Source organism: Sapajus apella, unplaced genomic scaffold (genome assembly GCF_009761245.1).
Source record: "Sapajus apella isolate SASKATOON/1434 unplaced genomic scaffold, GSC_monkey_1.0 scaffold109, whole genome shotgun sequence".
Classification (NCBI taxonomy): domain Eukaryota; kingdom Metazoa; phylum Chordata; class Mammalia; order Primates; family Cebidae; genus Sapajus; species Sapajus apella.
Window position 1 is genome coordinate 2,708,137 of NW_022437049.1, and position 72,089 is coordinate 2,780,225.

A 72,089-nucleotide genomic window follows, 5' to 3' on the forward strand; every position below is an offset into this window, starting at 1 on the left:
CCCATACCCCCACACTCCCAACACACACCCCTCCAAGACCCCACATGCACACCCCCCCACACCCATACACCCCACATCCCTCCACATGCACTGCCCCATGCACATGCTCCCACACCCACACATGCACCCACACCCACATACACCCATCCCCCCACCCTCACTCTCACACATGCATATTCACAAACACACACCACACACATACATACACCCCTCCGATCCCCACCCCCGACACCCACCCACATACACCACCCACGCCCCACACACCCCACACCCCTCCACACGCACACACACATGCACCCTCACACACGCTCCCCACACATTCCCCCATACACATCCATATACACACAGACACACACACGCACAGACATGCACACACACACACATCCACACACGCATCCACATAGACATCCACTCTTTAGGGCCCTGTCCTGTCCTGTGGCCCATGGAGAAGGGCACCAGAAGAGAAGTGGGTGGGCTGGCCATGTGGAATCTGGCATCCAGGGTAGCCCCGAGCTGAGGCAGGAAGATCTGGAGGGGCCCAGAGGCTGTGTAGACCAAAACTTTCTCTCAGTGCCCAGAATCCTGTGCTTAGAATCTTTGAATGGAGGCTGTTGGGTCTCCAACAGGCCCTCAACGTGCACACTGGACACAGGGCAGGACCGACAGGCTGGGCAGGATCGCTGCCGCGCTGAGGCCTGGACTTGCTGGGGGGATAATGGCTGATGAATGGTGCAGAGGCAGCCATGCGGAGGCCCAGGAGGACAAAGCTGGATGGCAGGGCCCCATGGGCCCAGGTACCTAGAGACCGGGAGGGACCACTACAGGTGGGGTGGTATCAAAGCCCTCCCTGAGCCACCCTTCAAGCCAGGTTTGGGTTAGCAGGCCTGCACCGGAGCTCTGGCAGTGCCAGTGTATCAGGCGGAAGCTTGGCCCAGGGGGTGGAATATGGAGCCCCTCGTGGGTAAGGCAAGGCATTAGTGCAGACTGTGGCCAAGTCTGCCTGCTGTAGGACCTCAGGGAGGCTCACCTCAGCCAGCTCCCAGTTTTTCCAGTTCTTTGCTGACCCCTGTGCCCTGTTCAATGTAGCACCAAAGAACCCCAAGGGTGACAGCCAGAAGCCCCGGTCAAAGGCCCAGCAGCCTCGGGTGGGCTCTGGTAGAGTGGGTATGCCCTGGCTGCCACCCAGTGTGCTGCCCGCTGGGCCTCCAGGGCTGATCTCTGGCTCAGGTTTCCCAGGTGAGCGGTGGCCTGAGACTGCCCAGCCTCCTGCCTGCCCCGCCCAAGGGGCCTGACCCCAGAGCCCTGAATACCATGAGAAAGGCAGGGGACACAAGACAGGGAGTGGCCTTCATCCCTCAGCCTCACCCCACACTGGATTGGTGAGGGCTCTGCAGGCCACCCCCGGTGCTCTGAGTCCAGGCATCTGCTGCTCTTGGGAACCGCAGAGAGGGGGTGGAGTGAGGACCTAGGATACCTGTACCTGCCCCACCTCTATAGGAAGCTGAAGGCTACGGGTCCTGCCTGGAAGCTCTGTTTCTGCAAGCCATCTGCTGCCTTCCTGGCTCCCTCCCCTCTGGTCCTCTTCTCCCTCTTCCCTCTCTCTTTCTGCTCTCTTCACCCCTTCACTGCCGCAGTTTCCTCCTCATCTCTGCTTCTTCCCCGCTCCAGCAAGGAAACTTATGCCCACTCTCTCCTTTCCTTGTTCTGTCTTCATGATTTTCCAAATCCCTCCCTAACTCTCCCTCAGCGCCCCAAGATGACAGCCTTGTAATAATGGCAAACACCCTCTTCTGTCGGGAGGCCCTGGAGTGAGGTGGGGGCTGCCATTGAGAGGTTTGTTCACGAAACTCCAAGCTGAGAATGTGACATGCCCTGAGTTAGCAACTACAAAGAAAATAGAAGTCCAAGTAAGCCTAGGTTTTCATGGGCCTGACATGAATCGGGCTGATTTTTCTGGGAAGAGCAAAAGATCAGGCAAGTGTGGACACAGACTCGGTTAATGTTCTTAACATCTTGGAGTCGGGGTGTGTTGGGAGAAGCGTGTCCAGAGTTAGAATGTTCTGGGAGAACGGTCTTGGGAAGTGAGGTCTCAGGAGGTATTTTAGGAACCTCTGGGCTCTATTTCTTATTTTGATTCGCTGTAAAAGCATCCTGGGAGGTCAGCAGGTGAGTTTGGGACATTTACACAACAATGAAAGAAAAAAAACACCACTATGTGGGTCTCAGCCTCTAGCATAGCATCCAGCCTTGCAAGGTGGAAGACCACCTACCTCCAGCCGGTTATTCAGGGCGCCTGCCTTCCGCCCAGCCCAGCTGTTGATGGGAGCCATGGTCTTGGACAGACCATTTCCCTCTCTGGGTCTCAGGAGCTTCAGCTGTAAAGTGGGGGTTAGGCCCACCAGGCTTCAAGCGATGGGATTCCATGTGGACAGCAAAGGGAGTCTCTAACACCCCTCCTGATGATGAGGAGGGTCCCAGCATTAGGCTCATGGTCACACCATGCATAAACCTACCAGGCAGCATGGAATGAGTTCCATCTCGTCTGCACTGTGGGCCTCAGCTCATGGGGACTTTGCTTTTCTTTGCAATCGAGAAATGTAGTCTGAGGAGAGAGAGAGAGAGAGAGAGAGAGAGAGAGAGAGAGAGAGAGAGTGTGTGTGTGTGTGTGTGTGTGTGTGTGTGTGTGTGTGTGTGTGTAGCCAGCTTAGCTTGCATTTGGTATTCGCATGTTCCCTCATTGTGAGGTTTCTGATTTGATCTTGTATGACTCAAAAGGCTCCCAAGGAACTGCATGTTTAAAATCCAGTTCTGCATGTCCTGTCCCTTGTTTATACAACATCATGGAAGGTCCAAGCTTCTGGAATGCGTCTACATGTTGAGTGTGCTGAGACTGGTCCAGGGCTTGACCTGAAGGAGCTTATCTCCTGACTTCCTTTGTTCTCACTTATTGGAACTGGTGGATTGCACGGAGACAGACATTGTAGCACAGACAAGTGGGGACTTGCGTTCCATGCTGGCTGTGCTCCTGGAAAGTTTTGCATCCATCAGATGCTTGTTTCTTTGCTGGGGCTGCCACACCAGAGGCACTAGGCTGTGTGAGTGCAGTTTGCAGCAGGGCCCGTGTCCCAGGAGCTGGGCAGCTCAGTGGGGAAGGAAGATGAGGGCACAGGACACACATCTCCCCACTTGTCTTTGTGCTGCTCCCCATGCCCCCCTCAAGACCTCTCTGGTGACAGTTTCATGAGCTGATGTCCAAGAAAGTGAGGCGCAGGGTAGACAGGTAGCTCCTGCATCCCTGCCCTGTTGCACCTGAGCATCTGGGAGCTATTGTGGACTCTCAAACACAGGGGCCAGGGTGAGGAAGAGGAGCCACCCCAGCTCCAGGGGCTCCAGGACAGAAATATAGGGAGTGCCATGATTGTTGCCCCATCTTCTCTGCTGTTCCAGACCATGTTCCCTGCTGTGTCCCTCCATGTCCCCATTTGCCCTGGTGCTCAGCACCTTGATGGGGGGTGGGGGGCCTGCGGTGTGTTACTGGCTCAGGGGCTGTGTTACCAGAACTCCCCAGCTCTGGGGGCTTTGTGACTGCGCATTTTCACTGAGGAGAAACAAGAGGCAGTGACTTTGGCCGACAGTATTGGGGCAGTGGCTAGGAGGTGGGGCATTTGTTCCCCACCTGCTACTGTAGGTTTCTTTACTGCTGGCTCCTTCTCTCTCTTCAAGTCCCAGGAAGTGAGAGGGAAGGAGTTAGGCCAGTTTTGTTGTGATGCTTCTTGAGATGCTGATGAGAAAGTGACTGAGGGAGCCCAAGCCTGAGGCGCCACCTAGGGGACGAGGTGTGCCGGGGCAGTCAGTGAAGTTCCAGGACTCACATTTAAAATTAAAAATAGAATGGAAAGAATGGGAAAGAAGAGCCATCATTCACTTTATAAAAACGATTTCTCATTTACAAAGACATTCCTTTAAAATGTATGGTCCCACCCTATGTTTTAAGTTATTCAATTATTATTCAGTGAGTAATTTACAAAATGTTTTCCATGGAGGTGAAGGAAATGGCACTTACTGTGTAAAGTGAGCAAGAGATGGGGTCCCCCAAAGGGCAATACAGATATATTTGATTTTCTATTTTATTTTTGTCATTCATATTTTCCTTAAAGTCATAAAAATAAAAACCTAGCAATGTTATAAGAAGAAAAATTGATCTTCATTCCTTGTTTACATCCATCTAGGACGAAAGATACTCATTCTTGACCAAGTCCCATTTATAGGCCGATGGCTCTCAAGTCTATATCCCCATCCCCAATTCTTTCCGACTCCAGACTCCTTCACCTAAGGGCCTGCTCAGCGTCTCCATCTGATTGTTTGAACTTCCCTCAAAACCGGCTCTGCCTGCAACTTTCTCTATCTCAGTGGCCAAGAGAAAAAGCCCAGGAATCATCCTTGACTTCTCTCAGCCAACTCACAGCTAATAAACCCATTAGAAAATCTCGAGACTCTGTTTCAAAATATATCCAGAATCTGACAATCTCTTACTCTCCCCACTGCAGACTCCCAGACCATTATTCCTTGGCCTGGATGACTGCAGTAGCATCCTAACTGACCTCCCTGCTTCCAACTCTGTCCCTCTGAAGTTCATTTCAATAGAACATTTCAATAGAAATGCAAGTCAGATGATGTCTTTTCTCTACTCAAAAGGCTGTGATAGGTCCCCATTTTACTCAGAATAAATGTCAAAATCTCTCCTAATGACTTATAAGGCTCTTCATGACGTGCACCCCGCTCACTCTGCTCCAGCTGCTCCGAATGCTGTTCCCTGAAAACACGCAGCATGTTCCCACCTCAGCCCAGGCGCTGGTAGTTTCCCCTGCTCTTCTCCCAGACATCTGTATGGCCACCTTTCACCTCCTTCAAACATTTGCTCAAATGTCAAGGACTCAATGAATCCCACTCTGACAAACTACTTTATCATCTTCAGCATACCCAACAATCCATATTTCATATATTTGCTCAGTTTCCTTGACCTTGAGGCGGCGTCACTGCAATGCGCTTTGGTTATTAAAAGTAGAGTGCCCGTAGGTCCCAGTTTGCCTGGGACAGTCCCAGCTTACACTTTTTGCCCCAGGGTAATTATTAATAGTGTCCCCTTTCACTTTTCAAGACTGACCTGGTTTGAATGACAAATTCACTGGTCATCCTAGGGGCAACCTCTGATGCATTTGGCTTTATTTCCCAACTTTCTCTATAGCATATAGTTAGAAGCAAATTTCCCATAGTCACCCCACTTTCTATTGATCTTTAGTGCCAGGTGGCAACATCTTTAGAATCTTCCTCAGTTCTCCATTCCTTCTCTTTTGGAAACACATAGGCATACACGTGTGTATGTGCAGACCTACACACGCTCCCTGATAAGCTCGGCTTCTGTATGATTTTGAGCAGTTTATTATTTTTTGTGACTTTTTAAAAATTTCAATAGGTTTTTAGGGAGCAGGGGATGTTTGGTTCCATGGATAAGTTCTTTACTGGTGATTTTTGAGGTTTTGGTGTACCAGTCACCTAAGCAGTGTACACTGTACCCAATGTGTAGTCTTTTATGCCTCACCCTCTCTCACCCTTTCCCCAGAGTCCTCAAAGTCCAATGTATCATTCTTATACGTTTTCATACTCATAGCTTAGCTCCCACTTATGAGTGAGAACATACGATGTTTGGATTTCCATTCCTGAGTTATTTCACTTAGAATAATAGTCTCCAGTTCCATCCAGGTTGCTGCAAATGCTATTATTTTGTTCCTTCTTATGGCTGAGTAGTATCTCATAGTATGTATGAGATACACTTTTTTTCTTTCTTTCTTTTTTTTTTTTTTTGAGATACAGTTTCTCTTTTGTTGTCCAGGCTGAAGTGCAATGACTCGATCTCGACTCACTGCAACCTCTACCTCCTGGGTTCAAGTGATTCTCCTGCCTCGGCCTCCCAAGTAGCTGGGATTATAGGCACCCACCACCATGCCCAGCTAATTTTTTTTTTAATTTATTTATAGAGATGGGGTTTCTCCATATCAGTTAGGCTGGTCTTAAACTCCTAACCTCAGGTGATCTGCCCGCCTTGGCCTCCCAAAGTGCTGGGATTACAGGCGTGAGCCACCACGCCTGGCCTAATTTTTGTATTTTTAATAGAGACGGGGTTTCGCCATGTTGGCAAGGCTGATCTCGAACTCCAGACCCAGGTGATCCGCCCACTTTGGCCTCCAAAAGTGCTGGGATACAAGTGTGAGCCACTGTGCCCGGCTACCCCCCATCATTGACTGATGGGCATTTGGGCTGGTTCCACATTTTTGCTATTGTAAATTGCGCTGCTATAAACATGCGTGTGCAAGTATCTTTGTTAGTATATGACTTCTTTTCCTCTGGGTAGATACCTAGTAGTGGGATTGCTGGATCAAACAGTAGATCTACTTTTAGTTCTTTAAGAAATCTCTGCACTGTTTTCTATAGTGGTTGTACTAGTTTACATGGCCACCAACAGTGTAACAGTGTTCCCTTTTCACCACATCCATGCCAATATCTACTATTTTTTGACTTTTTGATTATGGCCATTCTTGCAGGAGTAAGGTTGTACTGCAGTGTGGTTTTAATCTGCATTTCCCTAACAATTAGTCATGTTCAACATTTTTCCATATGCTTGTTGGCCATTTGTATATCTTCTTTTGAAAATTATCTATTGATGTCCCTAGCCTACTTTTTGATGGGATTGTTTGTTTTCTTCTTGCTAATTTATCTGAGTTCTTTGTAGATTCTGGATATTAGTCTTTTGCTGGATGTATAGATTGTAAAGATTTTCTCCCACTCTGTGTGTTGTCTGTTAACTCTGCTGATTATTTCTTTTGCTGTGCAGAAACTTTTTAGTTTAATTCAGTCTCATATGTTTCTTTGTTTTTGTCGCATTTGCTTTTGGGTTCTTGGTCATGACGTCTTTGCCTAAGCCAATGTCTAGAAGAGTTTTTCCAATGTTATCTTTAAGAATTTTTATGGTTTCAGGTCTTAGACTTAGGTCTTTGATCCATCTTGAGTTGATTTTTGTATAGGGTGAGAAATGAGGATCCAGTTTCATTCTTCTACATGCGGCTTGCCAATTATCCCGGGACCGTTTGTTGAATAGGGTGTTGTTTCCCCACTTTATGTTTTTGTTTGCTTTGTTGAAGATCAGTTGACTGTAACTATTGGCTTTAACTCTGGGTTATCTATTCTGTTCCATTGGGCTATGTATCTATTTTTATAACAGTACCATGCTCTTTTGGTGACTATGGTCTTGTTGTATAGTTTGAAGTTGAGTAATGTGATGTCTCCAGATTTTTTTTTTTTTTTTTCTGTCTCACACTGTCACCCAGGCTATAGTGCAGTGGTGCAATCTCAGCTCACTGCAATCTCTGCCTTCTGGGTTAAAGCAATTCTCCTGCCTCAGCCTCCTGTGTAGCTGGGACTACAGGCATGCGCTACCATGCCCAGCTAATTTTTCTGGTATTTCTGGTATTTAGAGACAGGGTTTCACCACGTTGGCCAGGATGGTCTCGTGCTACTGATCTCGTGATCCATGCAACTTGGCCTCCCAAAGTGCTGGGATTACAGGCATGAGCCACTGAGCCCGTCCCAGATTTGTTCTTTTTGCTTAGTCTGGCTTTGGCTATGTGGGCTTGTTTTTGTTCTGTATGAATTTTAGTATTGTTTTTTCTAGTTCTGTGAAGAATGATGGTGGTATTTTGATGGACATTGCATTGAATTTGTAGGCTGCTTTTGGCAGTGTGGCCATTTTCACAATATTGATTCTACCCATCCATGAGCATGGGATGTGTTTCCATTTGTGTTGTCTGATTTCTTTCAGCAGGGTTTGTAGTCTTCCTTGTGGATGTCTTTCACCTCCTTGGTTAGGTATATTCCTAAGTATTTAATTTTTTTGCAGCTATTACAAAAGGTTGATTTGATTCTCAGCTTTGTTGCTGTTGGTGTATAGCAGAGCTACTGATTTGTGTAGATTAATTTCGTATCCTGAAACTTTACTGAATTCATGTATCAATTCTAGTGCTTTTTTGGATGAGTCTTTAGGGTTTTCTAGGTACATAATCATAGCATCTGCAAACAGTGACAATTTTACTTCCCCTTTATTGATTTGGATGTCTTTTATTTCTACCTCTTGTCTGATTGCTCTGGCTAGGATTTCCAGTACCATATAGAAGTGGTGAAATTTGGCATCCTTGTCTTGTTCTAGTTCTCAGGGGGAATGCTTTCAACTTTTTCCTGTTCGGCATAATGCTGGCTATGGGTTTTTCATGGATGTTTTTTATTTCCTTAGGGTATGTCCCTTCCCTTTTATGCCAATTTTGCTGAGGGTTTTTAATCATAAAGGGATGCTTTTCTGCATCTATTGAGATAATCGTGTGATTCTTGTTTTTAATTCTGTTTATGTGGTGTATCACATTTATTGACTTATGTATGTTAAATCATCCTTGCATCCCTGGTATAAAATCCACTTGATCATGGTGGATTATCTTTTTGATATGCTGTTGGATTTCATTCACTAGTATTTTGTTGAGAATTTTTGTATCTATGTTCATCAGGGATATTAGTCTGTAGTTTTCTTTTTTAAGTCCTTCTCTGGTTTGGGTATTAGGGTGATACTGGCTTCATAGAATGATTTAGGGAGGATTCCCACTTTCTCTGTCCTTTGCAATAGTGTCAATAGGACTGGCACCAATTCTTCTTTGAATGTCTGATAGAATTCAGCTGTGAATCTTTCTGGTCCTGGACTTTTTTGTTGTTGTTGGCAATTTTAAAAATTACCATTTCAATCTCACTGCTTATTGGTCTGTTCAGAGTTTCTATATCTTCCTGGTTTAATCTAGGAGGGTCATATGTTTCCAGGAATTTATCCATCTCTTCTAGGTTTTCTAGTTAATGTATGTAAAGGTGTTCATAGTAACCCTGAATAATCTTTTGTATTTCTGTGATATCAGTTGTGATATCTCCCATTTCATTTCTCATTGAGTTTATTTTAATCTTCTCTTCTTTTCTTGGTTAATCTTGCCAATGGTCTATCAATTTTATTTTCTTTTCAAAAAATCAGCTTTTTGTTTAATTTATGTTTTGTATTTTTTTTGTTTTGTTTCAATTTCATTTCCTTCTGCTCTGATCATCATTATTTCTTTTCTTTTGCTGGGTCTGGGTTCAGATTGTTCTCATTTCTCCAGTTCCATGAGGTGTGACCTTAGATTGTCTGTGTTCTTTCAGATTTTTTAATATAGGCATTTAATGCTATGAACTTTTCTCTTGGCACCTCTTTTGCTGTATCCCAGAGGTTTTGATAGGCTGTCATTATTATTGTTCAAAGAATTTTTAAATTTCCATCTTTAATTAGTTGTTGACCCAACAATCAATCAGGAGCAGGTTATTTCATTCCCATGTATTTGCATGGTTTTCAGGGTTCCTTTTGGAATTGATTTCTCATTTTATTCTACTGTGGTCTGAGAGAGTACTTGATATAATTTCAATTTTCTTAGACTTGTTTTGTGGCTTATCATATGGTCTATCTTGAAGAATGTTCCATGTGCCAATGAACAGAATGTATATTCTGCAGTTGATGTGTAGAGTGTTCTGGAAATGTCTTTTAAGTCTATTTGTTCTAGGGTATAGTTTAAGTCCATTGTTTCTTTGTTGACTTTATGTCTTGATGACCTGTCTAGTGTTGTCAGTGGAATATTGAAGTCTCCCACTCTTACTGTGTTGCCATCTATCTCATTTCTTAGGTCTAGTAGTAGTTGTTTTATGAATTTGGGAGCTCCAATGTTAGGTGCATATATATTTAGGATTGTGATATTTTCCTGTTGGACTACTCCTTTTATCATTATATAATGTCTCTCTTTGTCTTTTTTTTTTGTGGCGGGTCGGGGGGAGATGGAGTCTTGCTGTCACCAGGCTGGAGTGTAGTGGTGTGATCTCCGCTCACTGCAACCTTCACCTCCAAGGTTCAAGTGATTTTCTTGCCTCAGCCTCCTGAGTAGCTGGGACTACAGGCATGCACCACCACACCCAGCTAATTTTTGTCTTTTTATTAGAGAGGGGGTTTCACCATTTTGGCTAGGACGGTCTTGATCTCTTGACCTCGGGTAATCCACCTGCCTCAGCCTCCCAAAGTGCTGGGATTACAGGCATGAGCCACTTCGCTCAGTCCCTCTTTGTCTTTTTAAACTTCTGTTGCTCTAAAGTTTGTTTTGTTTGATATAAGAATAGCTACTCCTGCTTAATTTTGGTGTCCATTTGCATGGAATATCTTTTTCCTCCCCTTTACTTTATGTGAGTCTCCTGAAGACAGCAGAAACTTGGTTGAATTCTTATCCATTCTGCCATTCTGTATCTTTTAAATGGAGCATTTAAGCCATTTACAGTCAACATTAGTATTGAGATGTGAGGCACTATTCTATTCATTATGCTATTTATTTCCTGAATACCTTTTTTTTCCCCTTTGTGTTCGTTGTATTACTGTTATTTACATCCTGTGAGATTTATGCTTTAAGAGGTTCTATTTTGGTGCATTTTGAGGATTTGTTTCAAGGTTTAGAGCTCCTTTTAGCACTTCTTATAGTGCTGGCTTGGTAGTGGCAAATTCTTAGCATTTGTCTGGAAAAGACTGAATCTTTCATTTAAGAAGCTTAGTTTTGCTGGACACAAAATTCTTGGCTGACAATTGTTTTGTTTAAGGAGGGTAAAAATAGGACCCCAATCCCTTCTAGCTTGTAGGGTTTCTGTTGAGCAGTCTGCTGTTTTCCTTTATAGATTACCTGATGCTTTTGCCTCACAGCTTTTAAGATTCTTTCCTTTGTTTAGACTTTAGATACCCTGATGACTATGTGCTTTTTTTTGATGAATTTCCCAGGTGTTATTTGAGATTCTTGTATTTGGATATTTTGATCTCTAGCACGACTGGGGAAGTTTTCCTTGATTATCCCCTCAAATATGTTTTCTGAACTTTTAGATTTCTCTTCTTCCTCAGGAACACCAATTATTCTTAGGTTTGGACATTTAACATAGTCCCAAACTTCTTGGAGGCTTTGTTTATTTTTAAAATTATTTGTCTTTGATGGATTGGGTTAATTTGAAAGCCTTGTCTTCAATCTCTGAAGTTCTTTCTTCTGCTTGTTTAATTCTATTGCTGAGACTTTCCAGTGCATTTTGCATTTCTCTAAATATGTCCTTGATTTCCAGAAGTTGTTATTGTTTTTTATTTACACTATGTATTTCACTAAAGACTTTTCCCTTATTATCCTGTATCATGTTTTTGATTTCTTTATGCTGGACTTCACCTTTCTCTGGTGTCTCCTTGATTAGCTTAATAATCAACCTTCTGAATTCTCTTTCTGGTAATTCAGAGATTTTATCTTGGTTTGGATCCACTACTGATGAGCTGTTGTGATCTTTTGGGAGTGTTAAAGAACTTTGTTTCATCATAATACCAGGATTGTTTTCTGGTTCTTTCTCATTTGCGTAGACAATGTCAGAGGGAAGGATCTAGGACTCAAGGGCTGCTGTTCAGATTCTTTTGTCCCACAGGGTGCTCCCTTGATGTGGTGTTCTCCCTCTTCCCCTAGGAGTGGGGCTTCCTGAGCTGAACTGCAGTGATTGTTTTTGTTCTTCTGGGTCTAGCCACCCAGCAGAGCTACCGGGCTCTGGGAATGGTACTGGGGAATGCCTGCAGAGTCCTGTGATGTGATCTGTCTTCAGGTCTTTCAGACGTGGATAACGGCACCTGCTCCAGTTGGAGGTTGCAGGGAAGTGAAGTGGACTCTCTTTGGTTGTATTTTTGTTTAGAGTGCTGGTTTGTGTTCGTTGGCCTCTAGCCAGGAGGTAGCGCTTTCAAGATCACATCAGCTACAATATTATAGTGAGGATGCAAACTTGCCCTAGGGACACCTGGCTAAGTATTCAGGTTTCTCAGCCAGTTGTCAGGGCCAGAGAGCTCCCAAGAGATTATGACCTTTGTCTTCAGTTACCAGAGCAAGTAGAGACAGACCCCCAGGTGGGGGCAGGGTTGGGCATGTCTGAACTCAGACTCTCCTTGGGCGAGGCTTGCTGCAGCTACTGTGGGGGATGGCAATGTGGCTCCCCAGCCAATGGAGTTATGTTCCCAGGGGGATTATGGCTGCCTCTGCTGAGTCATACAGGTCCTCAGAGGAGGTGGTAGAGAGCTGGCAGTCCCAGGGCTCACCCTGCTCCCACACAGCCTGTAGTCCCAAAGGCTGGTCTCATGCCCACCATGTCCTGCCAGTAGCACCGAGTCTATTTCCAGGCAGCGGATGACCAGGGCTGAGAACTTGCCCTAGACCATAAGTCTTCTCATTTAGAAAGCAAGCAGACTCAAGTTTTTTGGTGTCTCAAGGAGCCTGCAGCAGTGATCCAGTTCCTTCACAAGGGAGTCTGTGTGTGGATTGTCTCTACTTTCCTTGTATGTTCCTGCCACAGTTCTTGGAGCAGAAGTTCATGATGTTAGTTTCCATACATTACTCTGTCCGTCTATGTGGGAGCTGTAATCTAGTTCTACCTTCTATCCACCATCTTTTGTTTTTGTTTTGTGTTTTGAGATGGAGTTTTGCCCTTATTGCCCAGGCTGGAGTACAAGGGTGTGACCTTGGCTCACTGTAACCTCTGCCTCCTGGCTTCAGGTGATTCTCCTGCCTCGGCCTCCTGCATAGCTGGGATTACAGGCATGTGCCACCACGCCCAGCTAATTTTATATTTTTAGTAGAGATAGGGTTTCACCATGTTGATCAGGCTGGTCTCGAACTCCTGACCTCAGGTGATCTGCTCACCTCAGCCTCCCAAAGTGCTGGGATTACAGGTGTGAGCCACTGCGCCTGGCCCCTATCCACTCTCTTAATTCTTCAAAGATTAAGCAACTTTTTATGATACAATTTCTTCAAACATCATCTGTCCACCTATCCATCTACCCATTCATCCAATCACTCATTCCTTCATCATTATTGTGCATCTACATGTGCCAGGTGCTATGCTAAGCACATGAAGTCTTTGCCTTTAGGGAGTTAAGTCTAATGACGGAGTGAGACAGTAAATGGACTACTAAGTGAATATGAATTCAGGAAGGTCCATAACAGTCAGGGTGCTACAATGAGAGTCTCGGATAGAGGAACTTGGGGCAAACAGAGAACCTGACTAAAGAGGAAGCATCCGAGACTTGGTGAGCAGGACCAGGCCTGGGAAGGCAGAGGAAAGAACATCTGCTGAAGCCCTATGGCATGGAAGAGCATGGTGTGCAAGCTGTCCAAGAAAGGCCGTTGATGAATCTCCTCACACAGGGCACCACTGCCAGGGTCTGACAGGCAGACCCTGACCCAAGGACAGATGAATAAATTCACTCAGACACAGATTTTCAGTGAAAGAGTGGGCTGGGGTAACCACCACTGGCCCTGTAGGCTTTTATTTTGTGTAGATCAAAGGACAAGGGTCTTTGGATAAACACCATTATAGGGTCATTAACTTCTGCCAAGCCCCTGAGTAGAAGGCAGTTATGCACATACCAGGATGATCAAAGGTTTTCTAATGGAGGTGAGGGTCCAGGTAAATAGACCCCCACCTCCATTAGCAAACCTATTGGGAAGCCTCTTGACAATTCCTGGTATTGCCTCTATGCCCTAATGCCCTTGGGTAAGAACTGGCCGCCTCCTGCCCATTCTCTCATTTGAAGCTATGTAAACAGCCAGGCCTTCCAAGGGGGTTTTGTGACTATTTCCTATAACTATCTCTAATATTTTTCCTTTAAAATTTTTGCTACCACCCTGCCTGAACTCCCACATCTTCCCCTTGTCGGTTTTTTTTTTTTTTTTTTTGCATCTGGCTTTAATAACTGAAGAGTGCCCACGTGTGCAGCAACAGGTCCGTCAGTCGAGGACATTGCTCTTATTCCAGCTTTGCATTCTAGAATCAGAAAATAACAGGAGACAAACATGAGTATAATTAGCAACATTCTTTTCTAATCAAGGAGTGACCTTCAGGAGCAGGGGTCTATCTAGGAGAGAGATGTTCTTGCACACACTTCCATATGGCTGTTCGTTGGGTGTGTAGATCTCTGGTGTGAAGTGATTCTAAAATTTTTGTTTTAAGTTGCTTCATGTCTGCTGTCAAATTGTCAGGAAAGGTTCCCAGAGGTGTTTCACCTCATCCCAACTAAATAGTGATTGATTCCATGGAAGAGAAGTGACAGATATGTTTATGTTCCCAGTGGCAGCTTAATTGATGTTGGAATGCCAGTGCATCTTGTCACTCTCCTACATATTCCAAGGCAGCCTCGAGGGGTTGCAGATGTGCAGGAATCTACTGATCTATACCTTGCTGCAGAAGAAGTTCATTAGACACATTTCTTGCCAAATCAGTAATAGATGCTGTAGCAATGCTAGCAGTTGCCAGGATGACTGTGGCTGAGACTATAAATGCTATAGGTGTGCCTATGAATCTTTGCACGTTCCAATGTGGTAAGGGCAGAGGCACCTTGCCAATTACATGTTAAATTGACTGGTAGGAATGCCTCAGATTGTCTCCTTAATACCATGATACTAGTAATATTTAGATATATTAATTGGTGATACATGAGGTGAACCAAGCCTGTCCATGCACCTGGGTCACAAACGTGGAGTTTTGGGGTGTAATGGAAATATTAGTTCCCATATGGAAAACATATGGATGGGTAGTGCAAATCAGGCACTATCAGTGTGATTATGAATAAAGGTTATAGCATAATTCTTACTGGAATTATGTCCCATGCCAGGTGTTAAGGGAGGTACAAAGATGCCCCAGGCACCATAAGGTGTCCTGGGGTGGCATGGACTTTACTTGGGGTCTGGGATATCCCATCCCCCATTGGCCCACATCATAGGGGAACGGGCTGTGGCTACAAAACTGTGATTGACGCCATGACGGATGAAGACACCAGTAAGGTCACTCTATAAATGACCGTGGGGGCTCCAGTCTAAGATGTTATAATTGCCCAATTGGAGGCTACGGGCTTTTTCCCCATGACAGACCTCCCAGCTAAAGGGAAATTCATTACTTTCCTGGCTTTGTCCTTTAGCACAGGAAGGAATGTCTGGGAAAATGGCATTGACTACATTACTCAATTTGAGGCTACCTGCGGCTACGACTGGTAAGGCATTTCCTTTGCCATGATGTAGCCATAATAGTGTTTGAGCAGATACACAGTAAGGGTTAAAACTTTCATAACTTACACACAGTGGGAGGATAATAGAGTGATATGTAGTGTTACCTCGCACCGGTAAATCTATCCCTCCTAGCCAAGCAGTTACATTATTAAAGGTCGGGAAGGAGGTGTCTGCCCAGGTGACAGGTTGAAAGAAAGGCAGATCTAAGATAGAAGCCCAATTGAGTATAGCAGGTACAGATTGCAGACAAAGCGAGAGCATAAAAAGGATCAATACCCTATGTGAGTTGCAATGTACAACAGAGCATAGCAAGGAACAAATTATCTGGAGTGAATGGTATCTGTCTGGAGCAGGATTCACTCAGCCTCCCGTATTGTCCTTTTCAGTATCCCCCAGGTAATGTCTGGGGCATGTGTGGTTGGAGGAAGCCGCATCATCTAGGGTTGTGGGTCCTGCAGAGTCGTCATCTGAATCTCTGGTATCGGGTTGGGTCCTGACCACACCATGGTATGGTTTGATGTATTGTGCTGGAATCCAGTGAGGACCTGAGGGGGTGTGAACACAGGCATATCCTCTCCCCCATGTTAGCGGTTCATTTGGACCACATCATTCATTACTTTTACACCTTTCCATAAAACTGCAGGTTTTAGGTTTTGGGAGGTTTTAGCGAAGTGCTTTTCCATAGCTGATTGATCCATCGTCTAAATTTAAGAAACTAAGGGTAAATAAGGCTTGTACTGGTAGTATTGCAGGGTCCTTACCCATAAACCCCCTTTTGTTTTTGAGCATATTTTTAAGGATGGAGTCAGCACGTTCTACTATGGCCTGTCCTTTGGGGTTATATGAGATGCCTGTGGAATGTTAGATGTTCCATGTATGACAAAATTGTTGAAACTGTGAGCTGGCATAAGCTAGATCATTATCAGCTTTAATTTTTGTGGGCCACCCTATACATGCAAAAGTTAAAAGAATATGTTTAACAACATATCGAGCAGATTCTTAAGGAAAAGTGTGTGCACTAATTAGGTAAGAATTGGTATCAACAGAGACACATACATATCTTAGTTTACCAAATTCAGGGACTTGTGTAACATCTGTTTGCCGTAACTGATACCCTCTAGGGTTAACACCTGTTGGAGGGGAAGTGCCCATGAGCTGGCAATCTGGGCATTGTAGGATAATTTTTTTAGCTAGCTTTTGGGTAAGTTGAAATTGTGTAGCTAAGTTCCTCCAATTTTGGTGGAAAAATTGATGCAACTGGGTGGCTTGGGCAGTGATGTCATAACTTAAAGATCTGCTTGTTCATTGCCATAAGCTAATGGGCCAGGCAGGGAGCTGTGAACTTGAATATGTATGAGATAAACATAGGATGTTTGCATTGATCCAGCAATTACTGAAGCTAAAGAAATAGTGCAACTAGGGTGGGCTCAACTGAGTTCTTTATCAGAGCTGTCTCAGGGTTCTATAATAAAAATAAAGAGTTAAAAAAAAAAAAAATAGAGTAAGCAGAGTCACTGACTCTATTGATGGGCTAGGTGGAAAGTTTCCAGGGCTAGTGTAAGTGCTCCAGCCTCAGCTCTCTGAGTGCCAGTACTGATCAAGTGAGAAAATTATGTGGTTGCTACCAGACAGCCACTTCTCTGTTTGCCTAATGCTTTAACACTGCTTTCTTTGTGTAAAAATAGTTCACTCCCCCATGCCTAATGCTGTAACACTGTTTACACATAAACAGTGTTAAAGTAACACTATTTACTTTAACACTTTATGCTTTAACACTGTTTACACATAAAGTAAACAGTGTTAAAGCATTAGGCATGGGGGAGTGAACTATTTTTGTAAGTAAGATCACAGAAGTACAAGATAAGAACTGAAGGGGCTTATTAGCAGGAAGGACATAATTTGTCCAGTGTAATCAGAGTGAGCTATTTGCAGATCGTTAGATACTGGCAATACTGCTTTAAACTACCTTTTACTTAAAGGAATCCTGATGATATCAGGATCATAACCTAGCAAGTGACTGCATCCTTTGTGGCCTGAAAAGATGACTTTACCAAGTAATTGAATATAGACAGACGGTGTTTTAGTTTTAGTCTGGGTATGTAAGCAAAATCCTACTTAGAAAGCGTAGCCTAGAGGCCATCTGTCCTATTAACCCTTTTAGGGGAGTGTTCAAAACAATTGAGTAGCCTGGATCAATGCGATCTAGTTGCCTTTGAGAGATAGATTGTTCTATTTCCTCCATTTCCCTTTTTGCTGCAGGGGTTAAATATCTGGGAAAATCTAGGGCTTTACTGCCCTTTAAGATAAAAAACAGGTTTTGTAGTTTATCTGTAGATATACCTAAAGTGGGGTGGAGCCAGTTTATATCACCCAGCAATTTCTGAATAATCATTTAAGGTGTGTAAATTGTAGTATTTAACCTTTTGACTGGGAAGTTAGTACATATCCAAGATGTTTCCAAGGAAAGGACATTTGTACTTTTTCAGGTGCAATGATTAAACCTCTTAGCTGTGTATTCTTGACGACAAGAATATAAATTTAAAAGTGCTGGCCCCACTGGGCTGCCAGTAGTATATCGTCCATAAAATGAATAATTTTGCAATCAGGAAATTCTTTTCTACTGGGGAGCAAAGCCTGAGTTACATGAAACTGACAAATGGTAGAACTATTTAGCATTACTTGAGGAAACACTTTCCAATGAAATCAACAAGCTGGCCTTTCATTATTAATAGGGGGTATTGTAAATGCAAATTTTTCTCTGTCCTGTTCTGCAAGTGGAATCATATAAAAGCAGTCTTTTAAGTCAATAACAATTATAGGCCAATCTTGAGGAATCACTGAGGGAGAAGGGAACCCCTGCTGAAGAGGTTCCATAGGCTATAGATTAGCATGGCTAGATATATAATACCCAAAAGCTATTCATTAGCAATAACCAAATGTAAAGAAAATAGGAGAAAGGTTTCAGTGGAATAGCAAAACTACGTAAGACCTTTATGGGGAAAAGCAATAAACCTTTACCAAGGCCTGTGCCAGGAGATGCCCTATGAAGGGGCTTGCTTCAGCTATTTAATTGGTGACAATTCCTCCTTCATCTGGAAATTCATAGGCTTGATAAACTATCACTAGTGTTTCTAGAAGATGGTAACATGTGGCCCTAGTCATTTCATCCTACAGAGATAGTTTATTACAAGTTACAACAAAAGAAAATGTAAAAAACAAAATGTTCTGTAAAACATTGTTTTATTATGAGAAATTATACAGTGCTCTTTTTAATATTTTCATGACACAAGAGGAAACCTATTTCTCAATAAGGATCAAAGAAGAAAAGCTGGACTTGCTGTTGCCTCTAGTCCATTATCTCAAAACATGAGTGGGCTGCTTGCCTCTCTATGACAGAAAGGAGGATGTATGTGCCACTCCAACTTTTTAATCAAATGAAGGAAGCCATATGAGCAAAGGGTTGAGGAACCATGATGCTATTATTTAACATTATCTAGTATTATTTAATATTATCTATTATTCAGTGAGCCATGACTGTGCCATTGCAATCGAGCCTGGGTGACAGAGCAAGCTGCTGTCTCAAAAAAAAAAAAAAAAAAAAGATATATCCCTAATACATTTATAACCCATAAATTCAATTTAATCTCAATTAAAATTTCCAATGGCTCTTTCATGAAGTTAACAAGAACAGGGCCTTTCCCTACTAGATATCCAGTCTTAGAACAGACAAAGCAATGGAACTGTTGTGGGGCATTTTGAAGGGAGAAAACAAAGGACGAAAGATGGCCTTTAAGCTGGGAAAAATGGAAGTAAGGTTATACACACAATGGAATATTACTCAGCTTTTTAAAAAGTTCTGACACAGGCTACAACATAAGGTGGATGAATCTTGAGAACATTATGTGAAGTAAAATAAGCCAGTCATGAAAGGACAAATATTTATAATTCCACTTATGAGGTACCTTGAGTCATCAAATTCATAGAGACAAAATACATTGGTGGTTGTCAGGGGATGGGAGAATCAGGAGTTATTGTTTACTGGGTACAGAGTTTCCGTGTGTGATGATCAAAAAAGTTCTGTAGATAAATAGTGGTGATGTTTGTACAACAATGTGAATATACTTAATGCCAGTGAACTGTATGCTAAAAAAGGGTTAAGACAGTAAAGTTTATGTAATATGTATTTTATCACAATTTAAAAATTTTAAAAATATAGGAAAACATTAACTGAAGTTAAGGCAACATTTATTTAATTTCCTTATAATCATATTATCTAAGGCAGAAGTAGTGGTTACTTGGCAAGAATACACTTTCTTTTAATGTCTTCTATAGTTGAATTTTAGTTCAGAAATACATATTTCACTAGTACAAATCTGAGAGAACGTACTTGTAGCGTGGGCTCTTATTCAAGATAAATGCATTTTTGTGTCACCATGGCGTGAAACTTGATCACTGTTTCAATGGCAGGGCATGGCCAGTTGTGGCAGCTGCTCTGAAGGTCACCTGTTTTTCTGTGGCCTGGCCAAGTAGAGTAACAGTGGGTCAGAGTGAGCTCACTGGTCTCTTTAGGCTGTGTTCTGAATGATGACAGCGATACCTTGGCCACCTCCAATGCAAGCTGATCCAATGGCATACTTTCCACCTCGACGCCTGAGAAAGAAAGCAGTGACTAAAATCTATTCTAATAAAAAATTAATTAACTAAATAGAACTAATAACAATCACATTTTCACTATTCATTCTTTCTTTCACTATTCACCTCATCTGCTCAATCTTTTCCCCAGTCCTCAATATTGGTTTATAATTACAACATGGAAAGCTGAAAGTTTATCATTCAAAAATAGAAAACAGAAGAGAGAGGCACTCTAAAAAGGAGATGAATGGATTTAGGTTTAGATGACCTGAAACACATATACAAGCTTGCATATGTTATGGGAAAGGAGTGAGAAGAGGAGGTAAATTGATAAACAGAAGCAGCTGGGAAAGAAGATGAACATTCAGCTCCTTTGATTTATATGGTGTGACAGCCTCACGGCACCTTAGAAGATATGTAATTAATAAAGTTTATCCCTATGAAAGGGCAGATAATTTAGAAACTATTCATGTCCCTGTCATAAAAATTACTCTTTTAAAGTACTCCTCACTCCTAAGATGATGACTGAGAAAATTATCCAGGAATTATTTTTGTATGTGTCAATCACTCATTTCAACTCAATGAATCATTAAGTGAAATAGAGTCGCATTTCCCCTGGCCTATCAGGGAGTCGGAGTTATTTTTCAGCCTGACTTACCTGGTTTTGTTTGCAATTTTTCTGCAGAGCAAAATGTTCCAAAAATACGTAGTACCAGAAGGAGGAGCTCTTCCATCAAAACTAAAAAGTACCAAACACGCACAGAAAGCTCCTTCTGGAACCCGTGAAAATAAAAACTTAGCTCAGACCAAGTTTCATAAATGATGGCATCTAGATCAGTACTCAGTACTTTTATTTTTTCCAATATTAATTTATTTTACTCCTGTAACTGGCCCTAAAATACAAGTGCTTTAAGAACTAAGGCCTCATCATCTGCTCACGCAATGAACACATGCTGAGTGGCCACACAGTGCACAGAGACTGGACACACAGATGAAGACCTTGGTTCCTAAGTGCAGAGCCACTAACATGATAACTCTGACTCATCTATAAGGCCAGATGGAAAGCACTGCCCAAGTAGCTTGTTCCTGGTAGGAACCAGTGCAGGAAACACAAAGGAGAATGAAAAATGCTGGATTGTTCTGGGGAATCCTAAATCCATGCGTTTCTATAAAGAACAGCAAATCTGAAATGCAGCTATTTCTAGCAAGTACCTTAATTCATGAACCAGGTGTGCAGTAATTCTTGATCCAGATCCTCCCAGTGGGTGACCCGAAGCAATGGCTCCTCCATTCACATTGGTTTTACTTGGATCAAGATCCAAACTCTTCTCAACAGCCAAGTACTGGGGAGCAAAAGCTTCATTCACCTTAAAACAAAAATTAAAGCACTAATAAGGTCCAGTCCTATCAATAGCAGACTCTGCTGTTTCTTCCTATTTAAATTACCTCACAAAGTTATTTTATCTTCAATTATTCCGTATAAAGCTATCAGGTTTGAAATTGGTATATTTACTAAATAATACTTTTAGTCAAATGCATCCCTTAGAGGAAATTCTCAGTAATCACATACTAGATGCAGTAGGATACTGTAGAAAGCTCACAGGTTTTAGAACTAGATGGATGGTTCAAATATTGGCTATATCATTTGTTAGTGTGTGACCTTGTATATATTCTTTAAATTCATGTTTCTGCATGTGAAAATGTGACTGTGGTATCATGCTAAGAGTCACTGTCAAGGTTAAAGTGTCCAGTGTATTACCTGAAACATGGCAAGTACTCAGTAAGTGGCTGCTATTATTATTATTATTATTATCATTATTATGCAGTACCCAGAGCTATCCTTCCAAGAAGCTGACACACAACCAAGAATAAACCTTCAAAGGCACATACATACATAAAGGGAATGGTTAGTTACTATGTTGAAATGTGGCATAACTGAAAAGCATCATATTATTATACTTACCCAAACTGGCAATTACCTTACTTCAGGTTTATAGTACTGTATTATCTTAACTCAGGAATTTTATAGATAAGGAAATTCACTCTAAGGTAACTTTTGCAGAGTTGGGATAAAATTCAGTCTTGTGCTCTTTCCTACTATACCTTGTGGTCTCTCAAAATGGTACCTCATTTGTGCTTAGATCCACCATTATCTTTCTATTCTATACTTTGAGGCTCTGAACTGTGATCTACTAAAAGTGGAAGAGATTTAAGGATAAACCATTTGTCTGAAATCATGGTTTCCTGGGTGAGAGACTGCCATAGAGAGGAAATCACACCTGTGCCTACCTCTTCTCTATCAAGTTAAATAGACAAATTTCCTTTGTTCTGTTAGTTATTTCCCAATGCCAAGCAGCACATGCTTAATCACCTAAAATTTTCAAATACTCAAAGTGTGGAACATAAACAGTCATCTTGAAGTGTTGTTTCCACCTCTTCTTTTAATTATGCTAAATGCTTAAGACATTTTAGTTGTAATGCTAACATTTAGAAAAAAATCACTCTATCAATAAATTTAAGTTCCAGTGTCAAAAATTATGATAGGTGCATCCCAAATCAAGCTACAACTATGGTATAAAAGCCACAGATACATTTAAGGGAGAGGGCTCTATTTGGGGAGAAGGGCAAGAAACTTGTAGATTTGGCACTAGATACTGCTTTTCTATTATGTCAATTATTTTACATATATTTTTTCACTTTAATATATAAAATTAAAGCTACTTTTCTTCCACCTTATATAATATTCAACAGGCATGTTAATAGTCTAAAATATAACCAATTTTTATCAAGTACTAAGAAATTTCCAGGAATTTATACTTTAGTAGGGGAAATCAGGCAGTTTGAAAATTCAAATATAAGTAAAGGATTTTAACTAGGTAGGGAAAAGCACCAACACAAAGCATCTCATGAAGCTAATCTTCACTTAGATATACATCATTTGGAAAGGCTAACTACAATGAAATGCAAAGAGTGATAAGAGACCAAATTAAAGCCATTTATGCTATAAAAGTATGTGGTTTATTCATGTTGTAAAAAAATGAACACTTACCTCTACCAAATCCATGTCCTTAAGACTCAGTCCTGCTTTCTTCAGTGCCCCATTGATAGCAGGGACGGGACCTATAAAAGAATAAAAATATTCTATAAAAATATAGAAATAAATGTCATTTTATATTTATGTATCAAGCTTCTCCTCCTTTCCAACTAAGGAAGAAATAATGTGGCAGTTATTAGTAGCCACAAATCTTGCTACCTTGACAGCTCCTATTAAATGAGGTGACAATAAAGAGGCAGGAAAAGGGGCCAGGCATGGTGGCTCATGCCTGTAATCTCAGCACTTTGGGAGGCTGCTGTGGGAAGATCACTTGAGGCCAGGAGTTCAAGACCAGCCTGGGCAAACAACAAGACCCTGTCTTTAAAAAAGAAAATAAAAATAAAATGTAACCAAGGTGAAAAGCTATTTATACATTCAAATTGCAGATGGCAGAATTACATGAAAAGTTCTACCATAAATGGCTTTAAGATTTCAAACAGCCAAAGTAGTTATATATGGGATTTTACAGTCAGTTATATTATTAGATTATAATTGATATCAAAGAGCAAGGCAGACTGAGTGGTTTCCTGGGATCCAAGTCATATGCATTCATAGTACAGAAGTTATTGTGGCTACACTGAATTTTCAGGTCCATTTGGATAAAAGTCAAGAAATAGCAGCAGTATCTTCACATGGGCACAGAGAGATGGGAAACTATGAGGCACTTCAGGGAAGGTTTTATGAAGTAAGGTGGTGATGTTTATAACTCCAAGGGTAGGCAGAAAATTTAAAACATAATTTCTAACTTAAGAAATGCAACTCCACCTTAACAAGACTTCTGAAATAAACTTTAGCTCCCAGGTTTCTGATGATCTACTAATGAGAGTTTAGTATTGCTAAGAATTTAAGTAAATCAGTATTTTTTCCCAAAATGTAAAAAATTTGGCTAGAGATGATGATCTACTTCTCTTCTTGTTCTTGAAGAATGAAACTGCCAAAAATGTCTACAAAGAATATCTGGTATGTTCTGCTGAATGCAAGTAGTCAAATATTCTGCATCAAGTTTCACAAGTATTTTACCTTATAAAATGAAAAATCAATCTTTACAAGAAAGGCATAATGAAATCTAATATTCATTTATTTTGTCACACAGAATGCTCTTTGAACATCAAACCATGTGCTTATTGATTAGGACTATTCAGTTACTGCATTTCAATTTAAAGTGCCAGTTCCATGTGGCTACCGATTTACTACAGGATCCAATTCCAGATTCTCTTTGTCTAAAGCATGAAAATGTGAAAATGAGATGGGTAGTCAATAGTAAATCATCAGTCATCCAGCCTGGTCAGGGGATGAGGTAGCCAACAGTGGTGACAGACACATAAAAGGAAGGGTGGACAATGTTCGGACCGTTATACATACTTCCTAATTATTAGCAGAAACAACACAGCAAGCATGACACAGTATGTTCACTTTAAATCAGAATCAACTGTAACAATATGCTAGACCATAACTTGATTTTTAAAGGACTCTTCCCAGACCACTCTGTTATTTACTGGGATGAGGAAGGTTTAGTATTCTTATTAGGAAAAGGAGACCTTATTTCTAGTCTGGTTCCTGCACTAATAGCTGTGTGACTTTGTGCATCTCTCTGGGCATTAAGCTACTTATCAGTAGTACTCTGAATTGGTTTTCAATCTTTTTCTCTTTTAGCAACAGAATTCCTTCTGCATATGAAGCCAAATAATAGATAATGCCAGAACTGTTCCAGCTGAAGAGGCTCAAAATTCCACCCACCAACCTCCACCATTGCCACCCCTGAGGAGTTCCAGGGAGTGCTGTCTTTATATAGCTGTGTACTTCCTCAGAACCATTATTGTTCTCTTCAAGTCATGGCTTCCCCCTTTTTCTTGGTCTGCAGCTATTCTGCAGGGCTAAGGATTGCTATCCATTAGGTAATCATAGAACTGAGGAACCAATATTCTTATAAGTTAGATATAGTTAGCTATAATTCCCATTAGGTACTCAATAACTTATTGATCTGGGATGCTTCAAGTAGTTACCTTGTTTAATCCCATCACTATACATAAGTGACAGCCAGGCTTCTAGGTGAAGGGGGCGTCTGATACTGTGGGACACTTGGAACATTCAGCTCTGTTCCAGCCCTCAGGAAAAATGACAACCCTAACACAGTGGCATTCACTGTACTTCAGGACAAATATTCAAGCCCAGGAACAGAAGGAAGGAAAACGCTTTCTTTGCTCACTGACTATGCTAATCTATCAGAACCTATTAAATAAGGTTAAACTGAAAAAGAAGTATAAAATAACTAACCTATGTCACACAAATTTGTTTGATCATCAACAGCATCTAACTATATGAGAAAAAACAAACAAACAAACAAAAATAATCTGCTCTTGGGCCAGGGGTGGTGGCTCCCGCCTATAAGCCCAGCCACTTTGGGAGGCTGAAGTGGGTGGATCACCTGATGTCAGGAGTTTGCGACCAGCCTGGCCAACATGGAGAAACCCCATTTCTACTAAAAATACAAAAATTAGCCAGGGATGGTGGCAGGCACCTATAATCCCAGCTACTGGGGAGGCTGAGGCAGGAGAATCACTTGAACCCGGGAGATGGAGGTTGCAGGGAGCCGAGATTGCGCCACTGCACTCCAGCCTGGGTGACAGAGCAAGACTCTGTCTTGGGGGAAAAAAAAACAAAACTTCTGCTCTTGGGCTCCACTCTGGACCTACTGACACAAAATCTAAGGGTGTGGGGTTATGAGTGGACTTTGACAATCATCTGGGGTTGGGAACCACTGCTGTAGATATCAAAATAATAAATGCCATCATATCTTGCAGTTCTTGTTGACATAAATTTGAGCCACATAGTGAAAGATGACAAGATAGGAACATGCAAACTTGCTTTCTTAGGAATTCTGTACAGAGATATGTCTTCTCTGAGGGATATGGCAGCAAATATGGTTGAGTTTTAATCCCAAATCAGCATAGGTGGTTATTGTGCGAGTAGGACCTGTAGGCTTACACTGAAGGATCTCTGAGATGGCAGGTCAGTAACAGGCTATCCTCCTCCTCTCTTGGAATCCACCTCAGAAAACAATTTAGTTACTCAAAAAAGGGCTGAGCTGATAGAAAAACACTTGGCCCTATAAACAATCTGAAATCTACACCCTAGGGCAGGCTTTACCTTAGAGTGGCAGGTTATAGGTGGGATAGCTCAAAGCTACTGAGCACCAAATTTTATTTTTCCAAGTGAGGGACCTAATTTGTTCCCTGTTTCCCCAGAGAATAATGACAGGAACTATTAAAATTCAGCATCATGCATGGTTCCTAGTGTATCCAGCAAAAAGCTCTTTGTTCTACTTCTAAATCAAGTATTTTAAGCCAAGACTATACAGGTTTATAGAGTTCCAAATTTTCTCCAGCTAGTACTTTATGAATCTAAATAATTATTTATAATTATTTTGCTAATACCTGAGCAAGAGGAATATTACTTTGACTTCCCGAGACTATGCATTTAACTCACAGTGAAGAGAGCATTTGAATTCAGAGAGACTTGGATTCATACCCTGGCTGTCACTGATTTGGAACCTTACAAGACAACCTCCCTAAGCCTCAATTTTCTCATTCACCAAGATGTCTCCCTTACTGGAGATATGGGAAGACTGAATGAGGTACTTGGATTGTGTGTAAAACAACCGGCAAGATGCTACAGTACCACCTTCTCCATACAGCCTTCTCCATTTCACCCCAGGATTTCTCCTATCTCATAATTTCTTTTGTCAGGATCATGTAATTCTGTTATTTTCTGTGTTTTGATTTCTAAAATCTCAAAGGAACAATAAGATATGATTACTTTGTGTTGATTTTTTAAATCTCAAATGGACACTAAGATATGATTACTGCCTACTTGGAGTCTACACGGTCTTGGTTTTTCTATTGTGCCTAGGACAGTTCTTCATAAAGATTTTTTGTTTAAACTGATTACCAATCTTCTCTTCTCCACAGATGATCTTGGTCTGGCTACCTTTTCAGAAGATTTATCTCCAGAAATATTATAGAACCAATATGTTCTACTACAAACTTACCAATACCCATGATAGAGGGATCACATCCAGCTACGAAGTAGCCCACAATTCTTGCCAGTGGTATGAAGTTATGTTTCTTAACAGCATCTTCACTAGCTATGATAACAGCTCCAGCACCATCAGCTATCCCCTTGAAAATAAAAATACTAGATTATCTAAAAGCTAAAATAATCCAGTTAATCCAGGTTTGAACAGAGTAGTATTACTATTGGAGTAGTATTAGGAATATGGCAGTATATAGGAAGCCATTGCACAATGTGGGATACAATTAGAACTCCTTCATCTGTAGATGAAGGAGATATTTAAAGACACAGAATACACTAAAGGAAAAGGAAAAGGGTGTCAAGGAAAAACTTTTATCTAGATGTGAGTAGATGTAAGAAGTCGTCTGATGAACTGTATGCATGAGAAAAAAAAGTTTGGAAGCCAAATAATAAACCACATAGATTTCTTTCTAACATTCTGAAAACTAAGAAATCAGAAGAGTATTATATAAATATGAAAAGATTTTGTGTGGGACTGTGAAAAACCAAATTACTTGAATATGAACACTATTAGTTTAAACTAAACAACTAAAGACTGGCATAAAAAGTATTTACAAGATACTTCATGGTTATTTTGTGTTGACCACATCAGGAAGAATTCAAGCTAATCTGTGGGGATACCAACCGATGCATTCCCTGCAGTGACAGTTCCATCCTTCTTGAAGACTGGAGGAAGTTTCTGTAACTGCTCCAGGGTTGTTTGGGGCCGAGCATGCTCATCTACCTCCATTGTCTGTTTTCCTTTCTTTGTCTTTACTTCAATTGGTGCCATTTCATTATTAAAGCAGCCAGAATCATTAGCTAAAATAGTAGAAAGACTATCATAAGAATTAAAAAAATAAACATTCTTCAATTTAATTTCTGATCTACCCTTTCCTCACAGTCTGCTTTAATTTGAGTCTTTATTATTTACTTACACAACTTACCTTCCCTATTGGAGGATTTACAATACCGTCATGTGTTTATGTAGATGCATGTTGCATCTTTTAAAAATTGTATTTTTTTAACCACAATTTTTTTGATGAGGCACTGCTAAAACTGTTAGCAGCATTTGTCTGTTAGCTATAGATGTGATGTAATGGCACCAAATGGATTTAATGCCCCTTTTAAACTTCTTTTGGTGAGACGCTTAATTAAAAAGTCACCAAGTTGTCTATGCCACAAAGTAATCTAACTGAAACTTAATAGTGATAGGCAACCTGAAGAAATTATGAGAGCGATCACTAACATAATTATAAGTAAAACATCTTACCTATTTTGACCTCCACTGACAAGAATGTACTGTAGTAATCTACAGCTTCAGAAATAGGGTAATACCCACCTTAATTTTGCTATCACTTTGTAATTGGCAAAATACTCTCCTTATATGCCCTTATTTGGTTTTAAAACAACCTTATTAGATAAACAGGGAAGGCAAATATTGTTATCTCTATTTTACAGAGGTTCCGTGAATAAATGATTTGATTGAGCTTGATAACTTGTGCATGGTAGAGCTAGAAATAGAACTGATAATTCTTGACTTCTAGACCAATCCTTTTCCACAATGAACATATAACTAAAAAGCACAGATGAGCTGGATGGCATCAGCTCTATTCCACTTTTCCTTCTCAAATGCTAAGATGGACTTTATTCACATTGCTTCAAGCATTTAATATTCCTAAATAAGAGTTTCCACTTGCTTTAACGTTTAATTTTTAAAATATCGCATTTTTTCAACTTGCTGCACTGATAAAACAACTGCTATCATGTTGCCTGTTTTTGGACTGGCTCTAGCAACCTGCTGTGCTACACCAGGGCACTCTAGAGTCTTGGACTAGTTCTAAGTCTGAGTCAGGTGCAATGATTCTTAATTAGGAGTAGGAGAAGGAAAGCATAAAAGACCCAGTGGGTCTTTCCAAACACACTACCGCTTCTTGTGATTATGATACAGCTTGTGGGAGAGGACATCCTCTCTATTCCAGTTGTCATAGTGAGTTATCACCTCTGACAGAGTGTATCATTCCTCAGCATGTTCTACTGACAACGGGGCCAGTTCAGCACAAAATTCAAGGGTCCATCTAGGGCCAAGTAGCAATACAACTTTTTAAGTAGCGTTAACTTTTTCAAAAAAGAAATTTCTAGTTAATTTTGCAATAATTAATAAAGTAGCTGATCACCTAAAAACAAAGGAATAATGAAAAGATGACGTAAAAATTCTTAAAGGTGTGATTTGTAAATATATAACCATAATAGAAATAAAAATATTTCCTATATTCTATAAATATTGATATTTTCCAGTTTCACTCACCAGCTTTCCATCTCTGCTGCGACTGCAGAGCATATTTGTCACATTCTTCTCTGCTTATTTTGTATTTCACAGCAAGATTCTCTGCAGTAATTGCCATGGGGAGTTTTATATGCTGATCTGTTAATACCACCCACAAATAATCTTCCAGCTAAAGACATTAATAAAGTGATTTGTTAAGGCATTAGTTTTAAAGAGTAATGTGTTATAATTTCTTTATACAATCGACACTTCCAATAAACAAAATTAAGACTTTCTCATAAACATTTGCTATTACTATTCATATTCAGTTCTGGGATTTTTTTTTTTTTTAAATGCAATGTTTTTGAAAACATTCAATGTCACACAATAAAATGCACACATTCTCTGCCCCTCTCTAAATGTGGGGGTCTAAGGACAGGCAACAGGACTTGATGTGTATGATGAGATCACAGAAATTATCTTACCTTCAAAAATTAAAGCCTCAAGGTCATATTTTGTAGAAAACCTGACAAGGAGTCTTCATGCAATGTTTTCTTGTAACCACCTGTGTAAACCAGCTCTGACTCTTTAATAAAGAGTATATCTGTGTTTCTTTTTCATCCTGTGCCTCAGTGACAGGAATAGTTCATTCTAACAGTTACTATGCAGCTGAAAAGAACTTGGGACAGGCTCCCAGAGTTACAGAAAGGTTGTTAATTATTATTTAAGTCTTTGGGAAGTGTGCCCCATTTTGCTGCCTCATCGACATTTGACTCACTGACCTGTCTTTGTAAAGGATTTCTCAAATGTGTTTGGTGGCTAAAATACTCATAGATTCTCTTTTCCTTTCAATTTCCAAAAAGGCCAGGTGAGAAACTGAGTGAACAGTGTAAGTCAAACATTGCTATTGAAAATGCTAAAAAATATAAAATGTCAGTAACCCTTTCACATGGGAATGAGAAGAAAACTTTATTTCATTCTCAAGTTGTAGCTCTCAAAGATAAAATAATCAGTATTTGTTTGATTTGGGACAATATAATCTGTATTCAAAGATAAAGTTTTCTGTGAAGAAGAAGAAATCTATTCTGAGATTGAGAAACAAAACTTCCATAAGTCATGTGGAAGATTTAATTATTCAGATGACTAATTGTTTAAAGAGATTACTTCACTTTTTTGCCTATCTTTTTAATCCACTTCTTCCCTTCTTCCATCTCTCCCATGCCTATGGCCCCTTACACAGGATAATTACGCTACTAAAGGTCTGCTGAGATAGAATCTAATTTCATATGGGTTAAAATGTCAAAACTAACAACCGAAATAGAGTTTTGAAGTAGTTTACAAGCTGGGCGTGGTGGCTGATGCCTGTAATCCAAGCACTTTGGAGGCCAAGGCGGGTGGATCACCTGAGGTTGGGAGTTCAAGACCAGCCTGACCAACATGGTGAAACCCCGTCTTTTAAAAAAAAAAAAAAAAAAATAGTTTACAAACTTCAGATCAATCAAATCTTGCCAATCCTCATCAACAAAACTGGTTTCAAAATTAGTTTTCTTTCCCATAAAAGGTATGTTATTAAAATTACTTATATAATGCTAATAAGAGCTAATTATTTAAAGTTTTTATGGTTCCAACCTTGGTATCTGATCCAAGCTTGGTTCCAAAACGCACACTTCTGACACAGTAGGGAGCTTGGCTCATGCTTTCAGTTCCTCCACATAAAACAACTTCAGCTTCTTTCACACAAATTTCCTATTTAAAAACAAACAATAAAAACTCCTTTTACCATACCCAAACAATGTATTAAGAAACACACTGATTTTACAAATTAATGGTAATTCTAACAAATATTTTGCCCTAGCTTACAGTGTTTCAAAAGGAAATGCTAAAGGTTTCAATCATGTTTGCCTGGGTAACAGACCCCACCTACATTTGGCTAAGAATATTAATTCTTAACACAATATAAATCTTGAAAATCAGCAAAGATATTAATGTCTCACATAAATGTACAACAGATAATAAAGGATAAACCCTTTAAAAAGGCAAAAGAAGCACTTTGGGAGGCCAAGGTGGGCGGATTACAAGGTCAAGAAATCGAGACCATCCTGGCCAACATGGTGAAACCCCATCTCTACTAAAAAATACAAAAATTGGCTGGGCGTGGTGGTGCACGCCCTGTAGTCCCAGCTACTCGGGAGGCTGAGGCAGAATTGCTTGAACTCCTGAGGCAGAGGTTGCAGTGAGGTGAGATTGCGCCACTGCACTCCAGCCTGGTGCCTGGTGACAGAGCCAGACTGTCTCAAAAAAAAAAAAAAAAAAAAAAAAAAAGGCAAGAGAAAAATTTATCCCATTAATAGATATTTAATAGATACATATCCCAGATATTTACAAGAACTAGTTCAATCTAGATGGCTCATAAAAAGGAAGTCATTTCAGTCTTCTAGCACTTTCCACTGTTTGTCTTTCTCAGAAAAGCAGCAAAAAATGAGCTTCTAAGAACCTGATAGTTCTTAAAATTATTACTAGGAAAACTGAGGTCACTATTTAAGATAATATTGTTATAGAAAAAAATTAATGTAAAAACAGTTTATTCATTAAAATACACCTCTGGCTCTTATTTTGTTTATAATAAAATGAAGACTTTTACAAATAAAATTGGATTTCACTGTACTCTCTTCCCCTGTGCTCAAAGAAACAAATGTATTTAACCAACTGTCCTTTAAAAAGGTCAATCTAAGTTTGTACTTCTACTAACAGCATAATTCACTTCCTTTGCAATAAAACACATTTCCTTATCTCCTAAATTCTTGAGCTCTCCTGCTTGCCTCAGTCTTTATTCAGTGCCTCACAGGTAACTCTCACAGACCTGGGTTCAAATTCTATGACTCAGTAAACTCAATGGCTTTAATAATCAGTTTTCTTGCCTGTAAAATGGGAATAATAACAAGTTCTTGGTTCACAGGATGGCTGTAAGATTAAATGAGATACTGAATGTAAATCTAGCAGGGTGCCTAGATTTACAAAGAAGTTCTCAAAAAGAATGATGAACATACTAACTTTAAAAAACATTGTAGGAGGGCCAGGCGCAGCGGCTCTCACCTGTAATCCCAGCACTTTGGGAAGCCAAGGTGGGCGGACCACTTGCGGTCAGGAGTTCAAGACAATCCTGACCAACATGGAGAAACCCATCTCTACTAATAATATGAAATTAGCAGGGCATGGTGGCACATGCCTGTAATCTCAACTACTCAGAAGGCTGAGGCAGGAGAATCGCTTGAATCTAGGAGGTAGAGGTTGCAGTGAGCTGAGACCACACCAGTGCACTCCAGCCTGGGCAACAAGAGTAAAACTCCGCCTCAAAAAATAAATATTAGTAAAGTATGTGTAATACTTACCATTTTAACCATTTTTAAGTATACAGTTCAGTGGCATTAAGTGCATTCATACTGTGATGCAACCATCCATCTCAGAACCATCCATCTCCAGAACACTTTTCATCTTGCCAAACAAACTCTATATCCATTAAACACTAACTTTCCCTTACCAGACCCTGGAAACACCATTCTACTTTCTGTCTCTATGAATTTGACTACTCTGGGTATCTCAAAGAAGTAGAAACATAAAGTATTTGTCCTTTTGTGACAGGCTTATTCCACTTTCAGGTTCATTATTAGGTTTTTTTTTTTTTTTTTTTTTCCCGGAGACAGGGTCTCACTCTGTTGCCCATGGCTGGAATGTACCATGGCTGGAATGTAATGGTATGATTTTGGTTCACTTGACCTCCAGAGCTCAAGCAATCCTCCCAGCTCAGCCTCCCAAGTAGCTGGGACTACAGATATGTACCACCACCCAGCTAATCAAAAAACATTTTTTTGTAGAGATGAGGTCTCACTATATTCTCAGGCTAGTCTCAAATTCCTGGGCTCAAGTGATCCTCCTTCTTAGCTTTTAAGAAACTATTTTCTTCCCGTGAATATTTTTTCTAAGAAAAATCAAATGTTGACTTCTAATCAGCATTATAAGATAAGCTACAGTGCTAGGACATTTCTTCTAATACTTACTAACAATTTTCAGAGAATTAAAAATATTGTCCATACCTGACATCCATTCACAATGGACTGAAACCCAGAACCACAAAGCCTATTAATTGTGAGAGCTGGGATCTCCTTTGGGATTCCCACACGTAAACCAACATGCCTTGCCAAATACGGAGCATCTGAAGAACTCTGAACAGAGAAGGAAAAGAAAAATAATTTCCTCTATAAATCTAGGAATTAAAAATAAGCATAAAATAACGTGGAAATGTTGGCAATCTATCAAAAATGATAAACTATGTGGCTCTAAGCTAGGACAAAATGCATCTAAGTACAGCATATACCTAATAAGTGTTTATGATCTGAATAAAAACTGTAATTTAGTCAATTGGGTTTTTTCCTATTTTTTTTATTGTGGTAAAATACACATAAAATTTACCATTGTAACCATTTTTAAGTGTATATAGTTCAATGGTATTACTGAAACACATTCATAATGTTGTGTAACCACAGTCAACTATTTTTCAAATATATTAAAGATGATTGCTTCTTAGAGAAATCCCATTAAGTCCTTAATATAAGACAGAAATTAATAACAGAGTTGTTTAAAAATGGAATAGGCTATCCTACAGTAGTGTGCTCCTTAATAGAGGAAGTATCTGGGGCTGTGGTTCTCAACCTTGGTTGCAGGCTGGAATAACCTAGGAGGCTTTATTAACATATTCATGTTCAAGTTCCTAAGCAAATCAATTAAACTAGAAAGGTGAAACTAGTGGGGCCTGGGCATCAGTAGTTTTAAAAAGCATCCTAAGTAATTCTAATGTAAAACAGGCTGAGGACTGTATACTGAGGGAGAAGACAGATGAATGACTGGTCAGGAGAGTAAGAGGTAGGACTAGACCACCACTCATCAAACTTTAAATGCATACCAGGGCATCTTGTTATAATAAAATATAGGTTCTGAATCAACAGGTCTAGGTCTGCCTGAGATTCTGCATTTCTAACCATTTCGCAGGTGAAGCTGATGTTGCTAGTCCAAGGATCACACTTTGAGTTAAAAAAATGACTTAAAAAAATCCCCCAGTAACAACTAAAAACATTAACAGCCTGTATTGTAGCAAGAGCAAAAGCATAGTTGACAAAATATAAAAAATTGGTCCATCAAGGTACAGGATTTTAGGATGTTCATTGTGCTATTCTTTTAACTTCTGTTTAGGTTTCAAGTTTTTCCAAATAAAATTCAACAAATTCAGCATATTTATAAGTTAAGGGTTTTGAATACAGATGGAATTGGGAGGAACTCAGTGTAACGTCAATTAATCCACTAATTAAATGTTTCATTTGTTGACTGAGATGAAATTATCTTATTTTACAAATTAATGTCATTAAAAAAATTACTGGCTAATGGATATTCTTTTGCCAAGGTTTGTCAATAATACATCACACCATATCAACAGAATTAAAAAATGTACATGATCATCTCAGTCAACACAGAAAAAGCATTTGACAAAATCCAACACCATTTCATGACAAAAACATTGAACAAACTAGGAACAGATAGCAACTTTCTCAATCTGACAAAGGGAATCTATAAAAAACTCACAGCTATCATCATATGTAAAGGTGAAAGGTTGCATGCTTTCCCCCTATAATCAGGAATAAGACAAAGATATCCGTTTCTTTTAATTCTATTCAACATTGGAGATTCTAGCCAGGGCAATTAGGGAAGAAAAAGAAAAAAAAGTAATCCAGATTGAATTTCATTGTTTCCTAAGAATAAAGTAAAACTCATTTGTTCCAAGTGATATTTAATAATATTAAACTCAATTAGAAAACCAGCTTTGTGGTATTTGTAAAATGTTATTCTGTTCTCTCTTAACCATAAAGGCCTAACTCAAAATATTTATCTGTTAAGCACTTAACATCCTTACAAGAAAACTCTATGTTGGCCTGACAAACTTAATGCAACACTGTCTTTAGGATCACAGACACAAACACAATGAAACTGATACTATTTATAGTGACTTTGTGTTACAAAGTTTGAGAGAATCCATGCTGGGAAAAAACAGAATTGTAGAAGGAAAAAAGCTCCTTTAAAATACATTCTAGAAAACACAAACCCCAAAGGTATCCCATTTCTTTTGTATCTGTTCTAACGCCTTCTTAGGTCAGAGGTAAAAGTTATAAGATTAAAAAAAAGATAATATCAAAAATTCTTTATGAAAATATTGTAGGTTCAACACATGTAACTGCAAGGAAAAAAGTCCCTGACACCTTTAAATATAGATATCATAAATATGTTTGTGTAGATAGATATATAAGATTGTGTGTGTGTATGTGTGTGTGTGTGTGTGTATGTGTCTTATCTCTTTTAATAGATTATTACCTCCTTTTGGTACACCTTGGGTACCACAGCACCTATAATGGCCTCTAACTAGGTATCCAATAAATGTTTGTATACTTTAAAGGAATTCTGAACTTTCAATTACCTGCATATGAATGATTGATTTTGTACATCACACATAGCAAGACAGAAGGTAAAGAAGCATCTTATTTCTTACAACAAACACTGAACAAGCTCCTACAATGTGTAAGAAAATTTGGGGAGGTGTGCTGTATTGCTTGTGTTTACTACGGTGCCATATAGAGAAAATCAAGTAACTTCACGTAAGCCAAGGAAGTCAATCTGCTATTTAGGAAGCACTGAAATGTATCCCATGTCAGACGGACATACAGTTTCCAGAACATATGATGCTTTGAATTATTTATGCCATTGATTCTGGAGTCAGAGAATTACTCAAATTATAAATTTGAGTGATTTGTAACTAAAGTATGTAACTATTATTAACTTATAACAGAGTTGTTTAATGATATGTTAAAGGAATTACTTTTAGAATCTGATAAAAGAAGCAGTAGGAGTGAACACCTTCCTTTGCCCTACTAACCTGCAAGACATTGCCTATAATCACACTGTCAACAGTTTCAGGTGAGACTTTGCCAGCAGACAAGGCAGCCTTGGCAGCAAATTCAGACAAGTCGGTAGCAGTAAAGTCTTTCAGAAGACCTCCGTAAGCTCCAAAGGGCGTTCGCTTAGCAGCAATGACAAACACACCTATTGCAACAAGGAGAGAGTTATAAATAATCAGAGATTAGTAAATACCTCTAAATGCTTCAGATAATCTCACTGTGAAACCTTACACAATTTTAAGTTAGATCATGGAGATTTCTGTCATGCAGTAATACCTAGAACAAGTCACACCCATGGAAGCAGAGTCTTAAGGATTGCCAGTTTGATCATTACCTACATGCAGGTACCAAGAACTGCACTGCATGCTGTGATGTAAAGCCATTCTGGTTAGACAACTTTCTTGTTCTCTGATACTTCACAATGCTAGAAACATTTGTTGAGAACTAAAATCCTTCTATGTGCTGAAGTATATTGCCTAGTATTAGAATAAAAGAATCTCCAAAGGTGCCTCAGCGTTGTCTGAGGTCAACCATTCACCCTATACGAACTACCTCTAAAAATTCCTGACAAAATATTATCTCTAAACCTCTGCCAGAAAACTTTCAGTAAGGCAGCATATGCTACTGCATAAGCATTGTGTCCATCAATGGACAACATAAACTAATGATATTGTGCTAACCTGTGTTAGCCAGACAGACTCCATTTTGCTGACAGCCAGATAGACTCCATCTTGATCTATGCCTCACCCCTCCTGCCACTCCTCCCTTAAGTGCATACCTGGGTCTTGCTACTGTGCTGGGTCATGCTGTACTTAGAACTACAGAAACATATAACCTTTGTAACCATAGCCTGCTTGGCAAGCCCACCTGCCATTGTGAATGCCCACCCTTGATTAATTATATGACAAGTACCAAATACCCCCCTTGGTAACCAGCAATCATGGGAACCACTTGTGTATACCCTCCTTGAAAATCAACAATCATGAGAACCTCCTGCCTCCTAGTTACCAGCCTCCTTATCTAACTTGCTTGTTCTGCGTCTGTAAACTCTGCTCCAGCTAGGTTCCCCCTCCCCTAACTTAAGCAAGGTATAAAAAGGAATCCAGCCCCTCCCTTGGGGCCGAGAGAACTTTGAGCATTAGCTGTTTCTCGGTCACCAGCTAATTAATAAATGACTCATGATTTAAACTCAGAGCATGGCACTGTTCCATCTAACTTGCCTGGGTATAACAATATTTCTTTATTCTGTACTGACTCAGCTTACCAAGTCTTTAATTCACCAATTCTAGTTCTATCCAAAAGCACCAAGACAGATGGAGATGTAGTTTCTAGAATATATGCTGCTTTGAATTTGAATTACATACACCACCGTTTCTAGAGTCACAGGATTTCTAGAGTCACATCCTCAAGTTACAGATTTCAAATAAGCTGAACTATTTTCTTTTACTCTTAGAAATGGGCAAAACAGGTTACCTTCTACAGGTGTATCCCCTACCTCCAGTATCTCAAGTCAGCTAACCTTTAAGTCCCCAGACCCAATGACACCCATCTCAGGTAAATAAAAGGGATTTCTTCAACAGTTCTTAATTTGACATTAATTCTGATTGCTTTCCTCTAAAGACATTGTAATTTGCCAACATCCTATTCAAATGTGTCCCTTAGAATATAAAGAAATAGCATGCATTTTATCTAAGCACAAAGAATACAGAGGAATTATCTATACATCTATTAATGCAAACTAAGATCATAAATTTACATCATCACTACTAGTTAAATCAGTGTCCTTGTAGAAATAAATAAAAATCACCCCTTCCCAATCACCTACTACCATCTGCCAAAAAAAAAAACTTGTGACTGTACAAATCTATAATGATTATGATGTGAGTGGTACCCACTCATCATTATTACAGCTGTACAGTGCAAAACAGGCTTATCATTAAGCAGCATCAGTTACAGCCATTTCATCATACTGACATTCATTAGGGCTACTGAATACTAGATATTTTATCACTTTCCATACAAAAGCTAATCTTCCCAACAACTCTGCAAGTTAAACATTACAGCTAACATAGAAGGGACACTTACTATGCAATAGACTTTTTTTGCATATACTAACTTAATTCTCTCTAAAACAATCTAAGTTCACATTTCCACATCTTGTCAAGAAATTATGGGACTTTCGGCAATGGATATATGCTAAGATACTGACCTACAAATGAGACTATTCAAGCATTATACCACTATTGGTATCTAAGAATAATCTTACAGTTTATGTCTATGAGCTCTTTCATCAAACCAAACCTAACCTAAAATATTTCTATTTCAACCTCTTTTTTAATTCCTACTTTGAGAAATTTATAGTCTAAAGGAATATTAGGAGCAACATACATAACTGTAATTTACAACAGATCCACTCAATTCTTTACAGATAAAATATTCAGATAGTTACAAAAGGCCATAAATACTAGTCTGGTGCATTACAAATGTTTTGTTCTGGTAAATGGGTTATTTCGTACCATGATGCCTTCCTGAATCTTTTCAAGTTTCCTCTAATCCTCCTTCCTTAACAGTCTCTGCCTTTTTTTATATCAGTGTTTTCTTTTTTTGAGACAAAGTCTTGCTCTGTGCCCAGGCTAGAGTGCAGTGGTATGATCACAGCTCACTGCAGCCTCGACCTCTGCACCCTCGACCTCCCCAACTCAAGTGATCCCCCTGCCTCAGCCTACCAGGTAGGTAGGACTACAGGTGTGTGCCACCACACCTGGCTAATGTTTACTTTTTTTTTTTTTTTTTTGTAGAGATGGGGTCTTGCTGCATTTCCCAGGCTAGTCTTGAACTCCTGGACTCAAGCAATCCTCTCAACTTGGCCTCTCAAACTGCTAGGATTATAGGCATGGGCTACTGCACCTAGCCTATTAATGCTTGTTTTATTTCATTCTTCTTTCCCCTTTCCATACCTTCTTCCTAATGTCATTAGATCTGCTTCTGGTCATGGCCTACTATGCTCCTATCTGACCAATCCTCCAACAGATAACAATGGAAAACTCCAGACAATCTATAAGAACTACTACTACCTGAAGGTCTTGGAAATGAACAAAACTAGACAGCTAAGGAGAGGAGTTGATACTTGCAGGAAGGGAACTCAACAGGGTAAGTGCCCAATTTATTTGTGGCAACTAACCTGAAGGCTAACAATCCATGGTGCATGGAATGGCTAGAACTCAGAAACGCATAGTCTTATTGGCTTGAAGAATCAGAGAATAAAGTTCATGGTAAGCACAGCCACTGCAAAGTGAGCAAGAATCTGGGAAAGAGGAGCACCACAGAGGGACAGTCCAAATTTCACATATAAACTCTGCCCAGATATTTGGCTGACTCTTTAACCATTCATGTGTAGGTCAGACTTCAAGCACCTAAGCCAAGCCTAAAATAACTGAACTTAGATTTAAGCTGCTGCCCACTACAATGGGAAACACAGTTTATCATGGGGGTGCAGGGGAGTTAACTGCCTACAAAAAATAAATAGCCAAACAATCAATAAGTCAATTACGACTGCAGGATTATAACAGAATCCAGACTCAACAATATTTCATATGCAATGTCCATAATACAATTTAAAATTAATCCACGTATGAGTAAACAAAAAAATATGACTCATTTTCAAGAAAAAAGACAACAGAGACCAATCCCAAGAAGACCCAGATGCTGAAATTAGCAGACAAGGATTTTAAAACCGCTATCTATTATAACTATGCTCAAGGATGTAGAGGAAAATATGCTCCTAATAAAACAGGACATCTCAGCAAATAAATATATCCTATAAAAATCCAAAATGGAAATTCTAAAACTGAAAAGTACCTGAAATAAAAAAATCCCCTGGATGGGCTTAACAGCAGAATAGAAATGAAAAGAGAAAATTCCAGCACTTTGAAGATAGATAAATAGAAATTATCCAATCTGAAGAACAGGTGAAAAAAAAACGATTGAAAAACAAAGCCATCTTTGGAGAGATCCAAGATGGCTGATCACTAGCAGCTCGGGATTGCAGCTCCCACTGAAAGAGCAGAGAACGAGAGGACGCCACACTTTCAGATCAATTTTTGTTGCTCACACACCAGGAGATTCCCAGCGGAGGAGCCCCACCTGTCGCCAGCGTGACTCTTGAGGCCGGTGAGGCGGTTTTGCCGCTGCCTTGGTGTGGCGGTTCTTGGTGCAGAGTCAGAAAAGCACCATCAATCTTAAAGCCGCTGTTTTGGCCGGAGCAGTGGGTTGCTCAGATTCTAGCGCCGGGAATCAACAAGTTGGACGTCCATTCAGAAACCCAACTATAAAGACGGTAATTATAAAGACCACAGATGGATAAATCTATAACGAAGGGAAGAAAACAGCCTAAAAATGCTGAGAATACCCAAACTCAGAACGCCTCTCCCTCTACAGGGGATCACAGTTCCTCATCAGAAACAGAACAAGGCCTGATGGAGAAAGACTGTGTTCCATTAGCAGAAGCTGGCTTTAAAAAGTGGATGATAAGAAACTTCTGGGAATTAAAAGAACTTGTTCTAACCCAATGCAAAGAAACTAAGAACTTTGAAAAAAGGTTTGACGAAATGTTAACAAGAATACACAATTTAGAGAGGAATATAAGTGAATTAATGGAGCTGAAAAAGACAACACGAGAATTTTGCGAACTATGCACAAGTTTTAACAGCCGAATTGATCAAGTAGAAGAAAAGATATCAGAGGTCGAAGACCAACTTCATGAAATAAAACAAAAAGACAAGATTAGAGAAAAAAGGATAAAAAAGAACGAGCAAAGTCTCCAAGAAATATGGGACTATGTGAAAAGACCTAATCTACGTTTGATAGGTGTACCTGAATGTGACGTAGAGAATCAATCCAAGCTGGAAAATACGCTTCAGGATATTATTCAGGAAAACTTTCCCAACCTAGCAAGGCAGGACAATATTCAACTCCAGGAAATACAGAGAACACCACAAAAATATTCCTCAAGAAGGCCAACCTCAAGGCACATAATCGCCAGATTCACCAGGGTTGAAATGAAAGAGAAAATACTGAGGGCAGCCAGAGAGAAAGGTCAGGTTACCCATAAAGGGAAGCCCATCAGACTCACAGCAGATCTCTCAGTAGAAACCCTACAAGCCAGAAGAGAGTGGGGGCCAATATTCAACATCCTTAAAGAAAAAAACTTTCAACCCAGAATTTTACATCCAGCCAAAGTAAGCTTCATAAGCGAAGGAAAAATAAAATCTTTTGTGAACAAGCAAGCACTCAGAGATTTCATCACCACCAGGCCTGCTTTACAAGAGCTTTTGAAAGAACCACTACAAATAGAAAGGAACAACTAGTATCAGCCTTTCTAAAAAATACCAAAAAATAAAGAACATCAACATATTTAAGAAATTGCATCAACTAACAGGCAAAACAGCCAGCTAACATTAAATGACAGTATCAAACACACATATATTGTTATTAATTTTAAATTTAAATCGACTAAATCCCCCAATCCAAAGACACAGACAGGCAAAAAAAGCCAAGACCCATTGGTATGCTACATCCAGATCCATCTCACATGCAAGGATACATAAAGACTCAAAACAAAGGGATGGTGAAAAATTTACCAACCAAATGGAGAGCTAAAATAAATAAATAGAAAGCAGGAGTTGCAATTTTTGCTGATAAAATAGATTTCAAAGCAATAAAGATCAAAAGAAGCAAAGAAGGATATTACATAAAGATAAAAGGATCAATGTAACAAGAAGAGCTAAAGATCCTAAACATATATGCACCCAATACAGAAATACCCAGATATATAAGACTTACAAAGAGACTTGGACCCCCACACAATAATAGCGGGAGACTTCAACATCAATATTAGATAGATCAATGAGACAGAATGTTAACATCGATATCCAGGACTTGAACTCAGATCTGGAACAAGTAGACTTAATTAACATTCATAGAACTCTCCACTTTAAATACACAAAATATACACTCTTATCAGTACTACATCACACGTATTTACAGGTTTAAATGAAATATTGGTTGGCTGCTTGTTAATTATTTTATTCCCTCATTTTTTTTAATGTCTCTATTATTAAACACAATTACAGGCATACCCAGTTTTAGACTGCATTCTAGCCCGGGCAATAAAGCAACACCCCTGTTCTCTCTCCCTCTTCCTCTTCCTCTTTCTTCCTTTCCTGTATTCTTTTTCTTTTTTTTTTTTCTTTTAATTCTTTTTCTTCCTTTCAAAAAAAAAAAAAAAAAATTTTTTAAGATTTTTTCATGGTAACAGATTAATTCATTAGAAGTCATAATTTCCATAGAACCTGGATTATTACTCCTTCAACCCATATTCCCAGCCCTTCAATTCTGCTCCACTTTTTCTCTTTTCCATAGTATTTATCACATTTTAATATCCTAGACAATGTTCTCTTATTTGGTTATATTTCATCGTGTTGTCTTTGCTAGAAGTTATGCCACACAAAGATCGAGAACCTCATCCCTTTTATTCACTGATATATGCCAACTGCCTAGAACAGTACCTAACACACAGAACAATAGAAACTCAATAATCCCCACTGCAGAACCAGTACATATGTATTTTTTCTTTGTTTTGTTTGGTAGGAAAGAAGATATGAAATGTTGTGTTTAAACATTACATTTTTTCTTTCATAAAGGTTATTTGCAATTTTTCCCTCTATCCTCTAATCATCAGCATGTTATACTCACATATAATCTGGGACCTAAACAGGTAGCTTCTTCACATGAGTTACATGATTCTTAGTTATTCAACCTAACTGGATGAAACAGTCAAAGTGACACACGTTATACCATGTTTACGAATAAAGGTAACATACTTCATACGAAGAAGGTAAATCGCCCAAGTGAAGCTTTCAGAAAAATTTTAATGTAAGAATATCTTGTCTTGGGCTTTCTTGTTTTCTCTTTTTCTGGTTCTTTGCCACTTTGGCACTGTCCTCTTCACCACACTTAAATACATTCCATTATTCTCCACTATAAAAAAAATGGTCTCTCAGAAAATGCTCTTGGATACCCACAGAAAAAAAAAAAAAAAAAAAAAAAAGAAAAACAAAGCCAGAACCTCAAGGTCTGACAAAGGCGGAAAGGTAATTCAATGGAAAAAGGATAGTTTTTCCAACAAATAGTGCTGGAACAATGAGACATCTGTATACCAAACAAAATGAAACCAGGCAAAAATGTCTCAACATTGATCATGGGCTGGTCCCCGTCGCTCAAGCCTATAATCTTAGCTACTCAAGAGGCTGAGGTGGGAGGACTGTGTCAGGATAGGAGTTTGAAACCAGCCTTGGCAACACAGCGAGATCCCCATCCCTAAAAAATGTGAAAATTTAGTTGGGCATAGTGGAATGTGCCTGTAGGCCCAGCTACTCAGGAGGCTCACTTTAAAGCTACCGTGGGCTACGATCAAGTCACTGCAGTCCAGTCTGGGTGACAGAGTGAAACATCTTATCTAAAAAAACAAAAATGAAAACAAAGAGATCATAGACTTAAATATAAAATGCAAAACTCTTGGAACATAGGAAAAAAATCTACATGACTTTGGGTTTGGTGATAACTTTTCAGACATAACACCAAAAGCAGGATCCATGAAAGGAAAACTTAAGTTGGACTTCATTAAAATTGGAAACTTTCTGGCTATGTGCAGTGGCTCATACCTATAATCCCAGCACTTTGGGAGGCTAAGGTAGGAGGAGTGCTTGAGCCCAGGAGTTTGAGACCAGCCTGGGAAACATGATGAGACCCTGTCTCTACAAAAAATTAAGAAATCAGCAGAGCGTGGTGGTGTGTGCTTGTTGTCCCAGACATTTGGGAGGCTGAGGCGAGGGGACTGCTTGAGCCCAGGAGGTCAAGGCTACAGTGAGCCGTGTTCACGCCACTGTACTCTGGCCGGGACGACACAGCGGGACCCTCTAAAAACAAATGAATAAATAACTTCCGCTCTGCAAAGTACGCTGTTAAGAGAATGAAAAGACAAGTCACAGACTTTGAGAAAATATTTACAAAAACAAATAACTGATAAGGAACTGGTATCCAAAACATAGAGTTCTTAAAGCTTAGCAATTAAAAAAACTCCAAACAACCCAATTTAAAAATGGGCAAAAGATCTGAACAGATATCTTACCAAAGAAGATATACAGATGGCAAATAAGCATACGAAAAGATGTTCAACATCATATGTCATTAGGGAATTGCAAATTAAAACAACAAGATACTACTATAGCTGTCTAGATTTCAGAAAGGCTAAAATCCCAAACACTGACAACATGAAATGCTGGTGAGGATGTAGAACAATAGAAATTCATTCATTACTGGTGGGAATGCAAATGGTATGGCCAGCCTGGAAGATACTTGGCAGTTTCTTACAAAACTGAACATACCTAACCACATGATACAGGAATAATGTTCCTTTGTATTTACCTAAATGATTTGAAAACTTCACACAAACACCTGCACACAAATGTTTATTCATAATTGTCAAAACTTGGAAGCAAACAGGATGTACTTCAATGTGTGAATGGATAAACAAACTGTGATGCAGCCATACAATGGAATATTATTCAGCAATTAAAAAGAAGTGAGCTATCAAGCCATTAAAAAGAAGGAATCTTAAATGCATGTTGCTAAGTGAAAGAAGCCAGTCTGGAAAGGCCATATACTGTATGATTCCATCTACATGCTATCTGGAAAAGGCAAAGCTATGGAGACAGTAAAAAGACGAGTGCTTGATAGGGGTTCAGAGATATGGATGAATAAGTAGAACACAGATGACGTTTGGGGCAGTGAAATTAATCTGCATGATACTACAATACTGACATCAGTCATTTGCACATTTGTCAAAACCCGTAGAACTGTTCAATACAATGAATGAACTTGAAGGCAAGATATGAACTTGAGTGCATAATAATGTATCAATGTCAGCTCATCGATTGTAACAAATGTACCACACTAATGCAAGATGTTAATAACAGGGGAGATGGATAGGGTGAGGGAGCATATGGTAATACTCCTTACTTTCTGCTCAATTTTTCCGTAAAAGCTAAAACTGCTCAAAAACAAAGTTTGTTAATTTTTTTTTAAGTCAAAAAAAAAACACAGGCAGAACCTCAAGGACTAACAACAGTTACAGTCATAGAAGGAGAGGAGAGAGAATGGATTAAAAAAAATTTTGCAGAAATAATAAAGAAGAAATTTCCAAATTTGATTTAAAAATCGTAAATTTAGATTCAAGCTTAGTAAACCCCAACTCTACACAAAACACTCCACACTGCCTTCCCCAGCAGCTTGACACATCATTGTCAAACTTTTGAAATCCAAATATAACAAAAACATATAAAGCATCTGGAAATAAAAACGACATACTGCATACATGGAAATGACCCCTGACTTCTCCTCAGAAACAACGGAGCCTAATTTCATTTGTCTCTCTACAAAGTTCCTTTTATATGTTTCTCCCTATATCTCATATTCTAAGAAAGCACTTGTGAGAGGGCAGTGCTAGTAGTGAAATATGCAGTATCTATAAAGGAAGGGTGTAGATACTGGGGCGTGGGAAAATGAAAAACAAAAAAAGAACCTCCCCTTTACCTATATTCCATCTTACTTGATGCTCCCAGACTGTAAAGATTAGCTCAAGGAAGGCCTTAACTGAACTAATACAATTATTTTGATGAGAGAAAATGTTCTTAAATATGTATTTTTGGTTTTGGAGGTTTTTTTTGTTTGGAGACAGGGTATTTCATTGTCACCCAGATTGGAGTGCAGTAGCATGAGCTCGGCTCACTGCAGCCTCGACCTCCTGGGCTCAAGCAATCCTCCACCACAGCCTCCCGAGTAGCTGGGACTATAGGCGAGTGCCACCATGCCTGGCTAATTTTTGTATTTTTTGTAAAGACTGGGTTTCTCTATTAAATATATTTTAAAAAATAATCTGGGATGCGCAGATACAAACACTATAAAGGTTTAAAGTTTAAAGGGTTTTTCTTTTAATTTCATAAACTGGATACCATATCAATCTTCATTTGATGTCAACTTTCTGTGGATTTTTAAAGGTCTAAAACTTAACAATCTTTAACACCAAATTGAATTCTCATTTATTTTAAAACACTCGAAAATTCAGAAGCTAAAGATTTCCAAAAACCAAAGACAATGAAGAGACATATTAACCCAGAGTGTAGTGAGTTCAAGAAGTTCCAAGAAAGGGCTTGAGAAGATGTGCTCATTTGACAGTACAGGAAAAGCAACACTTGGAGAGAAACAGAAGCTCTACCTTTCTATCAAATTCAGTCAGGAAGGGCATGGGCAAATGAAATCCACGTTGCAGGAAACTGTAAACATTGCATTTGGTCTCAGAATGCCGATTTTTCCCTGGATTTGTTCCCACACAACTTTGGTTCTTCTAGTTTTCAGATCCCCCTAACCAATGCTTAGCTGGCATGTCCACTTGGCTGCTTCACAAGCGCCAAAAAGTTTTCTGCCTAAAACTGAATTCTCAATCCTCCTTTCCACATCTATTCCTTTCCCAGTTTTCCTTACTCCCTAAGTGTTATCATCATGAACACCGTTCACAAACCAGATACTTTTCATCATTCTTAACATTCCCTTCTTATATTTACCCCTCCACATCCAATCTATGTTCTATCAAATTCGCCTCCAAATCTACCTCGACTCACCCCTCCCCTTTTCTTCCCAACTACACTGCACCACGCGACTCAAACCCATCAATTGCTGTTGCCTGGACCTCTACAATAGATCCTTAAATGGTCTCTTCCCCATTACAAAGACCTCCCCAAATCCGGACAGAGTGGAAATCAGATCCTGTCATTATCCCGATTTAAATCCTTGTATTGCCTTCCATTGAATATGGAACAAAACACCACCTTCTTACAGAGCCCACAGAGCCCACAGGGCCCTGGAGCACCAAAATGCTTGGTTCTTAGATCCTGCCAAGCTTTTTCCTGTCTCAGGGCCTTGATAGGTGTTCCACCTGAATGCTCTTCCACAGGTACATCCTTAGAGTAAGATTCCACTGACTCTGCCCTTTTGTTTTGAAAAGGAAGTTATTACACAGTTGTTTTAAACAAGTTCGTAATCCTATACTCTAGGTAAAGAGTGACTGCTCTAATCGAAAGCAACAGAAGGGAAAAGGGAGTAGGGCAGGTCTTCCAGCAGAACATCAGCTACCATTTCTGCAGGCCAGGCCACTCCCAGGTGACAAGGAACATCTATTCACCCGGGAAGCCCTGACCACCGAGGACCCGCAGCAGGCGCCCGCGACCTGTGGCGCCGCCAAATTTTTCCTAATACTTGGACTCGAACTAGTGGAGTCACTGTTAGGGAAAGGAAGGACATCCAAGGTCACACGCAAGCAAACTTTGATCTCAACTCGTCAACAGGAAATTGCACCGAAATCGCTGTCGCTGGCGCCTTACAAGTAAGGGTTTTCTCCTTAACCCAAACAAGCCTTTCGGGCTGGATTTTTATCTCGTCGGCTCCCAAACCCAGGAGGCTGAGTGAACTTCACCGCATGACCCATGACTCTCCGCGGCGGCCAGAAGCGGAGGCCTGGCCTGGGGAGGGCAGGACCCCGAGGGGCAAGGAGAGGAGGAGGGGGACGCGCTCACCTCGGAGCAGAGCCATGGTGGCGGCTGGGTCCTCGACGGCGCGGACTTCTGGTCTGGGGGACGCTGAACGGCTGCCCACAGTCACCAACAGTTCAAGAGAGTGGGTGACGCCCCGCGAGCCACGCCCCTGCCCTTTCACCTATTTCCAAGGGCTACCGAGCTGGGCCCCACCGTAAGAGGATCGGGCCCCACCGTAAGAGGATCCGACCCCACGAGCCAGAGCCCAGGGGGCGGGGCTCGGGGAGACCACAGCGCGCCTTGAGAGCGGACATTTTCCTGACATCCTCGTTTTTAGATTTTCTCCTTCTGTTTCCAAACCAAGAGAATTTGGTTTGACACTTCTCACCCATCATATTCCTGCCCCGATAGGCAATGACTGTTCCCCTTGGACTCCGCTACAGATACTGCTGAAACTACAAACGAGAGACAGGACGCTAAATGCTGGCAAGTGCCCACCCGGCCTGGGCCGGGTAGCTGGCTGCCGTCGGCTGGGGGCAAGACCGGAAGTGCGGGGGGGGGAAACGGACGTGCGGGGGAAACCGGAAGTCCTGGGGGCCGGCGGCTGCGTAGTCCGTTGGGCAGAGGCTCAGGCTGCCAAGCGGGACGCGGGGTCGGGTTTGGGTACTGTACTGGGGGCGAGGCGGAGAGGTGGGCGGCAGTTGGGGTGCGGCAAGTGTAGTAGGCTAGGGCACTTTCGGGTCCCCATTGCAGCCCCCGGATGAGCCCACAGTATTTTCCTTATATGATCAGGTCCGATTGCGGGCCGCTTGCCCGGAGCCTGAGAGGATTATGAAAACGTGGCGAGCGGAGTGGTGCCGGGGGACCCGGAGCTGGGGCGTGAGGAACAGCGGGTGAGGCTGGGCGGGAGGGAAGTCTAGTGAGGCCTCTGCCGCGCTTACTGTGAGCTCTGGCCGATGATGACGAGACCACTGCGCAATCTGAGTTCTGGGAACCAGGTGATGGAGTGTGTTCTGAGAACAGACTGAGGCCAGGCGAGCAGGAGGCGGCCGGTGCAGGGGAGAGGCGGAGAGCCCCTCGGTACCAGGGCTTATAAGGCCGGGCTGCCTAGGGCTTTGTGGCGTGGCGGTGGTGGGTGGCAAGGACGGTTTCTCTGAGTCGTCAGCGAATGCCACCCTTTGAATCCTGCTTTTCAAACGGTTTGGTGGTAGTCTTGCGGTGTTTTTTCTCAAGTTTACAGAAAAATGGAAAGACTTGTACAGTGCACACATATCGACCACCTGTGTACCCCAATTGTTAACATTTTACTATATTGCTATCCACCTGTTCTTCCATCAAACCATCTTATTTTTTAAATTATTTTATTTTATTTATTTATTGAGACGCAGTCTCGCTTTGTCGCCCAGGCTGGAGTGCAGTGGCGCAATCTCGGCTCACTGCTACCTCCCTGGTTCAAGCGATTCTTCTGCCTCAGCCTCCTGAGTAGCTGGGATTACAGGCATGTGTCACCACGCCCGGATAATGTTTTGTATTTTTAGTAGAGACGGGGTTTCACCGTGTTAGTCAGGATGGTGTTGATCTCCTGACCTTGTGATCCGCCTGCCTTGGCCTCCCAAAGTGCTGGAATTGCAGACGGGAACCACCGCGCCCAGCCCCATCTTACTTTTTTTTTTTTAACGCAGACCTTAGTACTCTACACCCATGAAGACATCAGCATACATTAAGTATTCATTTACAGTTATTTTTAAGGCAAAATATCCATGCAATTAAATGGATAAATCTTAGACAAGCTTCGCAAATGTGTTCACTTTTGTACACGCTTTTCTATTCAATTTGCCCTCCACATATTTAAGAAAGGTTAAGTATCACAACTTCCCACCGCAGACCTCCATCGGCAGGTCTTCCCAAATGTACTGTTTTCTCTAATGGGAAATGTCACTAATGAGTGGATTCTAAAACCATTCAGGGAAAGGTTTACATATATTAAAACATGCAAATATATGAGAGAATGTTTACATAGTCTCCAAGTCTCATGAAGAAGAAAGGGTATCTTGGCAATGGAGAAATCTTCCAGGTATTACTTCACCAAATGATGAAGTAATGGTGTCCCATCACCAATAATGGGATAAACTGACTTCATGCCTGCCCCCCCTTTACAGTGACAACACAATTTCACTTGCATAGGATTTCCCCTGAAAACATCTGGCCTGAACCTAATTATGAGGAAACAATGAGACAAATCCACATGGAGGTACATTCTACAAAACAACCGACCTGAACTCTTTAAAAACATCAGTGTGGTGAAACCAAAAAATAGCTAGGAATAGTATCACATTAACGGAGACTAAAGATGTGACAGATATTATATGGGATTCTTAATTAAAACCTGGATTTTAAAAACTCTAAAAGACCATATTAGGACAATTGGAGACATACAAATTATAGATGACATGGTAATATTGACATTAATTTTCCTGATCATGATATTGTAGTTATGTAGGAGATTGTTCTTTGTTCTTAGGAAATACATGCTGAAATAGGGGTGAAGAATCATGAGGCCTGCAACTAACTCTCTAATGACTCGAAAAAATACATATACAGTTATGCATTGCTTCACCACGAGAATATATCCTGAGCGATGTGCTATTAGACGATCTCATTGTGTGAACATCATAGAGTGTTCTTACACAAACCTTGATTGTAGCGCCTACTACACACCTAGGCTATATGGTACAGCCTGTTGCTCCCAGGCTACAAACCTGTACAGCATGTTACTATACTGAACACTGTAGGCAGTTGAAACACAATAGTAAGCATCTGTGCATCTAAACATAGGATATAGAAAAAATATTCCGATTTTATGAGACTACTGTCATATGTATTCTGCCATTGACTGAATCGTTGAAACATGGTCATGCAGTGTATGTATGGTCATCCAGTGATTGTACACTGGCAGAGAAAGAAAAAGCAAATATGGCAAAATATTACCAACTGGGGAATCCAAATGAAGAGTATACTATTGCTCATTATTCTTTTTTCTTTTCTGTTCTGTTCTTTTGAGACAGGATCTCACTCTGTTGCCGAGGCCGGAGTGCAGTGGCATGATCTCGGCTCACTGCAACCTCCACCTCCCAGGTTCAAGCAATTCTCCTGCCTTAGCCTCCCAAGTATCTGGGATTACAGGTGCATGCCACCCTGCCTGGCTAATTTTTGTATTTGTATTTGTAGGAGAGACAGGGTTTTGCCATGTTGGCCAGGCTAGTCTCAAATTCCTGACCTCAGGTGATCTGTTCATCTCGGCCTCTGAAAGTGTAGCATTAGAGGCATGAGGCACTGCTCCCAGCCCATTATTCTTTTTCTAAGAGGGGAGTCTTGCTTGCTATGTTGCCGGGGCTGTCCTCAAACTCCTGGGCTCAAGGGATTCTCCTGCCCCAGCCTCCTGAGTAGCTGGGACTATAGGCGTGTACCACATTCTTCTATTTTTGCAACTTTTCTGTAGGTTTTAACTCTTTCAAAATACAAGTTGGGAGAAAAAATGTCCTTCAAGTAAGCTACAAGATTGCTTGAAACAAGTTATTTTTGAAAATATTTAGTACTTTTCAGGTTTACATCATATTTAGGCAGGTATATATTCTTGTAATTTCAATATGTATATTAAAATTATTTTATAATTTTTCTCTACATGTGGAATCTTTCATGAGATGTAAAGTTATTGTTCTATTCTTAGGCATTTAACTTTCAGTATTTTTAGAAATGCAATATTGTTGTTTCCATACTTATTTTCCTATGCTTAAACACAGTTTCTCCTGCCTTCCTATAACACTAAAAATTGATGGTGGCTTAAGCCATAGTGGCTTTAGAAGTTTCAGTAATGGAAACTGGGAAAAGCTGATGAACTCAGTACGGCCCAGGGGAACTTTTAAAAATGAGTACATGAATCTGAATGAATGAGACAAGTGAATTTGCTGATCTTGAGTAGCTTGGAAAGTTATGTGTGCCCATTGTTAATCCAATTGCTTCGGAAATAGCTTCAATTTTTGTTAGAAGGCAAATATTGAATGTGGTTTTATCCTTACAACACATACTAACTCTTCAGAAAGTTCAAGTTGCCAACCAAGAACATCAGTTGAATGAAATTGTTAGCAGCAGCAAATCTGCATGGGTCTGCAGCAACTCACTTCTTGCCTCCTCAAAGGAAAGAAGCTTAAGGCAGAGTGAGAGACCAAGGCAAGTTTTTGAGCAGGAGTGAGAGTTTATTAAAAAGTATTGGAACAGGAATAAAAGTAAGTAAAGTACACTTGGAAGAGCGCCAAGCGGGCAACTTGGGAGATTCAACTCTGCCTCCTGACTCTTGATTTGGAGATTGATACATTGGTATGGTTCTAGGCCTTGCATTACTTCTCCCGATTCTTCCCTTGTGGTGGGCTGTCCGCATGCTCAGTGGCCTGCCAGCGCTTGGTAGGGGCGGCATGCGCAGTGTGTTTGCTGAAGTTGTGCACATACTCACTTGAGACATTCTTCCCTTACCAGTCATGTTCCTAGAGGAAGGTCATATACCAGTTAAACTCCACCATTTTGCCTCTCAGTGAGCATGTTTGAGCCCACTCTCCCAAAATCTTATCCAGAAGCTGCTGATCACCAGATGCTAGTATTTTCCATCTATAGGGAAAATGCCTTTCCCTGACACCAGGTGAGACCAATGATTATTTTGGAGAGATAGTTTCACAACTGCCTGACCATCACCTGAAGGTCGCCTGACATTCCTGGATGGGGTGGAGGAGGTCCTCTCCTGTCCTGCTCAAGTATGCCTAGCTACCTATTCTAATGCAGACAGAAAGTAATACAGACACCAATTTGCCAAACTCCCCTCATTTTAAGTTTAGCTAAGTCTTGGTGTGTTCCCAGTAACCTTAAGGCACTGTCTCAAACTTAGGTGGATGAACATTTGTTTTTTTTCTCTGTTTATCTGAAAGTTATTTGCAGTGTCTATATCTTTAGTTCAACTTTCATTTAGTAATACAACCTTAGGCAAATCTTCCTTGGAGCTAAGTTTACCCTGCAAAATACTAATGTTGTTAGAAGGAGACAATGCCATTATTGCCCTTCAGCCAAAAACCTCCAGAAACACACCTATAGTTAAACAAATTGGGTTTAATATTCTTTGAAAAAAGGGAGATTTTTTCATCATGGGTGTACCTTTGGGAACTGCAGCACATCTCAGTTTAAGGGTGGAAGGATTTGGGTGTGGTTAGGTAATTTGGGGAGGATCCAAGGAAGTATGGGTTCACTCTGGATTGGGTACTATCAGGAAGTAGGGACAAGTCTTTGGGTATTTGTATCAGCATTCCCCAAAGGGACAGAACTAATAGGATATATGTACATATGAAAAGGAGTTTATTAAGGAGAATTGACTCACATGATCACAAGGTCAAGTCCCATGATAGGCCAACTGCAGGCTCAGGAGGTAGGAAGCCAGGAGTGGCTCAGTCCTGGTCCAAAAGCCTCAAAAGTAGGGAAGCCAACAGTGCAGGCTTCAGTTCGTAGCTGAAGGCCATCTGAGAGCCCCTGGCAAGCCACTGGTGTAAGTCCAATAGTCCAAAGACTGAAGAACCTGGAGTCTGATGTCGAAGGGCAGGAGGAACAGAAGGAAGCATCCAGCACGAGAGAAAGATGAAAGCCAGAATACTCAGCAAACCAGCTTAGTCCACCTTCTGCCTGCTTTGTTCTAGCCATGCTGGCAGCCAGTTGCATGGTGCCCACCCACAGTGAGGCACCAGACCACCAGGCACACACACTCTCCCAGACCACCAACTCAAATGTTAATCTCCTCTGGCAACACCCTCACAGACTCACTCAGGAATAATACTTTACCAGCTATCCAGGCATCCTGCAATCAAGCGGACACCTAATATTAACCATCACAGTATCTTACTATCATCTTATCCTGAAAGAGGGCCAATTAGAGCTAGGCTCAAGCTGCATCTGGGAAAGCACCTACACTCCCTCATATTACCTGGGACAGGGCGTACTTGGTATTATGTGGTTTACACGGTGATCTTGTTTCTGTGCATGGGCAAAATTACCATCTTGTTTCATCTCACTTTAGTGTACTCACACTAAAGTCTGATGTTGGTTTTTTGTAAGGCTGTTCATGGCAAAAGAACAACACCGCCCTGCAAAGAGGACCAGGCCAGCTTCTGGCACGACTGAGGCGTAGCTCTGTGTTTCAGATTAGTTCCAGGATGTCAGGCTGCTTTTCTCTTTCTGAACTGTTACTAAGTAAATGTACCCTGTATGACATTTGCCTCTTTTCCAACATGGTTTTCCTGTTGAGGCTCTGAGGCTAGTCCGAAACCTCTTTGAGTATGAGCTGAAGGCTTTTCTCAAGTGATGGTATTCTTTGGTCCGCCACTCAAAAAAATGCATCCATCTTTAGGTTGGAAAGTGGATTCAAAAGTCAACTTTTCACTGCACAGTGTACAGCAGGACCCTACATAATGTTGTTTCATTCAACGCCATTTTGACATAATGTTGTTGAGAAAAAAAGAATGGCTTCCAGGCCAGAGCCATTGTGTGTGGAGTTTGTGGGTTCTCCCTGTGGGTAGCTAGTCAGGCATGAGCAGGGCAGGAGGGGGCTCCGCTCTCCACACATACACACCAGGAGAATCGGGCAACCATCTGGTGATGGTCAAGGCTGTTATTAACTGTTTTTCTAACGTAGTAATTGGTTACAGTCAGCACCAGGGAAAGGCAGTCTCCTAATAGACAGAAAAAGCCTGAAATTGGTGATTGGCCACTTCCTGACAAGATCTCAGGAGTTGAGAGAAGTAACAGAAGACCCCAAAAGTAGGTCAATGTATAAAACCCCAAGTCAAAAGGTTAAGCTGCGCTTTTGACTCTTTAAAGTCACCCACTTGGCTCTCTTCCAAATATACTTTCCGGCCTTTCACTCCTGCTCTAAAGCTTGCCTTGGTCTCCCCTTCTGCTGTACACCCCTCACATTCTTTCTTCTGAGGTGGCAAGAATTGAGGCTGCTGCCTCATTCATACAGACACAGATACGTTCCACTGGTGAGATCCCCATGACTGTTTTCTTTGGATTTTCCAGTTTCCTCTCATGTGCCAAAGCTGTATCGGTGAGGTAAACGGGCGTGTCTAAGTGCTCCCAATCTGAGTGTGGGTTTGAGAACACACTCAGTGACAGGATGAGGTCCTTTCCAGGCATGGTACCTGCCTGGCACCCTGAGCTGCCAGGAGAGGTGAGCCCTCAGTGACTCTGAATTGGAATAAGTGGGCAAGTAACTTTCTCATTTGTTTTTATTAATCTTTCTGAAATGTATGTATAGTTTTCATTTCAGTGTTTAATACTAGAAGTGTTTTGGTCTTTATTTAGAAGTTTGGTGATGTTTTGGCTGGGCGCAATGGCTCACACCTGTAATCCCAGTATTTTGGGAGACCGAGGTGGGCGGATCACTGGAGGCCAGGAGTTTGAGACCAGCCTGGCCAGTAGAGTGAAACCCCATCTCTATTAAAATACAAAAAAACTTAGGCAGGCATGATGGCCAGACACCTGTAATCCCAGCTATTCTGGAGGCTGAGGCAGGAGAATTGTTTAAACCCAGGAGGCAGAGGTTGCAGTGAGCTGAGATCCCACCACTGCACTCCATCCTGGGCAACAGGGCAAGACTGTCTCAAAAATAATAAAGTTTGATGTTTATATGACCATAAATATGTTGTGGGGACTGAACTGTTTACATCAACTAGCTTATGTTATTGGTGTCATTATATGTCATTTTGTTTCTACCCATGGTTTCCTAAAACCTATCAATGTCAAGGACCAATAATGCTGTGACCATTTTTCTGTATGATGAAATATTTCAATAGTCGTCTCCAATGATGGGTGTTTAAGGGTACCATCCCTGGAGATGTGTCATCTTGTATATTTTTAGGTGGGTCAGGTTAACAATGGGTGTTGAAGGGCACCATCTCTGGAGATGTCTTGATCCGTAAATTTGGGTGTAAATTTAAAAAAAGATTTCCAGGTAATTTTGATGCGTACTCCTAGTTAAGAAAAAATGTATCCATATAGATGTTCAGTTTATTAAAAAAGTTTATTTAAAAATTTCCATATAGATGTTCAGTTTCTGGGCTCTATTCTGTTCCACTGGTCAATTTTTCCATCTCTGTCATTCTCACACATCTTAATTACTGAAATTTTGTAAGTCTCAATGCCTACTAAGGAAAGCTTCCCACTTTCTCAAGGAGGGTCTTCCTTATCCATGGGCCTTTGCTCTTCCATATAAATCTTATAATGAGCTTGTCAGTTTTCACATAGAAACAGTTGATGTTGATTTTTAATCTATAGATCAACTTGGGGACAAATGACAAACTTCTAGTGGTATGGAGTCTTTGGATCCATGTTCCTAATTTATTTCTCCACTTTAATGTTGTCATTGTTTTTCACTTATATTTTACAAATTCCTCCATGCAGATCTTGTGACTATTTTCTCATTGATTTTTCATGCATAAAACCGTATGCTATGTTATACATAGCATTGGGCCTGTCTCTGCACACTCTGTTCTGTTTCATTGATCTATTTGTCTTTGCCTACGGCAAAACTGCCTTTAATTTCATAGTTGTAAAGTAATTGCTCAATAGGCCTTGTTATCTTAGAGTTTCTCCCTACCCCCAACTTTTGGACTGTAAGATGCCGACCTCTGGTTTAAATGATCATAACACATATTAGAATATAGACCCAATAATGAAGCTTCTCAAGAGAGCATTACAAAGAAACTTTGTTGACCTGTAGCTGCAGAGTTTTAAATTTCATTTAGATTTGGCACAACACTTTATTCAAAAGTATTTATTTCCACAAATTTTTATCCACAGCTAAATATTACAGTGACTATTACAAGCATTTTTTTCTATAAACAAAGGTGTAGTTTACAGATTTGTTCAAAGTGGAAAAATACTTTCATCAGTAGTGTTTCTTCTATGGTGTCAGATTCACCCCTGAATATGATCTGAACTCTTTTGGAGAGGAAGTCCTTCATCTAAATGTCAGTTGGTGGCAAAATGTTATATTTAAATCTGGATTATTCTGAAACAACATCACTTTAGAAAGTAGCTTAGTTTCATTTCTGATTGATCCCCTTTGTTAGAATTAGAAACTTTTTTTTGGACAACAACCTTTTGTACCTAATGAACTTTATAATAATAAAAAACTGTCCTGTGTTTGTCATTGGCATTAACCTCTGTCTACACCCTCCAATTCTCTAATCATGGCACCAGTGGGTACAAAAAGTGAATTATGGTTATTGGGCTCATGTAGCAAATTAACTGGAGAAACTTACCACAAATATTCTCTGAAGAACTACAAGGTCTCACCCCATGTTGTCACCTTTTAGTGACCATTTAGTTATGTAGGCATTATACAAATGCCTCAATTTAGGACACCCTTGCCGTCTTAGTAGATTAAGGGTATGAAAACTTACTTTTGCAGAAGAAATTAATTCTAATTGATTAGTAATGTATGAAGGCTCTAAGTATTTGATGAATTGATGGCAGCAGCATTAATTTATTAAAAATGTTCCAAGTTCCTAGTTTTTTGCTTTTTTTTTTTTTTTAAAGTCTTAAAATTTAGTACTAGGGAAATCAAAGGAAGCAACTCCCACTGACATGCTTCATGGAAAAGGGAAAAAGTCTAGCTTTGGGTCTAATCTGCCTCCCAGGCAAGCCTACAGGTACTGGCACTCTAACTGCTGTGATGAGGATGGCACAGGGAAAACGCATGTATGGAATATGCTTGTCGGCTTCAGCAATGACTCATGTGTACCAACACATTTACTGTAAGTAAACAGATCCCTTATAATACTTAAAACACAAGTTTTTTGATCTATAAATATTTGATTCTTAATATTTAAAATGCTTCTAATGTTTTAAAAGACAAAACTCCACCATGATATCACATTGAACATTAAAATTGTTCCCAAAGCAACACTTATTTCAGAGAACAATTGACAAGTCAGTTATCTTAGTAACTGCTAAAGGCACCTGGTGAGAAAAGTGTCAACTAAATTTTAAATACTAAAAAATTAAAGAGACATCTAATGCAGATTTCAAGCCTTTATGTTGAATTGTTAAAGAGTCATTACTGATGTCATGACACTGATAAGTGTTTGCATTGAAATGACTTTTTAAAATGCAGAGAAAATGCTAACAAAAGATTATAGAGTTCCTCTAAAGATGCTTCTTCTGGCCTCCAAGTATTAAATAAGGCAGATCTAAATATTAAGTACATATAAAGTATACATTTGTTAGTCATCTATAAATTTTAAGTACAATTCCAGTGATATATACCTTTATCTTTTGGAAGAGAAGAACTAAATCTTCCATTTCTTAGGCCAAATGGGCTATTCATAAGGTCCTTCTCTCCCCATTTATTCTAATTGCCAAGGTTTTATTCAATAAGCTCTCGGCACCTAGTGATGAACCACTGACAGCAGAGAGTAGTGGTCAACAGAGACGGAGAGAATGATGGTGTAAGACAGAATATAAGAACTGTAAGCCACTGTATTTGTGGAACCACTGCATGTCAAAAGTCCTTAACATTCTAACAAGGCAATTTTGGTCTTTTAAAATTAAGGACAGTTCTTACATAAGAGACTCAGTTTCAAACTAAAGTGCATCAAAAAGCAAATTATACTTCACAAACAACTTTATAGAGGTAGCCACACACCCAGTTGTTTTAGATTGGCCTTCTAAACAAAGTCAGCATGTGGATCCATGGGTGAGTGTCATGGATGTCAGTGATTATGTAACTATAACTGCAAGAAAAAGGCACAGCTCTACAGATGCCCAAGAGAAGCTGGGATGTCTAATGTGAATGTAGAGGGGATAATGCCTATAATAACCGATTGGAACACAACTGTTAGCAGCCTTAACCCAGGCTAAGGCTGGGTTAAACCCCAGGAGATGTGGCGAATGACTGAGGAAGCTGTGCTCCAATTGCACAGTACAGAAGGTAGCCTGGAGTCTGTTGTGTTTCCAACAGCCTTTTAAGTTGGGTGATTGAGTAAAAGAGTGTGGAGGCAGGGTGTTCTACTTCCAATTCATGGATAAATATTATTTTCTCAATGTAATACAGAGTCTGTTCTTCTATGATTTGCAAACACCATTTCTTCTTATGGGAACAGCATACAGTTATCAAGAAATATGGAAAAGACAGTCAAAAAAATTTGTGGAAAGAATATGTGTTTCTAATTAAATACTTGCTTTTGAAGAGTCCAAAAACAAAGAAAAAAGAATTATAATAGCAGCAAATATCTAAGCCTGTTATATAACTGCATTACTTTTTAAAAAATCCTTATTTCAAAGGAGAGATACAATTTTTGTTTGCTAAAATTTGAAAAATGTTGAAAATAACCTGAAAAGGGAAAGTTGACCTAAGTAAGCCATTTTATTCTCTTAAGAAAAAAAAAAAAAAACCCAACTTTTATATAATAGTGATCCCTGAACTGATTATTTTTGAAGATTTTTTCAGATGATCTGATGTGCAAGATTTCATTGGTTTTACAGTAGAGGATTATGTGATGTTCTTACTGGAGGTTTAATGGCATTAAGAGCTTAAAAGCTTTCATATTGACTTGTTTGGGTTTTACATCTATAAATAAAACAAGTTATCCTTTTCTAATATTTAGCTTATAGGCATTTTTGTGAAAGTTTTGTGGGACTTGGACAGTGTATGGACTAGCATCAGAAAAAAAAACAAAAAACAAAAAAACATTTTCCATCTTCCTCAATTGGAGTTTGGGATAGCAGCATTTTAATCATCTCTTCCATTACACCAAGATGACACAAAAGCATCTGATCACACTGAGGACTGGCACTTCTAATTTTGCTTCAGAAACTGATACTTAACATGTCTGGTCTGGAGGTCAGTTACACCACTGTCTTTGTATAATCAGCCATTAAAAAATATTTTGGGGACATTTCTCAGAAGTTCATCTCTGTATTTTTATTCTTAAAACATGTCACCACAAACATAACCACACCCATGGTTTGCAAACTTCGGGAAATATCAGTATATGTCATTATCATGGTTATTAGTACCATTATTTGTTAAAAGTCCTTTGAAGGCAATTTATGTGACTTATATATATATTTAGTATTTTAATTTAGACATTCTCCAGTTATATGCAAACATCAAAACTAGGTAGCTTCATTTTATAGAATTGGCACCTTTTATATGGCTATGGGGACTGCTTGGTGTCTATAAATTGTTATGTATTATCGGACTAAAATCAAACTTAAAATTTTCCATATTTCAACTGTTTTTATTCTGAGCAGTAAGTACAAAAAATAATGACATAGTTGTGTCTAATTCTGTATAGTTCAGTGCCCTCCACAGGCTATCAATCTCTGATTTGATCTACTTTTATCAGATTTAACAGATCCTTGAATTTACTGTATATACTTCCTTCTTGCTCACATTGGGAATCAAACTAATGCTGGAAACATGCATCTTCAGACTTCATTGAGGAACTCCAGATTGAGACACGCTGGGATGTGGATTGAGTCCATGGTTAGAGAAGATGGATTAAATGGGAACAAAACAGGAAACATGTGCTTGGCATCTAACAGCAATTGCTGAGGGTCATTCCGCTCCTGTAATTGTGCCTGTGGAAAGAATAAGACCATATAAAGTTTGAGTACCCCTAAAAATAGCCAGTTTAAGTGAATTTAAGAGAGTGAGTTGGCATATATGATGGAATTATTTCTAAGACAATTAGGTAGGACTTCAGGACCAGGAGAACGTGATCTCCTTACCCTTGAGGTATTTAGTGGGGAGAGAAGCCCTGACGTAGGCTTCTTGTAGATCAGAGTAAGTACTCTCCCAATTATTTAAACATTTTTCTATATAAGGGAGAATATAAAATACGTCTCAGGGGCAAACCACATGGAGAGGCACTGTAGTGAACTGGCTAAGGGCATGGGTTTTTTCAAGATAGACAGCCTAAGCTCTAATCCTGGCACCACCTGGACAAATTCCTGAACCTTTCTGTGCCTCTGTTTCTTTACCTGTAGAATGGAATGGGAGAGGAGTACAGCACGTAAAATGGCAGAGTAGGGGTTGGTCCCTCCATTGAAGCTGCCATTGAGCTATAAACAACTATAAGCAGTGATTGTCAACTATCTCATAACTCTGGAACTCAACTGGACATTTATAACAACCAGAAGAGTGTTTGATAAAGGGAGAGGCTGCTGATGTTTGCTAAGAGAACTGTGTGTGTGACCCAGCTACTATCCCCGTTTCCTCAGCTCCCCTGAAGCTATGTGGATAGCAGTCCACATTCCTGGAATAGCTAGCTGGTGCCAGGGCAGGCAGTGGGATATTGTCCTCAAAAAATTTGGGGTTGTGCAGTTTGGTTGATCTGGTGGGTCCCAGCAGATGCCTGTCTTGGTTTAGGCATTTCTTGGGATGCAGTGGCTTCCAATACTGGCATCACTTGGAAAATTTAAAGGGGCTGCTTCCTCTCTATTTGAAGCCAGACATTTTGGGAAAAGTACAAAAACTGAAATGAAAAATTCACTAGAGGAGTTTAACAGTAGACTTGAGCAGGCAGAAGAAAAGATCAGTGAATTTGAAGATAAAGCAATTTAAATGATCCAGTCTGAGAAGAAAATAAAAATAACGAGGTAAAAATGAACAGAGCCTAACAGACCTATTGGACACCATTGAATGTACCAACATACACATTACAGAAGTACCAGAAGGAAAAGGGGAAGAAGTAGGCAACAAAATATATGCAGATACAATGCCTGAAACTTCCCAAATCTGATGAAAGACATGTATGTAATCATCCAAGAAGCTCAAAGAACCCCAAGCAGGATAAAGGCAAAGAGATTTCACAATGAGACACATTATACTAAATTGTTAAAACCCTAAGACAAAGAGAGAATCTTGAAGGCAGTGAGAAAGAAGTGACTTGTCATATACAGTTCCAGAAATCCCCATTGATACCCAAGTCCATGGATATGCAAGTACTGCAGTTGGCCCTGCAGAACCCACAGATATGAAAAATTGTCTCTCCATAGTTACAGGTCCCACATCTTGTGAATACTAAATTTTGGATCCATGGTTGGCTGAATCTGCAGATATGGAACCTGTGGATATGAAGGGCTGACTGTATAAGGTACCCTCAAATAAGATTAACAGCTGCTTTTTCATCAAAAATCATTAGGAGGCAGTGGGATGATATAGGTCAAATTGAATTTTCAGATTCAATGCAATACCTATCAACATCCCAAGGATGTTTTTTGCAGAAATCTAAAAAAAATCCTAAAATTCATATCGAACTTCAAGGGATCTTGGCTAGCCAAGGCAATCTTGAAACATAACAAAATTGGCTGGGTGCGATGGCTCATGTCTGCAATCCTAGCACTTTGGGAAGCCAAGGTGGGTGTATCACCTGAGGTCAGGAGTTCAAGACCAGCCTGGCAAACATGGTAAAACCTGTCTCTACTAAAAATGCAAAAATTAGCCAGCTGTGGTGGTGCATGCCTATAATCCCAGCTACTTGGGAGGCTGAGGCAGGAGAATCACTTGAACCTGGGAGGTGGAGTTTGCAGTGAGCCAAGATTATGCCACTGCACTCCAGCTCGGGCAATGGAGTGAGACTCTGTCTTTAAAAAAGAAAAATTGGATGCAGACTTTCCATTTGAAAACTTTTTACAAAGCTATGGGCATCAAAACAGTATGGTACTGGTATATGAACAGACATACAGACCAATAGAATATAATGGCCCAGAAAAATAAACCCTCATATTTTTGGTCAGTTGATTTTTGACAAGGGTGCCAAGTCCATTCAATGGGGGAAAGGACAGTGTCTTTGACACTGGTGCTGGGACAACTGTGTATCCACAAACAGAATAATGAAGTGGGACATTCACCTTACACCATATACAAAAATTAACTCAAAATGGATCAAAAACTTAAAGGGAGCTAAATCTGTAAAACTCGTAGAAACGTTGGGGAAAGTATTTATGGTTCTTAAAAATGACATCAAGAGCACTAGAAACAAAAATATACATAAATTTGACATCCTCAAAATTTAAAACTTCTCCATCAAAGGACACTATCAAGAAAGTGAAAAGACAACTCACAGAATGGGAGAAAATGCTTGTAAATCATATCTGATTTAATGTCCAGATTATACAAATAACTCCTACAACTCAATACCAAAAATCTGATTTAAAAATGAATTAAAGACTGGAATAGATATTTCTCCGAAGAAAATACACACATGGCCAATAGGCACATGAAAAGATGCTAATCATCAGAGAGATACAAATCCGAACCACAGTGAGATACCACTTCACATCCATCAAGATGGCTATAATTTTTAAAAGTTGGAAAATCACAAGTGTTTGTGAGGATGTCGGGAAACTAAAACTCTCATGTATTGCTGGTGGGAACGTAAAATGGTGTAGCTGCTGTGGAAAAGTTTGAGGTTCCTCAAAAAGTTAAATACAGAGTTACCATATGACACAGTAATTCTGCCTCTAAATATATGCCCCCTGTTGGAACTGAAAAGAGGATCTCAGCTACTTTTGTGCAACAATGTTCATAGCAGCATGATTCCCAATAGCCAAAAGGTGGAAACAGTGCATTTCCATCAACTGATGGATAGACAGAATGTGATAGACAAAGGGAATATTGGTCATTAAAAAAAGGAATGAAGGAATGAAGTTCTTATGCATGCTAAGTAAATAAGCCAGACCCAAAAGAATATCTCATGATTCTACTTATGTGTGGTATCTAGAATTTACATATAATTTACATATAGAAGCCTACCCAGGGTTGAAGAGAAGGGGGAATATTATTTGCCCAAATGGGTAGTGTTTCTGATGATGAAAGAATTTTGAAAATAGTGGTGATGATTACGTAATATTGTGAATATATTAATGCCACTGAATTATACACTTAAAAATAGTTAAAATGTAACACACAGACTCCAAAACAATGGGATGGGGAAGAGTACCATTCTCATAAGGTTGTGAGGATTAAAGGAGTTAACAGGTGTAAAGAATGGAGTACCAGCCGGGCACAGTGGCTCATGCCTGCAATCTTAGCACTTTGGGAGGCCTAGGCGGGTGGATCGTGAGGTCAGGAGTTTGAGACCAGCCTGGCCAAGATGGTGAAACCCCATCTCTACTAAAAATACAAAAACTAGCTGGGAGCAGTGGTGGGCACCTGTAATCCCAGCTACTTGGGAGCCTGAGGCAGGAGAACTGCTTGAACTTGGGAGGCAGAGGTTGCAGGAAGGTGGAAGTTGCAGTGAGCCAAGATCACACCATTGCATTCCAGCCTGGCAACAGAGCAAGACTCTGTCTCAAAAAACTAACAAAAACACGGTGTACCATCATTGGCACACAGTAAGTGCTATATTTGCTGTTCTCGGTTTTATAACATACTCCTTTGTTCCTCCTGCCCATGCATTAACCCTTAACCTGTAAACCATGACTTGCTGATAGGAGCTGTACTTTTACAAAAGTCAGTCGGGTTAACTGTGGGTGTACTGCCAAAAGGAAAACCAATATAACCTAATTTTGTGAAAACACCATTTATTTTTCTTAAACTTTGAAACAAGCCATGGTCAGTAAACACATAGTACCATTTGGAAAGTGCTGGGAAATAGTTTTACAGAATGAAGTCAACAGTTTGAGCATGGTATTGTCAGATGGCTCTATAGTGGCAGGGAAACCTGGAATTGCCCATGTCTTCATCCATTACCTGAATTATGAATAGAAAGCATGACTTAAATGTCTAGTACTCATGTGTTTGGCATCTTGAAAGTTGGGCCAAAATTTTAAAGTAATTTTAACCATTTGAAAAAGAGGTGTGAAATAATGGGAGAAAAGTTTAAAGAAGAGAAAGATATTTAGGGAGGAATAAGCAACAAGCCTCATTAATTCAAGATTCTTAGTGATGGCTCTGCTGTGGCCTGGCAGAATGATTCTCTGGGATTGCTGACAGCTCACACACAGCCCACTCAGGTTTGCTACATTTATTACCACGAACCAATCACAGGGTATATGGAAATGTACGTAAAACGTGAAATGGCAGGAGGCTCTGGGAAAAAAGTCATCTTTGTAGCACTTAAAGGCCCTTGAATTTCTCCGCATTAGTTAGATGTGACAGTACACTTCACTCTCTAAAGGGTTTGAAGAAATTTTAGAGAGTATAAAAATGGGAAAAGAAAGTGAAATGTTACCTATATTATCACAATTTAACAGCAAAAGGCATGTATACATTTAATCAATTAAAATTTACAAGGTGGTCATTTCACAGAAATCCTCCTGTGAATGCTTTGGTGAGTTTAACAACCTCAAATTTACATTTTTAAAGGTCAGTATAAAGCTATAAAAAAATCCATCACCCCAAGCAAGGTTTGCTTTAACAAGTAACTTGTCTTTATCACACACATGAGTTCACATGTAGGAGGGTGGGACTGACTGTTCACCATTTCTTCTGAGCATTGTATAGGTGGAAACAGAACATAAAGCTATAGCTCACACAAAAAATCTTTTGATAGAACGCGAGTTACCGAAGTTGATGACTGAGGAAGATTCAGAATGTGTGCGTATTTTCAGAGAATATTTCAGCTTAACCTCCATTACATTTTTCCTTTGTCCTTAATCCATTAAACCTGCAGTATGACTTGCCATATATTTTTTGACCTGAATTCTCATAAACAGTGGGGTTGCCAATTTATGAGCAGTTATAGTTCTCCCTCTAATATGTGTCTCAGATATTCAAAACCAAACAAGACTTTCTAAACTTGCACTTTTGTGTAAATTATCAACCCTCTATAAAAATCCATATAGCGGGTCCAGGGTCAGATATCTCAGTGGCTTCTGTCATCCACCTCTCATCATTCAGCAGCTGACTGAGAGAAGCCTAACTGGGTCCTTTCTGTCAGTGTCACCCACAACCTAGCTGTTATGTTCATGTTGGTGAGTCTCTGCCTGCCTCACTCTGTGTCCTGTGTCTTTAACAACTGGCAGTGTTTCTGTCATTGCCCTTGGGAGAACAGCCTTTAGTCTGACTAGGCACCACTTCCCAGACCTTTGGTCTCTTTTCCCTGCTTAGATGCCAGGCTAAAGTCCATTAAGGTTTTGGCCATGGCTCCTTTCAGACTCCTTTTCAGTTGTTTTCAGGGCTCTCTAAATCTCTGGATCTACATTGAAACACTATAAGGAGCTCTGAATAAAATCCCAGGAGTGTTCCAAAGGGAACAGCTTCTTGTACAAAGCTCCATGTTTCCTCACACTCCTTCAGTGTCTTTGATAAACCTCCATTTGGTTCCCTTTTCCCTGACTCTCCCTCCTCTGCTCACTTCCCCCTGCACCCTTTTTTAGTCCTTGTTTCTGAGGTCATTTAAAAGTTTGAGAAAGTGCTCTGTCTCCCGGGGTGCTCCCACAGGTAATCATGGGAGAAGTGTGCCCCGTTTTCTGAGTCACTGCGACATGACTATCATTGCAATACTGTCACAGTAAAGGTCAGGTGCTCTGCCAAAATCGCCTTAGGCTCAGCTTGAGGAAGCTCAACTTTAAGTAAAAAATTCCCAACATCTTAAGAACAGACAGATTTAAATAACTGTTTTCCCTAATACGTTTTCTTTCAAGCATTTTCCTGAAAGCAAATATCATGTCTTAGACAAAGATTTAAGAGCTCAAATTGTTTTCTTTAAATAACATTTTGTAGTTCCATTTATGGTTAGGGCTGATATTCTGCTTACATTGTTAATTCCATTTGGTGCTAATAGTTTGGTAACATGCTAGTGGTAAATTATGCTTAGACTATGTCTGTAATCTGAGAGGCAGAGATTATAAAAGTTGAGTTTTCTGTGTGTAAATACGAAGTTACTCATGGGTGATATGGTTCATGTTTACCTAAACAGAAAGCCTAGGAATATAAAGGTCTCCTAGCATATAATGTAACTAGTATTTTAGTAATAAAGAGAAGCAAGGTTGAAATCCAAATTTTCAACTTCCTTTATAGTCTTAGACTAGGACTTTATAAAATTAACATTTTAAAACTTACCTGGATCGTTCGTATAAAGGCCACTGTTACTCGTTCTTCAAATTCATTCAGGGGAGTATAAAGGTTTAAAATTTTGACAATCTGTTGGGGTAAAAACAGAATTTAGCACAGCACTAAATGAACATGAGACAACTTTTGAACTTTAAATAATATGGGAAATTGGGACGAGAGTACGATCCTCTTTAGACAAGGCCCACAACACAGATGGAGCTGGACTGATCTTCACACTTGGAGCCTGCATCCAGATAACTAGAGCCCACAGCTTTGCTAGGTGGATCTAAGCCCTCTCACTGAATTCATGTCTCGTGTAAACCCACCTGACCCTCCCCACTATGGTCACTGGTATACACAATGGGAGGCGTTTAGAATGCGGTTGCCTGGAATCCTCAGCCTCTTATCTACTAGTAATTTAAAGGTTTCTTCTGAAGAGTACTGGAGATCTTACCTTAGATGAGAAAGGTCTTGTTAACATCTAACTACCCCGTCCCCCAAAATTGTTTACAAATGAGAATTTGAACAGGAGATACTCTTTTGTCTGCCTACCAATGATTTGGTGGAAGTAGGCTGCCCAAATGCAATGCCAGCTACATTCTAGAAGCAAACTTATATAAGTGAAATGTATTTAAAAGGGAGAAAAATGTGGCTGGGTGAGGTGGCTCACATCTGTAATCCCAGCACTTTGGGAGGCCGAGGTGGGTGGATCACCTGAGGTCAGGTGTTCAAAACCAACCTAGCCAACATGGCGAAACCCCGTCTCTACTAAAAATAAAAAAAAATTAGCTGGGCATGGTGGCAGGTGCCTGTAATCCCAGCTACTTGGGAGGCTGAGGCAGGAGAATCGCTTGAATCCGGGAGGCGGAGATTGCAGTAAGCCGAGATTGTGCCATTGCACTCCAGTCCCAACAAGAACGAAACTCCGTCTCAAAAAAAAAAAAAAAGAGAAAAATGTTTGAAGACTTTCTATAAATGTGTACAAAAGGAAGCAGTTTTCTTAAGAGTTCAATATTTAATCTTTTAGTAGCTAGTGGAGGAGGTAAGGAAAAGTTAACTTTGCTATATTAAGATGTGTTTACTTTTCTGTACTGAGTTTGGATTTTGTTATTTATATTTTAGGGACTAGCAACATGTCTGCAACTGACTCATAGTTACACATTTTTTAGGGAAAAGGAAAGTAACATTTGAATGCCCCTAGGTTACTAATGACTTCGTTTAAAACAATATAAATGGAGTGTGAGTGAAAATGTGACCATATTGAAATTAGTTTTAAATAAACCGGTTTTTCTTAGAGTTGTAAAGAAAGCAAATACCTGATGCTGCCAATTTCTGAAAATTTATAAATTTCTACATAAGAAATAGTCCAGAATTCATTATATTTTAAAAAGTTTTTACCTAAGCTTAATGTTTTGTGGGTTTGCTACCTTATCTTTTTAAGTGAGTAAGAGGGATAGGGAGACTAGAAAGCAGTATGCATGGCATCTTGTTTCACAGACCAAATGGTCTTTGGTTCACCTAGGAATATCCCATCAGCTGCACTTCAAAATTGTATCATTAGGGGTACATAACGGGTGGGAGTGCGACACTAACAAATAACCACTAACAAGAACGGATTTGGAGTGGACACCAGTCTTGCTTGGAATATCATGGTTGACAGAGATGCAGAATGATTATACCTGCTGGGTGCTAAGGGAGGTACACAGGGAACAGATGCCCTCTGCATCCTCCTGCGTTTTCTTCTTTAATTGGAGGAGCTGGGCTGCTTGGATCAGAGGTTCCATGGTCTGAGCTGCTCCACTCTGGTGAAGGTTTCTTCCCCGAAGCCACTCCTCAAGCTGACTTATATTGTACCTTAGCCATAGGCAGAAAGCAAGCTGTGTTAAGCTGGTCCTCCTAATTCACCAAGAAGGGGACACCTGTTGTGTTTTACTTGTAAGCTGCAGCTAGTGTCATTATTTATCTCACATGGTTAAAAAGCATGGCAAATGCCTTGCATTCAGGAACTATTTGTTGAATAAGGAATGAATAAATGAATGAGTAGGTACATAAAATCAAGCCAAGATGAAATACCTGAAGTGTCTACATAAGGTAGTGGTGAAAAACAGGCATTAAATATACTGAATTGTAAGTATTTAAACATTCACCACCGTATTTATACTTCTGTGTGAGTCTTCATGCCTGTTAACTCATTGAGTTTTCTCTCTGACCTATCTGCTTTGTATTTAGTCTTTAACTTAGAGTATGTCAATATCTTTAAGCTTTGAACTAATTTGTTTACCAAGTCACCATCTCAGTGTTCGATGGATTTCACCAACAGATAAAAAGGTGATGGATCTGAGTCACAGACTGATGGAGACAAGGATTGCCAATTAGATTTGGATTTCATTTTTAGAGACAGCAGTCTTGTGTCCTGATTCTAGCCGGAGTCAGTGAGAGCCCACTCTATCTGTGTTGTTGGGGGGTGCTCCTCTCTTACCTGAGTTGCATGCCTGTGCTCCAAGAGCAGACATCCTTCCGTAGGAGCAGGTTGTTAAGAGTCACTGCATTGATCATGTAGAAGAGCTGTTTGAATACCTGCAGGATGATCTCAGGGTCCAAGCCCTGGTCACACATGACTGTATGAAAGGCATTCATCTGGCGGATGATAGCTTCCAGGCAGTATGAGTTATCCCCATCTGCCATGCTGGAAGAGCGTTTCCGGTAGCCGGTGGGCTTCACACCAGATAGACCCTGAATGCTCTCATTTTCCAACATGGCAGAAACTGAAAGAAAAGCACAATTAGGGAAGCTTGCATTCCCCATTAACAATGCAAAGCTCATCGGACCACTCAGATCATTTAATGCTCGGGGCTTTAGCAGTGATACCATCTAGAGGTGCGCAATGTTGACCTGCTCAGGAACTTACAACAATTGGCAAAGAATTTCTAATGTGTTGATTTCCATATGGAATAAAACAACTGTGGACAGCATTTTCACTTAAATTTATTGGCGATGAGACAAAGGTGATGGGCGTGTACCAGCTCAATCCGGTACTGCCTGTCCTAAAGTCCACAGGTCGAGAATTGAGCAACTTGGGAGTCGCCCTGACCCTGCCACTGACTATGTAAATATGAGTGTCATTGGTCTGTCATACCTACTGTGTAACTTACCTGTGCACTAGGGGCTTTATGTTCAGTATCTCTTTCAATCTTGCAACAACTCTATGAAGTACTACCCATTTTTTTTTGTTTGTTTTTTTGAGATGAAGTTTCACTCTGTTGCCCAAGCTGGAGTGCAGTGGCGCAATCTTGGCTCACTGCAACCTTTGTCTCCTGGGTTCAAGTGATTCTCCTGCCTCAGCCTCCCAGAGTAGCTGGGACTACAGGCACACGCCACCATGCCTGGCTAATTTTTATATTTTTAGTAGAGATGGGGTTTCACTATGTTGGCCAGGCTGGTCTTAAACTCCTGACCTCGTGATCCACCTGCCTTGGCCTCCCAAAGTGCTAGGATTATAGGCGTGAGCCACCACACCCGGCAGTACTACCCATTTTTACAAGGAAGTTGAGGCATAAAGACGTTAAATAACTTGCCTGAGGTCACACTGGTACGGAGTGGCAGGGCTGGATTTAAACCCAAGTCTGTCTGACTCCAGAACTGGTGCTATTAACCGTCACATTAATCTGAGTATCTCCAGCTTGATATGTCAGTTTTCCCTCTGTCTGGTGCCTTATAAAAAGATTTCCAGACAGGAAGGAGGGTTTGGAATAAACCTCATTTCAAGTAATGTATTTCTAGATTGGTCCTTCTTGCGATTCACCCATAACCTACTTGTGTTGTAAGAACCTGGAGAAAGCATGGTGAATGGGTCCAGGTACAGTTTCCTTCCCAGCCTTTGCAGAGCACAGTGAATAACGCATCTACACAACATTTTGTGAAAATACAAAAATTAGCCGGACGTGGCGGCACGTGCCTGTAGTCCTCACTACTCCGGGAGGCTGAGACAGGAGAATTGCTTGAACCTGGGAGCAGCAGAAAATGTAACTGCTCTCATTTCTCGATTCTGATTTCATGTTCAGTGCCCAAATACACTGCTTGGTTCAAAGCAAGTGTCTAATAAATACTGCTGCATCGTGCCTACTGCTGTATCCTTTTGCATGAACACACTTCTGCTTTCTTTTTTCCATGAATCAAGTTCATAATAGGTTAAGAGGGGTTTTTCACTGTATATGCATTTGTACCTTTGAGTTTATATTTATTATGTATTAAAATTAATTTGGAAAAATACAACATATTACAAAAAGAGAGAAAAAGGAGAAGTCCTCTACGCTTCTTGCCCTGTGTCAAATACCCTAGCATTGTTAATTTTATGGGATTTCACAGCTCTTTTTAAGCACGATATACACCCCTCAGTTCTGCCTTCACTGTGAAGGTTCCGTGGCTAATATATCTGGGTCCCGAAAGGCAGAGGGTGCTGACCACATCTTCCCCTCATTTCAGACCCCATGATGAGTGATGGAGCTTTCCTGCTGCCAGCTTACCTATCATCGGCTGTAACATGCCCTCCGCAATTTTAATGAGCTGCTGGTAGATCTGAATGGAAAGGTCACTCAGCACCTGACGGTATTCGGTGAGGTCAAAGTTCTTAAGACAGTGTTCATTCTGCTTTGCAGTGTTCTGAGTCATGAAGCCCTGCAGAGGGAGAGGCATGCACTACTGAGATTCTGTGGTCTGCTAGGCCCAGCACCACTTCTGGGACTCTGTTAACTTTAGTCATCTATTTGGTGGGCGGGGGGCCTACCAACGTCCTCTCTATGTAGATTATGTTTTACAAAACCCTGTCATTTCTTTGAGGCCTCACTGATGACCCTTGAATTTCAAGATAGTAGAAAAACTCAACATGAGAGAGAAGGCCTGAATCGTTCAGTCCAAATCCCCGAAGTGAAGTGATTTCCCTATGGTAGGAAAACCCAGGTTGGTACCAGGTCCAGAGAAAGGGATCCCTGCTCTCTAACTTCGTCCAGTGCTGTCCCCAATATACCCAGTCCCCCTAAAGTGTTAGATGAGATGCAGCCTCTAAAGGAGTGTGGCCATGG

At 40.3% G+C, this 72,089-nt stretch overlaps 2 protein-coding genes and 2 non-coding genes across 5 annotated transcripts in view; 2 read left to right on the forward strand and 2 right to left on the reverse strand.

The window, feature by feature from the left end:
* Window positions 1–19,437: 19,437 nt before the first annotated feature.
* Window positions 19,438–48,441, reverse strand: ACAA2 (acetyl-CoA acyltransferase 2). Its single transcript, XM_032259431.1, has 10 exons — window positions 47,955–48,441; window positions 36,246–36,412; window positions 33,364–33,492; window positions 30,902–31,018; window positions 29,315–29,462; window positions 27,653–27,828; window positions 26,984–27,113; window positions 22,891–22,961; window positions 21,054–21,208; window positions 19,438–19,859 (listed from the first exon to the last, which is right to left on the reverse strand). The coding sequence occupies exons 1-10, from the start codon at window positions 47,968–47,970 to the stop codon at window positions 19,775–19,777; spliced, it is 1,194 nt and encodes a 397-aa protein (XP_032115322.1). The 5' UTR covers window positions 47,971–48,441; the 3' UTR covers window positions 19,438–19,774.
* Window positions 48,442–48,645: 204 nt separating this feature from the next.
* Window positions 48,646–48,784, forward strand: LOC116537391. Its single transcript, XR_004263108.1, has one exon.
* A 78-nt stretch (window positions 48,785–48,862) lies between these two features.
* Window positions 48,863–48,945, forward strand: LOC116537388. The gene has a single exon (XR_004263105.1).
* Window positions 48,946–56,760: 7,815 nt separating this feature from the next.
* The window catches only part of MYO5B (myosin VB), a 390,244-nt gene continuing 374,915 nt past the window's right edge, over window positions 56,761–72,089 (reverse strand). For both annotated transcript variants that reach the window (XM_032259434.1, XM_032259433.1), the window contains 5 exons: window positions 71,535–71,685; window positions 69,491–69,776; window positions 68,691–68,865; window positions 67,021–67,101; window positions 56,761–60,590 (listed from right to left, as the gene is read on the reverse strand). In XM_032259434.1, coding sequence (XP_032115325.1) covers window positions 60,438–60,590; window positions 67,021–67,101; window positions 68,691–68,865; window positions 69,491–69,776; window positions 71,535–71,685 — 846 coding nt within the window. In that variant the 3' untranslated portion in view covers window positions 56,761–60,437. The remainder of the gene's footprint in view (window positions 60,591–67,020; window positions 67,102–68,690; window positions 68,866–69,490; window positions 69,777–71,534; window positions 71,686–72,089) is intronic.

Bases quoted from the DNA above. Each gene is read 5' to 3' on its own strand.
- ACAA2 (XM_032259431.1), bottom strand. The intron at 31,019-33,363 runs GTATGGACAATA...GTTTTTAAATAG, and splicing joins CCATTGTGAATGGATGTCAG to GAAATTTGTGTGAAAGAAGC. The intron at 29,463-30,901 runs GTTGGAACCATA...TAATGTCTTTAG, and splicing joins AGCTTGGATCAGATACCAAG to CTGGAAGATTATTTGTGGGT.